This window comes from Jatropha curcas, chromosome 6, assembly GCF_041381405.1.
Source record: "Jatropha curcas cultivar XTBG-Jc1 chromosome 6, XTBG_Jcur_1.0, whole genome shotgun sequence".
Classification (NCBI taxonomy): domain Eukaryota; kingdom Viridiplantae; phylum Streptophyta; class Magnoliopsida; order Malpighiales; family Euphorbiaceae; genus Jatropha; species Jatropha curcas.
The window spans coordinates 4,501,196-4,572,406 of NC_143156.1; the positions used below are offsets into that span (position 1 = coordinate 4,501,196).

The following is a 71,211-nucleotide window of genomic DNA, read 5'->3' on the forward strand; positions in this document are numbered from 1 at the left end:
TTTTATAAAATAATAAAACTAAAAAAAAAAAATTCTCAACAGTGAGGATTAGTTTGACTTGGCTTTTATATTTTCAATATATATTATAGATAGATAGCTATTATAATAATTAATATATTAATCATTATTTAGTCTTTTAGAGCATCATATATAATTTTGATATTTTTCTTTTATTTTTATTTTTTGATAAAATAAATGAGAATATAATTAATCATGGTTGCTTTTTTTAGAAAAAAATTATTTCAACTTGTTATAGGATTTGTTAATATAACATGCTATATCATAATTATATATATTTTTTTAGTTGAGTTTTATGTTCTATTTTATATCGAACAATAAATCTGATAATATATTTCTTAATAAATTATATTTATCCTTTGTAAATTAAGTTATCGATAGAAAATAATTATAATTAATTAAATTAAATATTTATTAAAAGTAATAATTAAACAATATTACATTTTTTTTACTATATTTAATTTGTACCTCATGTAGTATAATATAATTGATCAAAATTATTGCGATTATTTTTTCAATCAATAAAATTAAAATCCTTAAAAATATTATATTCTTATCATATCTGATATATACCTTATTTAGTATATAATATAATTTCTTAATAAACTCTATTAACAAATCGTAACAAATCAATATATATATATATATAGTCAAGAAAGTGAGTGAAAAAGGAATTTAATTATAATAATTAATAAAAATTATATGCTTATATGCATTTTACATAATCCTCTTTGCCGACCAAGACCGAATATTGCATTGATTTGAGAGCTTTTACATTTCATTATTGCATTATGAGAAGTCTTTTTTTTTAGGCTTAAAAAGTCTAAAAAAATTATGTCTAAATTCATTAAATAATATATTTATATTAGTCTAAAAAAATAAGACTAATTGTAGAAGTAGTTTAATAATTAATTACGATTAAGATTTATTTCTTATATAGATAGCAATACTTCCTTAGTTATTTTCACCAAGTTTTTAATTTGTTTTTTTATCCTTTAATTTTTTCAAAAAATAAAATTAGGACCTTCAAAGATATTTTTGTCATCTTTAAATTTAATATATATATATATATATATATATATATATATTACAAGCCTACTTCTATATATATATTACAATTAAACTTTATAATATAAATACAAATACGAACTCTTTCAATTAATATAATAAGAATATCTTAGTAAATAATTATTAAAATTATAGTCTAAATCCTTATGAAATAAATTGTTAATCTCAATTAATTTGTGAGTTATAATTGAGAAGCTGTATAATAAGTTCCAAATTTATATATTATTATTTTCTAATTTACGTTCCCAATAAGTGCAAGAGTTATTAGTTTTTATTTTGACATTTTAATTTTACTAGTGAAGAATATGAACGAATTCCCCTGAAATGACCATGAATAGCCATCAAGTGGAATAAGAGATCGTTTATGCCCAATGACGGACCCACACTGAAGCCAATGGGGAATGATTGCCTTGAAATTTGAAAAAAAAAAATAGTATTTAAAAAAAAAAAGGTTAAAATCATTTTTGACTATGGACAAACTCTTTGTGACTTTGTCATTTTTATTTCTTAGTCCTATTTAATAGGATTCCAAATTTATTAATTTTCATCTTCACTCTAGTCACTTTTATTGGCATTTGGGGCTTGCAATACCACATATTCAATTACTTCTACTTCCTTTGTGGATTGAAGAAAATTGCTTGCTGTAAAAATGATGAATTTTTATATGAGACATTAAATTCTCTAAAATTTTGTATAAAATTAGTCCATAAATTTATCTTTTTTTATTATTTAACTTCAATTTAAATTAAAAAATTATTTTTAATACCTCGTAGTTTTTTTCTTTGAGATTAAATTCTTTAATATTCATATTATTGAAACATTGTTTCTCGTAAATAATAACAATACAATATTCTTTTTGTAATTAATATAAAAAGGAGTGTTAAAATTTGATTTTTTTTCCCATTGATTTTATTTAAAATTATAAATTTATACTTAATTATATATACGAAGCTTTTGGATGGCTCTTAGAGGCTAACGATTACATATTCAGTCTAATGTATTACAATTTATAGAGCTTAACAAATTAATTTTGGATTGCAGTATTTGACATAATTGCACATTATATTCAGCCGAATTATAGAATTTTAACAAATTAATTAATTTTGTAATAAAAACATGAACTTTAATTATTTAATGACAATTATTTAAAAGCAGACTTCGTATTAAAATGAGAAATGAGTTATTATTTTATTGTTTAGTGTTGAAGGAGACATAATTACAGGATTAATAATGAAATTATTATGAAGAGATTCCACCTAATGAAAAAGAGAGCGAGGTCCAATTTAATTTAATTAATTTTAAAAAATGTATCGTTATTTATATTTATTTTACATATACATTATTTTTGTAAACTATATATCTTAAGTGAACCCATTGACTAAATTTTTTGGATACATGATCATCTATAATATAAATATTATGCTCTGTCAACTCGATCAACGCTTCAAATCAAGATTGTACTTTTTTATTCTTTGTATATATTATTATTAAACTTCCTATACACAAATATAAAAATATATTGATATGTATCTTATATTTGTTTATAGTTTTTTGAAATTTTTAGTTTGATTTCTGTCAAAAAAATTTAAGATTCAATTGATATAATTTTTTTATCTTTTTATTTTGAAATTCTCATATAATCAATTGAAATTCTTATTAATTTTTTTTATAATTATATCACTTATAAAAAAAATTAAATGAATTAAAACTATATTTTAATTCTATTAGTTAACTACATTTTTATAATTCTGTTATTTAATTAATGCTTTGCCATGTCATCGTTCATGCTTTACAAATTTATAACAATACATAGATAGATAGTTGATATCAGCTTCTTATTCAACAAACTCATTTCTCAAAATTTGAAGCAAAAGAAAACTCAATGGCTCACAGATATTTTTTTATCGTTCTTCTTCTCTTCATGCTTATCACAGGTTCTTTTCCTTTTGTCTCTGTTTTTCAACTTAAATAGCTGAGTTCTTCATTTTTAGGTGTAATTATATATTTCTATTGTAGTATTTGAATTTTATCAATTAAGACAATTTTTTTTAATTATATGCATTTGAGCTAACAGAAAAATTAAAATTCGACAATTTTATTCAATAATTCAATTCATTCGAAAAAAAATCAAAAATTTTCAACCAAATGCTGAGAATTTAGAAAAAAATTATATTAATTCAGGCACTTAATTGATAAAAAATAAAAATTGTGCCGCTAAAATAGAAAAATGGAAAAATTTACGTACTAAATTTGTAAATATGCATAATTTTTACAGTGATGATTTTTGGGTTTATTTTTTATAGGTGGAATTTCTGAAATAACCTTCAATTTTGATAATAATTGCAAGGATACCTTATGGCTTGCCTCTAGTCCATCCGACGGTGACTTGGATCCTGAAAGTGGGCCGGACACACTAGAAATATTCTACATGGACGATCCATGGTCTGGAAGTATATGGGTACGAACCAAGTGTACCTCTAACGATACCTATTACTTCTCATGTGAAACTGGAGATTGCGGGTCGGGTGAACGAGATTGTCAAGGCCCACCACCAGTGTACCCGGTTACCCTACTCAATTTCAATATCAGCCAAAATGCTGTGTCGTATGAGCTGAGCTTGGTTCACGGGCATAATATAGCAGTTCAGATCCGACCAGATGGCGGGTCATTGGTTGATGGCGGATCTGGGCCATGCCCGATTGTTGAGTGTATTGGGGATATTAGTAATGTTTGTCCAGCTTCGCTTGTGGTTAAAAATAAGGACGGTGTCTATGTTGGGTGTAATAATCCATGTGATGTTTTAAATGACCCGAATTATTGTCGGGCTAATGATATTTCAACCCGGTTTAAGCAATTGTGTAGCTCAGCACATACGTATCCTGGGGATAATAGTCCTCCAATATATAAATGTAGTGGAGCTACTAGGTATTATATTACCTTCTGTCCTGTATTGTAGAATTCTAAATACTTTGCCATAAGTACTTTCTCTCTAACTGCGGTTATGGAAGAATAATGAGAAAAGTGGATTTTAATTGGTTTCCTTGTTCTTTTTTATTCATTGGTAGGCCGATGGACTGAAATAATAATATGGGCTGTACAACACGGGGTAGTCCTCTTATGGACTTACAATATTGATAAAAGCATTTATAGTCGAAAAAATTCAAATTTGAAACCTTTCACTTCTCACATAAGTAAGAAAACCAATTAAATCACACCTGATTGGTTGTGTTTCTCTTATTGTTTGTGTTGTGGTTTACCACACGTGATTGATTATTGTACATCAATAAACAGAAATTAAAAAACTTTGGTTGCAGGTTAGGACACTAGAATTAGAAAAAACTTATATTTAGGTTGATTTCATAGGACATAGTTGAGTTTAGATGTCTATACATAATATGCTATAACAGACTCAATTGAATAGAAAATGCATACTTGAGGAAAAGCAAAGAGAGACATAGAGAGATCAATGGTGATGATTATGAAGATGAAGTGAGTCATTTGCGCCGGGAGGGACTTGATGATGTAGATTTTGAATTGAATTCCAGCTTTTCTTCTTGATTCTTTAAATTCTTCTTATTCAAAATTTTCACTTTTAACATTTAATTTTTTGAAGTTTTTAATTCATGTTTTTTCACTTAATATTTAAATCTTTGAATTATAATGTTTTTAATCAAAATTTCTTCAAGTTAGGAGTATGAAGCAAACCTATTATTTTATGGAAGAATGAATATTAAGTTTTAAGTTTATTTAAGTCTCTTTATAACAAATCAACATTTTATTATTATTATTTTTTTAGTATCGGAGAAGGTTCGAACTCAAATTTATTATTCGGATTATATATGTAATTACTAGGCTATTCCTTGGTGTGCATATTTTATTATTAGTTAAATATATTTTTTTTTAATGAATATACACATATTAAAAATGCTGATTTTTTATATTTAAGGATATGATAGCGAGTTTAATTGAATATTAAGAATGTTATAATAATTTTTTAAAAATATAAAGTTAAAAAAAAAGTGTTAATGAAGGTATATTATCTTTATTTTCTAATGTTTGTTACATTTGAAATTTTATATTTCTTAAAAAAATATCAAATTTGTTTAAATTACAATAAATTATTAGGTAAATTGACTATATTATCCCTAATTTAACACTAATTTTCAAGAAAACCATTAAATTGAAATAAATAATTATTGATAGTATACAAATGATAAATATGATAAAAAAATTTATTACTCGTTGAAATCACAAATGTAATAAATATTATAGAATGAAAATAGTAATTTAAAAATTTAAATATGTTTCATTCACCTTGAAAAAAAAAATGAGAAACAAATAATAATTTCCAATTAAAAATACACTCTTCTATTTCCTTCCCTAAGCTGATTTTCGGCCATTTCAATTTTGATGGAAACACAGACAAAGACATTAAAAAAAAAGCAAAAATCTTTCTATTTATAATCCAGTTTAAATTAAATTAATACAAAATTCCAAATACTATATATACACAAATAGAAATATAACAGCAGGTTCTATTCTCATATTCTGTAATCAATTTTGAATATCCAGTCAATTTACAGTCAATTTAGAGAGAAATATCCAATCCTTAATTTTTGAAAAATTTCAGTTTTGCGGATATATAGAGGGAGAGTTTCAGATTGGGGCCTTTTTTTTGTTGGTTTGGTTGTGTGGGTCGGTGGTGATGCTTTGAGAGAGAAAATGGAGATGGTCAATGCTGCGTCGTATGGGGAGGATGATCGAGGAATGGTGCAGATCGCTGGTGAGTTTGGATTTGATGGAGAGGAGGAAGGTGTAATGAATGGAATGGAAGAAGTGGCGCAAATGAGTTCGATTAATGGTAGTATGGTTCAATCGACTAGGGCTAGTGAGCTTACTATCGCCTTTGAAGGGGAAGTGTATGTTTTTCCTTCTGTTACACCTGAAAAGGTTAGGGTTTTATCTTTCTTTTTCTCAGTGAATGAATGTCTGTGTATGTATTGATGTTTTTGACTCATTTCTTGCTTAGGGTTTTTGAATTGGATTTGGTTTTAATCATTATTTATTTATGTTTATTTTTCTTATCCTTTGATAAAGCATATCATAAATGCACGTGACAGGTGCAAGCTGTGTTGTTACTTCTGGGAGGGTCTGATACATCTGTTAGTGTACCAAGCTCTGAATTTTTGCTACAACAAAATACTGGAGTATATCATGTATTACTAATATTCTGCTTTGTGAAAAATAATATTTGGCGGTTTTATCTGTTAAAATTTTAATATCTGACTATTCCAGAGTGTGGATGATGCTTCCCGAGGATCAAAACTTTCAAGAAGAATTGCCTCCCTGGTTAGGTTCCGTCAAAAGCGGAAAGATAGATGCTTTGAAAAGAAAATTCGATACAATTGCCGGAAAGAAGTTGCCAAGAGGTAGGATGCCATATGCATATAACTTTTGTCAGTTGAAAACCTGAAATCTTTCATTTATGATGGGATTCTTGAATATACGCAGCTGAATTTATTTACTTCTTTTTGCTGAACAATGTATTATAGTTAAACATTTTAAGTAACCTTTATCTCAGTCTTCTGGACTTTGGCCTTCAAATTCTCTGCCTCTGCCAATGCATCCAGGAAAACCAGCTATACTTCTATTCTATGTTAAAGCCATGGAGAATAAGCACCAATACCAATAGAAAACTACCTCACTCCTGATTGAGGTGGCTTTATGATGTTGGAAATAATGAAGAAACAAGGTTTTTTGAGGTGAAGTCTTTTTTAAAGGTTTTGAATTGGCAGAAAGAAATGTTTTACTTTGACTGCCTGTTTTTACAAGAAAACAAGGGAGCAATGTGGATGCATTAGATGAACAAGCTTCCAATAAAAATTGAGTACCTATGAATTTTGCTGCTGAAGATGTCTATACCTTTTCTTTTGGCTGGGGGTTGGCCTTGGTGAGAAATAGAGGAGAGATTTACAAGTTATTGATGAAAACCAGTATGCTTAATATTATCAAGGTTGAAGTGATTGATACATGGTTATTGCTCAAAACATCATAAGTACATGCTTAGTCAGGTGTTCTGTTTATCTGTATTTAATGTTGCAGTTTATGATGGGATTCTTGAATATATCTACCAGCTGAATTTATTTACTTCTTTCTGCTGAAGAATCTGTTGTAGTTAAACATTTTAAATGACCTATTATCTGAGTTTTCTGGACGCTGGACCTTCAAATTGTCTGCCTGGTCTGCCACTGCATCCAGGAAAACCAGCTATACATACCTCTATTCTATGAATGTTAAAGCTATAGAGAGGCACCAATAGAAAACTACCTCTGTCCTGATTGAGGTGGCTTTATGATAATAATGAAGAAGCAAGCTTTCTGAGGCGGTCCTTTAAAGGTTTGAATTGGAGAAAAGAAACTTCGACTCTTATTGCAAGAAAACAAAGAAGCAATATGGTTGCATTAGGTTAATAAGCTACCAATTAAATTTGAGTACATATGGTTTTTGCTGCTGAAGGTGTTCTATACCTTTTTTTTTTGTTTTTTGGCTCGGGGTTGGTCCTGGTGAGAGATATAGGAGAGATGAAAAAGTTATTGATGAAAGCCAGCATGCTTAATATTATCAAAGTTGAAGGAATTGAATGCATAATTATTGCTCAAAACATCATAAACACAAGCTTTCGTCAGGTGTTTCTATTGACATTTAATCTGTGTTTAATATTGCTGCTTCATGTCCCTTCTTTTTCTTGTTGCTTCTCCCTGTAATGTCTGCTGTGCATGGAATTGTGGTCCATCTACTCTAGCTGTTTGAATTAATTATTTAATTAATACACATGGCATGTGCACAAACCCACAAACCCTTGACAACAAATAATATTATTTATGTGGTCTCTTTGATATCCTGTGGGAGTTTCTTCCTAGTTTTCCAAACTACTGTTGTCCTGATTGTCTTTCCTCATCTCATGAATACTTTTTAGGTTCCTTTCTTGAAACCATTCACCTGTGGTTTTTGTTGTTGAATTTGATGATTCTACCAAAAATGGAGGCTTGATTATCATTTTTTCTGCAAACTACTTTTTATTCTTCTGTACCTTACTAGTTATATTCATATTTTGTTGGAGCTCTTCAAATTCCTGTGTGGTTGCACTTTTCATTATAAATCTACATGGTGGAGCAGCCAAAAGGTTTTGCTCACTCCTATGTTTGCTGTGCTCTCTCTCTCTCTCTCTCTCTCTCTCTCTCTCTCTCTCTCTATACACAGACTCTCACCCTCCAACCCATCCACAAACACAAGCACGCAAACACAAATGGCATACAAATATGCATGCGTTACTGTTATTGGCTCCACCAAATTTGTTTTCCAGGCATGGATTCATTTCCAGATTCCCTGTCCTTATTCCTTCTTGTTTTTTGTCACCATTTTCAGCATCTGAAACAATTATTGATCATAGACACTAATTTTCTGCTAGAATGCATCGTAAGAATGGACAATTTGCATCGTTGAAGGATTGTTATAATACAGATGCCGGCAGTAACTGGGAACCAAGCAATGTCATTTCTCATTCTGAATCTATGTAAGTTAAACTTGCCAATCACTTTTATCACTACTAGAATATGCTTAAAGTCTTGGATTATAGCTTAAGTCATTTTACCTTGTTATTTGTTTGATGCTAATGTGCTTTTTGTTAGTTTACGTAGATGTCAACACTGTGGGATTAGCGAGAAGGCCACTCCAGCAATGCGTCGAGGGCCAGCTGGTCCAAGAAGTCTCTGCAATGCTTGTGGCCTTATGTGGGCAAATAAGGTAGGTTTAGTGGCATTTGTAAATTTGTTTTGTTGTATGTTCACATTGTCTGTGTCTCTTTGGTTCAATTATCATCACCTTTTTTTTTTTCTTTTTTTTTTTTTTGTGATAAACAAATGAAGAGGCTAAATGATCTTGTTGAAGGTATCATCAAGGTGTAAATCCATTTGTAAAAGGGGACTCATTTATGAGACAATGAATCTATGAAGAAAAGAAAAAAAAAATCCTTAACAACCAAGGGGAAAGAAAGGTTTCTTGTACTGATCCACAGTTTCAGTTATTATCTGGTGTTAAAGGGTGTTATCAATTATGTGGAATGGACATTCTTATGAAATGTTCTTTAATTCATCGGATAACTCTAACTTTTCTGGATATTCTGTATATGTTGCTTTGTTTTTATTTCTAGGTGTAGCTTCTGTATCATGACAAACGATTTAGCTATAACTCAGGAAGTATATGATAATGCAGAAAGCAATGCTCCTATCTTTAGATTTTTTTTTTGAAAGATCATGAGCAAATCCCATCACTTGCCACTTGGAAATGTTACTATATATTTTACTTTTTTATTCAACTAATGCAAGATTCCTTTCATTCCATGTGATGTTTGGCTTTTGATATGTATTAGTTCTACTTCATCCTAAAATTTTCTGATTTTGTTTGCTTTGAACTCGTATGTCTTTAGTTCTGCAGGTTGGAGGCACTGCAACCTTGCTATGTGATATTTTCTGTTTATATGTGGTGTAACATCTATCTAACTTGACATCTTTAGTGATTTAACGAACATATATTATATGTATACGTACATACATATGTTCATAGATTAGTTTTTTAATTGCTTTGGCAATAACAATGTATTCTACTTCTACAATATTAATATTTTCAGTGTTTGAAATTCTGAGTATTGGTAGCTCGAATGGCTCTTGTTGTTTTGGTGATTCATCTTAAGCTTTGGATCTTTTTGTTTATGATTTGCTAAGTTGATCAATATGTCGTGTATGAATATGATTATGCCGGTTGTTATGCATTCGAAGATGATATTCTTCTCTATCCAATATTGAGGAATTTATAAACAGAAATTGCATTTTGTTTTACTAAATACTGATGTTTGTTGTTTAGAAAACTAAAATATTGTCTCTGCTTGTCACGGAAACAAAATTAGGGACTTGCATATATAAATATACTCTTTTTAGTGTAACTTACTCTTTGTCATGATATTGATTTTTTTTTTTTTTTTTTTTTTTTTTTTTTTGAAGGGTACTTTGAGGGATCTTACCAAAGGAGGGAAGCAGATCTCTTTTGATCAAAATGAGATGGTATGTATGTTTACCCCACCAGTTAACTTCATGTTTTCTATGACAGCTTTCTTTAAGCAATTAGTAATATTTGTTCTTTATATCTTTTATATGCAAGTTTAGTAACTAGCTAAGATGCAATGCATGTTCATCTAGGTCATTTAATGAAGTCAACTTTTATCCCTTTTCCAATGCTAATAACAAAATCATATAAAAGGAGTGACAAGTCTGCTGTTGTTTCAGGGAAATATTAAGCCTTCAACTTTGGAACGAGAAAATCCTTATGCTAACCGTGATGAAGAGGTATGATATCTTATTTGAATGATTTGCATATGCATGAAACAAATTAAGTGCAAAATAATCTGGTATCATTGCAGAAGATTATTATATTGCTCTCACTGCTGCCTCTGCTTTTTGTGGGAATAAATTCACTTCAAAAGATTCTTGTTTATCTAAAGCAGCAACCTGAATTGTCATCACTATACTTAGTGGACTCTGCCTTGTGTAATCTTCAGGGAAGCCCAGAAGAGAGCAAGCCAGGACCATTAGATTCTGACAACTCTGTGAGACCAAATGAACAGGTGTGTCCTTTTTCTGGACTTTCAAAAATGATATATCACTTTCTTGTCACAAGTGTCACGTTGTGGTATCCAGTTTCCTAGTAAGTGCAATGGTGAGACCAGTGTTAGGAGAGAGAGAGAGAGAGAGAGAGAGAGAGAGAGAGAGGGGGGGGGGGGGGTTGTAGAATATGATATTTGATAAGTGGCCTTATTGACTTGGGCAGACTCTGCCGTTATTTGTTAAGATCATTGTTCCCAGAGTATGTGTATTTTTCTCCTCCATTTTTCCTTTCTCAATCGAGTTATCTCTGGGAAAAAACGATTTTACCCCAACGTTTTGGCATAAATAACTACTTTGTCCTTCCTTTCAAACAAAAAATGTCCTTACGTTTTAAAAATTACATTATTTTGTCCTTCTAGTTTGTCTCCATTAAACGAAATTATCCTTCTGCCTATCATTTGAGATTTAAGTCGTTAATAGTTTCAAACTACATGAATAAAATAGTGAGGGAATGTCAGAACATAGGGATAAAAATGTAATTTTTTTCCCTTTTAGTTCATATGTATATAGGATTAATCGTAAGATTTTACTAGCACTTAACAACTTAAATTTCAAATAATGAACAGAAGGATAATTTAATTTAACAGATTCAAATTATAGGGATAAAATAATGTAATTTTTAAAATACCAGGACCAAGTAGTTAACTATGTCAAAACATATGGACACAAATGTATTTTTACAGTTTTCTCTTGTCAAAAAAGAAAAGAAATGCATGCTGTTAGTTCCCCATTTAGTTGGTTTTGACAACATGACTTTATTGTGAAATGCAGTTAAAGAATGATGGTTTAATTATCTTTTCATGGTTTTCAATATCCAATCACCGTTATGTGCAAGGTTGCTTTTAGTTTTGATTATCAATTTCACGTAACTTATACTCAGGAGTTACTTGAAACTGATGAAACGCCTACTAATCCTTTCCCGATGCATTTGGAGAATTCATCAGTCAACATAAATGATGAGGTAATCTGAATGCTGAATAAGTAACTTAGATCCATTAGTTCAATGATGACCGTTTTGACTGGCCTGTTGTTTTTTGAACAAGCATACTAAACATTTAAACTGTAAATCCACACACATATATGACTAGAAAAAAAAAAAAAAATTTAGATGCTTCAAGTTTATGTGAATATCGAAGCAATAACTTACAACTTGGTGTAGAGGGAACCAATCTTTATCTTTAAAGATATTTTGAGTAGATAATACTAAGAAAAGATCTTAGTGGTGTGAACAAAATCTTTGAACGATGGTTTTTCTTTCCTTTTTTTTTTTAACAATTACCAGGACTTACAGGATACTTTGGATGATCTCGGCAATGTTTCAAGTTCAGAATTTGAGATCCCTGGGAATTTTGATGATCAGGTAGTGGTCTTTTAGTGACTTGACATGAAGCATATTGGAGACTAACCATATCATTGAGCTAGGTTAATGCTGTAAATGTTATTTCTCCAAGTTTATGATACCAACTTACAGGTTGACATTGATGAATTCTAATATGGGAGGTGAGTGGCCAGGGAATTGAGATCATGCCATTGATGATGAAGATGCAGTTTATACTAACTAGTATTAGAAATCCAGAGATAGTTTTTGTTTATAAGACAGAATTTTGTGCACGCAAGTTCTGGGCATTTACTAGGACATTTGTTTTATAATGTGAATAATGTTGTCCCCTTTTTCTTTTTGTTGCTTCCTTCGCTGTTTCACATTAGATTCCATTGTATAACCAAATATTTAATTGCATTAGAAATGAAAAGTTAATGCTTTGCATCTCTTTGTGCACCGAATGGATTTTTTTTTTTTTTTGAATAAATAGTGCTCTGTAGTCATACTTGGTTTGTATGTAACAATGTTACTGATTGATCCATTTGCGGTAAATAATTTCACTTCATGCTTCATTTGGTTTCTTCCAAATTCTATAAAGATAGCATGGACACGGGATACAATATAACAAGAACATAAGTTTCAAATATATATATAGCATGTCAATATTCAGTTATTAACTTGAAAGTCATCTAAATATAATAAAATCAATTACCTAATAAATAGTTTATATCATAACATTTTATTCTAAAAATTCAATAAATAAACAATCATTCATGATAAGTAAAAAAATAGAAAATAAATAGTTTTTTATTTTTTATTTTAATATCATTAGCTAAGTTTTCAACTTTAAAATCATCATTAAAAATTATGACATTCATATTTGGTTTATCTAGAGATAAATTAGCGATTTTAAGAATTTCAAACATTTTTAAGAATCAAATTCTTCCCTTGCAATATACTAATTAACGCAATCTATTCCCATGACATGAATGTAAGACAAACGATAAGCTGGTTGACGATTTGCTTCTACGAGGCCTGTCGTTCTTTACGAGCCCTCAGGGTACTGTATACGTTTAAAGATAAACGTAAATGTAAAACGCATATCAAAATTGTGAATAGCATTGTAACATAATGTTCTTAGGATCCAAATTGAAAATAGTAAGGAATATAATACTTTAAAGTTACAATTTTTTTACTAAATAGCTTTTTTCCACATTTAAATTGAAATAATATTTACTCAAGGGCGAATCAATTAAGGGAAGGCGCAGCCACAGGTCATATATTGCCAAGTGAAATGCATCAAAATTTTCTGGTGGAAATTTCCAGGATAAGTACTTCTGGACCTGATTTCACAAAGACAAAGGAATAAAAGAGATGAGAGCTTCGTAGTCACAATTTCTATATAATTTACCTTTTTCCAATATTAATTTTCAACAAACATAATCATAATAGAAAGTGAATATAAGGATTCTGTTAAATGCATAAATAAATATTTAATCTATCTAATTTTATAAGTTAGAATATATAAAAGAAATATTCAATAAGTTAAAGTGTTTAATAGATCTAATTTTAATATGTTAAGTAAGTGATTTAATATTAATTTGATACATATATGATATTTTACGCAGTCATTTCAGGTTTATTTACCTCAACAGTGTTCTTCTGCAAGGCTTCATATTCATCATCTGGTATTCGCTGAAGGATCTCTTTTAAATTATGTACATTTCTCTTTTCTAGCATCACAGAAAACTTCTGCCAGTTAAGAATGTCACTGAATGGTGGAGCAAAGTTTTCGTCCAAGATAACTGCAGCAATAAAAATAAATTGCTTAGAAAATTATGAAGCAAGCTTGAACACACAACACTTGAGTAAGTCTAAAGCTCCAAATGACAGAGTGTCTTTTTAAAACATTGATCACAACAATCAATAGATATTTCAATCATGATTCTATATAGAAAAGCAAATTTACCCAAACATTATTATTATTATTACCTGGAACACATCCATAATGAATTGATAATGCTATACGAGTAGCTACTAATTGAGATGCGTACGGACCAAATGCCCTCGGACAGATACAGAACTTAGACCAGTAGAATTTTTCATGGCCGAATCCGTATATGATTTGTTTGCTGCCATTCTTACCCATGTGGTTGTTCTGGATGTGCAGTACATTATCTGCGTTCCAAAGACTTACCAATCCACGTCTTAATATTGAATCGACTGTACCTACCCAGAAACCTAAGAAAGTCCTGCGAGTTATGATAGTCAATTTTATAGTAAGTAAAAGGCTAAAAGAGCCTCTCTTTCCAAGCTGAAAGAATACTTCAATGCAAATCAAAGAAAAAAAAATCATTAGAGCTTTCCCAGTTGGCAGGAATGGTGAACATTTTTCACCTATCACGCACGGACAGGGAAACCACATTTTCAAAAAATATAGGAAACAGAAATATGGGGAAACGTGTAAATATAAAAAATATAAGGGGTTTATTTATAAATTTGAAAAATATAGGAATAAATATAAAAATAATTTAGAAAGAGCACATTTAAAATTTTTAAAGGACAATTAATTCATAAGTTCTAATGAATAAAGAAAAAAGAAAACAAAATATTCAAATGTCAAAATGGAAAAAGATAATGAAATTCTGTTAAAAATTTAAAGTTTGAATATTAAAATTAAAATTAGGATTATTTATTATTTTCCAAATAAGATTTACAAATCATCCAAATTTGATTGGATTTGAAATCTTATTTTTTTTTAATGTAAGAAACGTTTCCGGGGAGAATATTTACAGAAACGTTTCCAAGAGACTTAAGAGCTATCCGTTTAGCCTAGAACTTTTAGTTGCCTTCTGATGCTGTCCAGAACTATGGTAATAAATCATAATAACAATTGAGTAATTAATATTTTATTGAGTAAGATTCGCCTACACTGGTTGTACACACCTAACCACTGTGGTAAATAACATATCCAACTATGGTAATTGGTATTTTTTCACTAGAAAAGGAAAACCATAAGAGTTTCTTTAAACAAAACTTCTATTCACCAGTTGGCTAACTATACAAGGCAATTACATAAACTTAAACGCAAGCAAACCATTGAGTGAGTTTAGGCACATGCAAGATTTTTAGTATAATGACAACGTATTCATCAGTTTCTTTGATGTTTAAATTTAACTCAGACCAATTTACACTGATGTGTTGCTATATCTGACAATAAATAGAAGCAAAGCATTTAGACAAAGACTAGAGAAGTTAATTACCTGTTCTCAACACCTTTTCCTCCAGATGGACTGAGAAATGGCTGTATATGTTGAAGGGAAACATCCTTACCTGGAATATATTCAGCATCAGAACTCGGCGAGCAAACAACTCGAATTGAGTTCTTCAGCAGTGGAATTGCTTCAGTTGCTTTGACATGAGTGTCATGGCAAGCCACAAAAAAATGATCAGCACCTGAAGTTCTATTCCAGTAAGGATATTTCAAAATCAAACTCTGGACAAAATCCTGGATAGTATCTCTCATATTCGCTCCCTGCATTAACATGTGGATCAGAATCTTCTTACAAAGAAAGAAATCTGAAGTTTCACAACATTTACACAAGCTTTCACAAACCTCAGCAAATGCATTTTTTTATTACTATCAAGGATTCAATTCCTTAACCTCTTCATATTGTGACAGCAGTATATAACAAAATAATAATAATAATTAAAGAAAAAATGGGTTGCCATTTATGGATGGATTATTTAGAAGCCTTCAAAAATGTTTCTCAACACTCTGTGATGTTAAATGTTTTCTTTATAAAAAAAAAAAAAAAATGAGCCATTTTAAAGAAACGACTTCCTCTCCTAGAAAGAAAACATTAACATTAACAAACTTATTATAACACATATGGTACACATTTTGATGCATTTTTTTTTTATATACTTAAAGAATAAACTTTCGAAGTATGAAATTTCTATAATTCTAAATACTTTTATAGTGTTATAAATTATAAATTTTAATACTTTTGCAAAATTTGTTAACATTTTCTGAGAAAATAAACACTTCCCAAGTTCTAATGGGACTTCCAATCTCTGAAAAATATTAAAACAAGTAGCATAAAAATTATACCTGAAGACAATTAATAGGAATAAAGAAGAGATGAGCCTGATCTGGATTTGCAGTGAAGAACTGACTATCAACTAAATTATTAAAGAATGTCCTTTCAGTATAATGCATTGGTTCAAATTTAGCATGCTCAAACCCGAAATGCCTTATAGGGTCATGACAATAGCCATCAATTGGGTATACAAAGATCTTCAAGTTCCTTTTCATATAATTATAATCCTTCTCGAAAGCTCGAGGTGAGTGAAATACTTCACCATAAATTTCAGATGGGACCTGTATATGTGCAACGCAAACCCATTGTTATTATTAAATAAGTGAACCAGTTGATGGCTTAATGATTAATATAAACACTTGAAGAGTAGAGAACCAATTACCCGAGGCCATCTACATATATCGCCGAGACATAAAGAGTGAGAAGCGCGTATCGAAGACAGAGTGATTATGCAAAGGATGAAGAAAGCGTAGAGTTGAAGTGAAGGCTGGTGGAAGGGATTTCTCATGGCTGCTGGTCAGTATTATTTGTTAATTATTTTCTCGGGAAAATTGACAGAGAAAGTGAGGCAGAATAGAAGGCCTTGCGTAATTATTTATATAGAATTGAAATTCAAATCCATATGTATGTGTTAAGAGTCAGAATTGCAGTGAAATTGGGAGAGTATCTCACAATGGAACTAAAATCCATGGAGGACTCTGCTTCCCACGACAGATGGGCAGAGCCTGTTCGGCAATGGTGTTATAGTAACTGTCGAACTTTTAGTTACATATTTAAATTTAAATTAAAAAGAGTTGGGTATTTAAAATGATAAAAAATATTATTAGATATTTAATTAGATGAATATGAAAAATAAATAAATATGATTATTAAAAATTTTAATTAATTTTAATATTTCATAAAAAAAAAAAAAAAAAAAAAAAAAACTGTCGATGAGCTATTAAATACTATGTTAGCTAACTTGATCAAAACGCTAAGAGCGAACTTAAAAATTATTGTAAAATTATTGCCGAGCAACTACTTACAGTTTGGTTTACATATCAAATCATTTCATAGAGGATAAAGCATTGTTTGCGGAACTATCGATTGCATGAAATCTTCTTATGCACACGAAAACTATATAAATCAACTAAAATTAAACTCTCGTTTACTACTATATACAAAAACTAATTCACGAGAGTAGTTTACTTTTAAATAAAACAACACTAGGTATAAATATATGATACCACTTTACTTCAAATTGAGAAAAGAAAAAATAAAGAAAATACATAGTATGTGTGTATCCATAACATTGTAGAACCATAGATCACAATGATTATTACGCGGCACAATATATAAATAGAACAATTCAGTAGGGCATGAATTTTAAGAATTTTTACAATTTCACCTCATTTTTTACTTTTATGTCAATTCTATCCTAATTTCGACCTTTTATAGCAATGGCACCTTCAATTGCAATTAAAAATGACATTGCAAATAAAAAAATGTTTTCACTAATTTCTAGATCATCACATGATAAAAATTTTAAAAATAAAAATTTGAAAAAAAATTTATTAATATACCCCACTGATGTTGCACAGATTAAATTTTTAATATTATAAATTATTATAAGCAGCAGCACTAGTGGCAGTAATGTTTGAGCATCAACTAAGACACGCAAGCACTGTAAGACAAGCTGGTAAAAATGAAAAAAAAAAAAAACAAAAGATGGTGAAAATGGATACAAGGATTAAGAGCTGTAAAACAACATGACATCAAAACCGCCTTTAACTATACAAATTCCAAAATCTGCACAAAAAGTTTTGAGAATAAACTCAATTGTGAACAACTCAAAAAGAAAGAAGACAGGAACCAAATATTTGGAAACCTAGGAATATAAACACTAATGAGTGTAGATATTGTTAACACAATCACATTATCAATCGGACAGTAAAGATTAATATTAGATGATAATGAAGACATTAACCAATGATCCCTGCTGGAACTGGGAAACACTTTTCAACGAGGCAAACAAATCTAAAGAGATAATAACTTGGTCAAAATATAGTGAATGTGTATATATTGAGAGCTCTTTCAGCTTCTGATGGGGGAAAATGCTATTGGCTCCCTGTTATTTTCTGAAGCCTTGTAAAAAAAAAATAATAATTATGCAATTATAAACCTATTCTCCATCAGAGAAACTAAATGGGCAAAAGACAACTGGTATGCACTTGTAAAGCTCAATGAGCCAACTCTGAGAGTTGAAATTTCAGTAACCGAGAGGCTTGGCAATCAAATGGATATATTAATAACTGGAAACTTCAAAAGCAGTATATGCTTATTCAGGTGGCTTACTAATCAACAGTTGGATAGAGAACATAAGGTTGTCCACTTCCATTGGATTCTGCATTAGCGTAAAAATGAGATTGTAGCTCCCCTGAGTGAGATGACTTGCGAGACTTTGTGTTCCTAGGAGAAGCCGAGTACTCACTGGACCCACTACTAATAGAATACATTGATGATGTTGGCAGTCCACGGATCTTTGGCAAACCTGTTGTATCAGCACCCAAACTATATCCCCTTTCAACCGTTTCAGCTTCCAATGGCAATTCATCCAATGTCTATTAAGAAAGAACTATAAGAATCAGCAAAACATTTCAAGAATTCTCATACAAACTAAAAGAATACTGAGCAATGGAAAGCATATCAACATCCACCTGGAAAACAACTCAAAAATACTGTTTGCTACTGTGTTTTGGTTAATAAATTAATGCTCCAAAGAAGATTTAAAAAGGAGCAAAGTGGAAAAATTTAACCTACATCATGCACATGATATGAACTATAAAGGATGTTGAATCCAATAAAGGAAAGGACTTGTTCAACCAAATTGCTCTTCTTTGCCAGCTGGTAATGAGCAGTAAACTGGATGTGGGAGCACATCGCATGCAGAAGCATGTGAAAGCAAATTTAACCTTTCCACATTCAAAGTCCCAAAATAATAATAATAATAATAATAAAATAAATAATCCTATTGCCAAAGTACATAGAAATCAAAATGGAAATGAAAATTAAATTTAAATCATAAATGCTAACTAATAAGCAGTAGAAACCCACCCTAAAAGCCTGTTGAAGAACTCGAAGTTTATCTCGAGTGTGTTTTCTTTTTGTGGCTATCTCATCAGGTTCCTGCAACATCTCCTCAAACAGGTTCTCTCTGGTTTGAGGAAACAGATAGCACAATATCGAATTAACACAGGGAAAGCAGCACAAAATATATAAACCCATAAAGTTAGTAGACAGAATCAGGGTGATTAACACCAATAAATGAAACCCCGATGTCACCTGTAGAGCTTTTTAATAAAGACATTGTGCAGTTCACGCTTTGTATGATTCACCTACATAATTATAGATAGGGCAAAATCAGACACTATGAAAGACAAGATTAATGACAGGACCATCATATTTTATGACAGCATAAAGCTACCAAGTACTGCAAGAAAACTGAAATATAATTGATTGCCAAACCAATCCATACACCATTGCGATTGTCATTTGCCTCTGATTAAAGAAATTTTTAAACAAGAGACGAGTAACCGCAAAACTCTCCCAAGGCCTCAAAAAAGCAAGTTGGAAATTGTTCTTCCAACATGATATCAAACTCGTACTGGACCCCAACAACCAATTGAACAGATCTCATTATTATGAAACCCACAATTACACAGTTATAACATAATATTTCAGCACATGCTATTTCAAAAAAAAAAAAAAATGTTCAGCACATGCTATTATGCAAGTTTTCCGACAGCATTTACAAGCAAATAAAACGAAGGCCAAGTTGTCCTAACCTTAGACATACTAAAAAAAATTGTTTGTTTCCCTAAAAGGATGCAACTTCAAGGTGGAGAGACAATTCCTCAACATCATAGAAAATTTGTGCATGTCAGAAACTCAGAAGGGAAAAAATGAATAACAAAAAGATATCAGAAAAGTAATGGGCACGTCTACATGGCTTAATTATTACCAAAAAATGCATGATTGCTTTTGGTATAGAATCCTCGATATTCTTCCGAACAATGTCATAATACGATCTCAATAGCAATTTAGTGACGGCAATCTCGATAGCCTCCTGCTCCGAATGACTTTCTGAAGGTCTCAAAACAGTTGGAGGCTTAGAAAACATAAAACAGACAGTTAGAATATAACTACAAAAATAAAAATAAAATAAAAATTCAAAAGGATACAGAATTTCAGATGAGAAAACATGTGTTTATACCTCTCTTAAATGGATCATAGAAAAGCTTTGCTCAAAAGTTTCCATGCAGTGAACAGGTTCAATATGTGACTTGGTTGTAGAGCTTTCTTTAGCAGACAAACGAGAGTTCTCACCCCCACGAAAAATTGATGAAATACCCCAACTTGAAACATTTGAGTTCCCTGAATGACCATGAATTCCTCAACAATTTAGAATATCTTCTAATCTAATGGTTTACAAAGTACTTGCAAGAATGGTCAATAATAGCCATGGACACTTGACCAACAAGAGAAAACAAGGTAGGAGTGGACATATTTGCATGTATAAACTTTAATTCATTAGCAAGTTACCAGGGGCTGTGACTTTCTCAGCATCTGCTACAGGACCTACTGCCTGCAGATTGTACACATGAAAACATAAAAAACAAGAATGCGGACCCGACCAGCTGCAATAATGGATGAACTAAAATTACGCAAACAAGATGGCAAGGTAAAATCTTTCATGCCTGGTCAGCAACAACTCCATTTACTTGTCTGGCAAGAATAGCCCGAGACTTGAGGGTCCTCTCTGATGCTGGTGCCTTATCAGGTTCTGCACCATCCTACGTAACAAAAGAGTGAAAAAGAGCAAACTGACTAAGAGAAAAGATACAGCAGTTGAAATGAGAAAATATAGGAATGTGTACAATAGCAATAGCCATTCATAGAGTCAGTCAAACACCTTTTGTCTCAAAGAGAGAGGAACAGCCCTAGAAGACTTGACTTGTTGCAGTGCAATCTCCACAGCCTTACTACCGCCAATAAAATTTGGATGTGAGGTGTTTATATAATCCATCTGCAAGAGAATTCAAACATTTTTTGCCACATTACATTTGAGTTCAGTGAAAAACCACTCCAGAACATTTACACAGAAAACCATCCAAAAGAGAGGGAGGGAGGGAGAGGAAGGGGCCTCTTGAAGCATGTGTGACTATCAATGACTTTGCTCAAGAAATCATGTAAACATTTTCTATGAAACTATATTCATCATCTAGAGACTGCAACAGATTCATCGATTATATGTTCAAGGCCTGAAAGAAGCCAATTCATCATCATAATTTCATAAGTAAAATAAAGTGGTCAAGAATGCCTGAAGGTGAGTCCACAACTTCCCTCCGAAGGTCCTGTTTGTCGTAAAGAAAGGGAAAGCTACTAATTTATCAGCAAATTGGCATACATTATGGTGATTAAAGAATTTTAGACTAGACAATAGACATACTTAGCCACTAGAGGCCCAGACCAATATGCAAATCATTAAGAAAACCAATGCCAGATCATAACAAATTTACAACCTCAGCCTGAATTTGCGAAACACAAGTTGTAAAAACCACATGGCTGAAACAATGTTCAAAAAAAAAAAAAAAAAGAATTCAATTTATCATTGTGTAAACGACCATTCATATTCAAGAAATCTGATAGTGCAGTAGACAGCAGTAGAAAAAAAAAAAAAGAAAAAGTCAATATAACACCTGAATCAGAAGCGAAGAAGAGGAAATAAAGAGTTCTAAAATATTTGCTGATAACATTACCTCCATTTCAATAATGTGGCCAATCATTGTCTCTGATGGTTCAAGACCATCTCGCAAAAAGTTTCCAATAACTTCATCCATACGCTTTCTTAGAACAGGAAACCTTTGCAGTTCATTTACCAGACAGCAATGGCTAATCTGGAGAGAGAGGGAGATTTATTTTATTTCAAGATGCAAGTATTCAAATGATAGGTGCTAAGGGACCACAAATACAAACATACCTTCATTAATTCATCATATATAAACCTAGCGCACTGGAGGCTAGGATCTAACAAGCGAGCTATTTGCCTTCGAACAAGAACTTCAAAAGGCACCTACATAAATATAAAAAATAAAAAAAAAGATTACTAAGGAACAAAGTGTAAATAAAATGCGACAAACTAACTTGGATTAAGGAAAAAACAAAACATAAGACCTACTTCTGGTACAAATAGTGCAGATTTAGGACCAGTTGCATTCTGAATGGCAGTTCTAATGTCATCATCAGTCAAGTCCTCACATGGATCAACCTCCTGCATAACAAATGAAGACAAGTCAGATTGAAAATATCAGATTTACCCACAAAATCCATGTCATATTATTATGTACTGCCATCGAGAGGAATAAAAGCAGAAAAAAAAAGGTTCAAGAAAAGTAATAACCAGTTCCAAGGTTTTTAAAGAGAGATAATAAACACTTGCGTAAGAATTTAAGTTTCTCATTCACTTTGAATTCTGCACTCTCTCCCCCTTGTCCCAGCATGCAATTCAAACAAATATTAACTTAGATAAGATGTCGGTTTTCTGCATACAATAGATATTTACTGTAATCAAGATAAGGAAATGTACAACCATTCTAGAGAAGACTAGTTCATATTCTATCTTTTACAAAGTAAACTATACTTATGCTTAGGCCTACTTCACTTCACTGCCATCCCTTTCACTTGGCTTTATTACTTGAATTATACCATTTTCAATTAGAAGATTTAGCTTGTATGAATCTGTTTGAAGCGAACAGAAAAATATGACTGCAGAGGAGCACAAATGAACCTTCAAAACATGCACTTAATCTGAAACCATTCAGATAAAAAAGTAGGTGATTTCAGAATAATCAAATTGTTTTTAAGAAAATCACAAAAGTAAAAGAGAAAGTGATTTCTACCTTTTATGTTATCATTATTTTAATTTCTAAGGTACTATACATTCGAATATTGAATATTAATATTTACATTCTCAAAGTAAATTTTGTTAACAGCAACGTCACTGTTTCTAAACTTTTGTAACATGTAGATACCCATACCTGAGACTCATGTTCATGTGCAGAACTAAGAAATAACAAAGAAAGAAAATCCCAACCTAAAACCTTCAAGATTTAAACTTGAGTTTTATCTGCCTATACAACTATACTCAAACAACCAAATGGATCATTAACTGGCAAGCAAAGAATATCAGGCATATATACATACGGACCTCATGCAACATATCTTATAAATAAATAGCATTCACTGAGTATTTGTAAGATATCAATATTCACACCTCTAAACTCTTCACAAAGATGGATTGAAATATATAATGAATACGTGCCCCACCAGACAGCTCAGATGTTGACATTTCTTCATTTTTACCCTCTACCATTGAAGAAAATGCTGTATTTAGGAAGAAATACACACAATTAATATCAAGATGGTAAAATATATTTGATTAAGGTATAATTCAAAACTTCAGCCAAACAGAACATGGTAGGAATTAGTGATATTACCCTCAGAATATTTTGAAAGTATGTTTAGGAGAAGAGCTCCCTGACCAGCCTATTGTTTACAAAAGGTTTTTGTAAGAAGCAATTAGCAAAAGCATAAAGACAAAAACAGCATGAGGAACAAAAATAAGAACAAAATAAGTATTGGAAGGCAATCAAATTATGGACATCTAGAATCGAAAATTGTCCACTAAGGAAATCAAGTTGAATTAAGAACAGATGAAATCCAGTTATATTTGGCATAATCATATAGTTATATGCCAAGAGAACAAAATCACAACCAGAGGACTGGCAAAGAAAAGGATCTGTGGTTCAATTGTCATGCCAATTACAAATAATCCTTGTGTCTTCAAATCACATGCCATGATACATTGTCAATATGACTTCATCCCAGGTACCAAGTGCACAAAATGGCCCAGTTTCTATTTGCGTATGCAGAAAACTTTTAGTAAATTTAGCACTTACTTAAAGTGCAAAGTGTAATTCCAGGCGAAGTAACCTTATTTGGCACAGGTATTTAAGCAAAAGCATTCAAAGTCACATTGACTGAAATTGGTCCCAACCATATTTACAGTCAAATATACATGCCTTTGATTCTGTGATTTCCCCGTAGCTTGCGTGTTCCTTTGCAACAGAAACCAGTTCAGAACTTATTCTTGATTTCAGCTCGGGCAGTATGCTTTTGATATGCTGCACAAGAATCTGAGAAAACAAGACATAACAAAACAAGGCTCAAAACGGTGACAAGTACATACTACCAATTGCATGTCATAGAAGCATATTGAGAGAAAGACAGAGAGACTTAATTGTGGAAGCACAAAAAAGGGGTGCTCATAGCAGTAGGATAGAGGTAGTAAAGGAGGCAATGGGAGCATGTAATTGTAGTAGAAGATGCAAAGGAGAAGCAGACACTTTAAGTAATTAATCTTTTTCCTTGAAGCATTCAGACAATCAATTCTGCAAATGTTCTACCTGATTCAATTTCTTTGCCAACTGAGGAATACCACAACGGTCAGCTAGGCTGTTATATACCTGTGCAATATGTATAACTATTGAGATTTAAAAAAATATACTTTCCAACCGGGTTTATTTCTAATTAGGAATAAAAACTATAAGATAGGACAGGCATACTGGACGGCTGCGGAAGAACTTCTCCTCTGCTGCAAGTGCATCCTTGATACTCCGATTTAGCATAATATCCTGGATTGAGGACACAGGTGAGACATAAGCAAAAGAGAGTTTTGCACTTATATTACAAGAAATGATTTCACCCCTAGGCATATGTTCCTTATATTGTGTATGCTAGTAATTTGGAATGTCAAGTTAGCATTCCAATATGCAAACAAACCATAGGCAGAAATTCAACCAGTCTCAACCCAAAAAAGAAAAAAGAAAAAGAAGAGAATTCCATTTCTGTCAAGTCACAAATCATAGGATTTGTAAAATTTTTTCAATAACGGAGCAATTAGATAACATTTCCAATTGAAAATTACATGGCAACTTAGGGTGATACAAGAAAATCTTTTCTGGTTTATTTTTTCATTCTAGCATCTGTTTTGCACAAATTTCAAAACATACGCATCCCAAAAGTGTTCTATGTTTCAGAAAATCAAAATTGTTCTTACTAAGTAATCCAAAGAAGGATACCATCACAATATTATATTTCTCAAAAAATCAGAAATCCAAAAAGAAAATTAACCACCATGAAAATTTGCAATGGAAAATCTTGAGTAGCATTTTTATTCTCAATGCTTAACTGGATTAGATACTCTTCAACATTACATCAGCAAAATGGAAAAATAAGTGAATACCAAGGCTTCTTTGTTTCATGGAAAATGTTTTCTTGGAAAACAATATTCAGATATTTTTATGTTTGGGCGCTTAGAAAAATTAGTCAAATGAAAATATTTTCCTAGTCAAAGGAAAACCTAGTCCATTTTTAAAGAAAATAACTTCTTTTTTTTTCCTGATTGATGTGTGTTTCTTTCCATGTTTTTCTAATTTTTTTTCACCATTTTAATATCTTAAAACATAATTTTCAGATTTATGTGTTTAAATTTTTTTTTTTTTTTGTTTAACTTTTTGCACCTCATTTCATTCAGGCTTGCGCCTTCTCCTGGAGGCTGATGACTAGGCTCTAGCACCCTTTGCACCTTAGTGCGCCTTGCACCTTTAATTACTATGATATAATCAAATCAAAGGACATAAACACACATTCCTTAATCCATGTATCCTTGTCAATCACCACTGCCAGCCACAGCAAACAATACCAGTCCCTGTTGACCATCATCGATCACTCAGTATTACTGGTAATCATTGACAACCACCAAAATTCACAATTTTTATGTTTTTCTTTTTCAAACAATAAATGTTTTATAAAAAGAGGTTCTTATAATTCTGAACATTTTTTATAGTTATAAATTAAGATTTTAATATTTTCTAATGAATTTGCAATATTACAGCCAAACAACAAAAAATAAGTTCTTTGGAGAATATTTTCCTTGGAAAATATTTTTTAAAGTTATTTCCGAAAGCCAATGGAGCACAAAATAAAGTTAAACACTAGAAACACTTAGATAGTAAGGGAAACATGTTGAAAAATAAAACTAACAACAGTGACAACTATATTGACAAAGAATCGCCTAACCAACAATCTAAGAGAAGGACAAACTAAAGAAGTTGAATGTGAGCATAAATCATAAACTACCAAACTAAAGGATGCAGCAGTATTTCTTATAAAACTATAGCATTACCTCTTGACTACGATTAACGACACCAACATAACCAAGCCGAAGGGGGATCACTTTTCCTAGCAAAAGATTACGAGCATCGGTACCTCTGTCCATAATGTCCAACTGAAGTCAAAGAGGAAAAATGTAAAGCTTTGAGAAAAAAATTGCCAACAGCTTGGAAATGTTAAACCACTCAAACTGAAGTGTCACCTTTGTAATTACTCCAATAGTTCTAACACCTATCAACAGAAGAGTAGCATATTGAGAGAGCTGAACAAAAATAAATAAAGAAAGAAAAACAACCATTTGACAGACATCAAAAGTATAACTTACCATCAGGATCATACATTCCAGCCATTTGAAGAGCATCTGAGTTTGCCAAATCTGAATTTGCTGCTGTGACAGCCAGAATCAAACAGCTTTTTTGCTTGATATAGGAGCCAATCATGGTTCTAATTCGTGTTTCAATATCAGAAGGTTGATCACCCACAGGAACCTTTGTTATTCCAGGTAGATCAACAAGTGTGATATCAAGAACATTAGGTGAAAAAATTTTCAAGCGAATCTGCTTGTCTGAGACACCTTTGTTATCCCCAGCTTCCTTGGATGTCTCAGCCTATAGCCAATTCAAAATTATTGATCACTTGAAAATACTGATGATTATACCTAAGAATAAGTCTACTTTCCTTATACAGCCAGAACCAACATGAGAACAGATATATAATAAAATGCTTCCCAAGTTCAGATAAATTTTGCCGACATTAAACAATGATCCAAGAGAGATTACATGGCAACCAGCAGAGTAAAAACATCAGAACTTTGATTAACAAGAAAAATATGCTTTCAATTCTAAGTCAACTTTATGAATTCTATTTATTAACACTAAATAACTCAGGCACATTGTCCCCATTAATTTAATTCTAATAAACAAAAAGGAAGATTTGAGATTTTGGTATTCTTCTTCTTTTATTTTTAACTGAACATGTCCACAGCCATTTAATCAACCAAATAATCTCCACCCACTTCTGCAGCAAGATGGTAGTTAACATAGGAGTTGGCAATCAGCATTCAAGTGCGCGTTAATGCTTCATGTGACAGCTTAACCCAAAAGAACTGGTCATTCACCACTGAATCAATCCCCAAGCAGTGTAGAACCTATTGTCTGATTTAGCCCAATTGTTATGTGGTGGTCAAAATATTTTAACATAGTCTGTCTTAAGTACTCCCAATAGCATTGTTCAGGAAAAACTTCAACTCACGATAACCAGGTGAGCTAAAGATTCTGGGCAAAACATCCTCAAAAGCTAAAATTGCACTCCAAATGCCTCTTCTATTAAGATTCATTTGAATCAAATCTTACATTCAACTGCATCAATAAAACCTTGAATCCCAGATATCAAAGACCAATTCAATACTCTCGATTTTGTGATCAGTTACTAAAGGCATTCACTTGAGACCTCCCCCCAATCCCTCATTTCTTTCTCTTCTTTCCATTTTTTTTTTTTTTCACTTCTGCATCAGCTTCCCCTCAGCATAAGTTCCCTGTGCAATTTACCAACTACTATCAAAAGCACAAATCAAGTGAAATAGCACCTTCAAACACTCCCTTCATCGGCCTTGGACATTCCTGAATTTTCTAAAACTTCCACTTATTTTCCGATACTTTCTAGTAAACTGATAAAGAAACATGCATGATTACATTTGTAATAAGCTAGCTCTAGCTTTCGAAAAAAAAAAGAAAAGAAAAAAGAAAAAACATAAACATATTGATACATTAATAAGCAACTTGTTCTGTGATAACTTACTTGAATTTCTCTCCGGATCTCAGAGAAATCATAGAATCGTTTGCCAGGAAGATGCAAGAACTCCCCCCACTCCTCCTCGCTGCCATCGCCCTTCCTCTTAATCTGCAACAACTGCAGAACCAGCGGCCGCCGAGTGCAAATATCATTTCCACGGGGCAAGAAATCCCTCCCTACAAGCGCTTCCAACACACTGGATTTTCCGCTGCTCTGACTCCCCACAACCGCCACCTGCGGCAGGCTTATGAACGATTGGTTTCCGAGGTGCGCGATTATATCCTGCAGCTTGTTCACTATCGGTATCACCGGAGACCCGAGTGGCGCAGCCTGAGATTGCGACGCCTGAGACGGCGATGCAGGTTCGTCAGCCATTGACGGATCCAGTGAAAACCCTAGGGTTTTGGAACTTGTTAGAGAGATAAATGAAAAATATATAAATTTCTGTTTGTTTGAATTGTGTAGAGAGAGAGTGCGTTTAGCAGGATCTCGGATGGGTGATTTGAGATGGACTGAGGTTTGAGTAGTTGTTATGTTGGCCTGTTGCTGCTGCTGTGCGTGGGTCAGAGACTATAATGAACGGTGAGCGTTAAAAGGTTTAAACTGCGCACCTTTTGGTTTTTCATTATTGGTGCGTTCAAATATAAATATTCATCTCTGGTTTGTTTGATTGATGATCAAGTTTTCAATTATTGTCTTTTTATTTATCTATATAAATGTTATTTAAAAATAAAATAAAACAAATTGTTTGGCCTACAAGACAGATTTTTTTTCTATTTATCTAAATATTATTGTTTAAAAAAAATAAAATAATTGTTTGGCCTACAAGAAAGGAGGTTTTCACGATAGTATTATTGAAATGAAAATTTATCTGAATATCATTTTAAATTAAATATAAAGACAAATGTATAAATCAAGAAAACAAATTTCTTTGTTTATTTTAAAAAAATAAAATTCTAGAATTATTGAATTTTGTGATTCAATACTAAAGTTTATTAAAATTAAATCACAAACTTATTTTTAAAGGATATGAATGGAATATTTTCAAAAGAAAAAAGGTTAATTAAAATTATTCACTTTTCTCTTTTCATTATGCTCTCAAAGGAAAAGTTCTGTTATATTGCAAGCCTTAAGCCCTTAAGCATGAAAGCATCTAATTATGCCTTTTGTTTTGACTGTTTCCCACTAAATTAAAAATGACTAAAAAGGTACTATCATTGTCATTTTTCAAAAATTATAATTATCATTATTATTTATAGTGACTTTGAGTTATAAAAAAAAAAAAAACCTATATTTATAATGAGTTTTAATTGAATGATGTTAATATCATTTTTAAAATGAAAAATCTAAAACAACAAAATTAAAAATTAAGATTTTAGAGTTTAGAGATTTAGAATTTAAGATTTAGTGTTTAGATTTTAGGATTTTAGAGTTTAAGATTTAGGTGTTTCTATGGTTTTAGAGTTACCCGAGTAGGGTTTATGATTCTACGATTTTAGAATTTTATCTGGGTTTAGGGTTTAGATTTTAGGATTTACTGTTTTAAGATTTAGTTTCTATGATTTAGGATTAAGGATTTAAACTTTTGTATAACTTTATTATTTTTAATTATTTATTGTGCATCTAGAGTGCTATTATATAGACATATTTTTAAAAAATTATACGAGTTTATCCAAACTTATCTCTTTTACAATCATAATTATAAATATGGTTCTCTTAATAAGGTGAGCAAACAATCGATTAAGTTCAAACCAAACCAAACCAAATAAAGGAGAAAAAAGGCAACCACCAAATTGAATTAAAATTTGTCTACAAAATGAATCGACAAAATTGAACTAATTTGATTCAATTGATTTTTACTTCATCTTTATGATTTTAAATATAATCAGTTGATTTTTCATAAAACGGAATTAAACCAAAAGAAAATTTCGATTTACACCTCCTAAACTGACAATCAATTTTTCTCATGACTAGATTAACCAACCTGAACCAAATCGGATCTTTTTCGAATCGATTTGGTGGATAATTTTGCAGATCCCTACTTTCATGGGCATTTTGCTTATACATGCATACATATACAAATGATAGCTCGCCCCTCATAAAAATCATCCATTGCCATATATGTTTTGATCTTAGAAATTATTAAGGAAATCTGATATACTAAATAATTGTGTCCTATGAACTAATAATTAAATAAAAGTTATTATTTCTTTTATATGAAAAGAATTGTAGATTCGACAATTACATAATTTTGAGCATTGTGGGAAGAAAAAAAAAAAGAAAAAAGAAAAAAGAAAAACAGAACAATTACTCAAGAAAAGTTCATGCTAGAGTGTGAAATTGGAAGCTTCCTCTTGAGCGGGTAACTTTTCCTTTACTGATCTTTCCTTTTGTCCCTGAATGCACTCTGCCTAATTCGTTTAAATTTGTCTGGTATGTCTTACAACTCATTTGAGTTATCAACAAATAATTAGTTTCTCTAAGTGGCTAATTAATATTTTCCAATTAATTTATCTAAATGACTAATTCTTTTAATTAGTCAAATTTCAAATGAGATTTATATTCGCAACATGTCACGCTTTTGAAGCACTGCTATTTACCTTTCAAATAAATAATTGAATAATGTAATTTTCTTTTAACTTCGTTAGAAGATTGAACGGCCGGAAAAACGATATGGATTATATAATAAAAGTAATAATTTTCTTTGTTTATTAAAATAGTGAAAACTATTGTGGTAAAGAGGGATAAGTATGATATTTGAGATTCTTTCGTTTATTTACTCCGTCACATTTTATTTTTGGTTGTTAGCCAACCTAAGATGGTCTGTCTTACTCGTTTCTCACTTCCTCAAATCTTTATGCTGTGTTTTACGAATTATTTCAGAAAAGAACTTGTTGCTGACGTAACATCAAACCCGTTTAGGGCCATACTCATTTTCTTTTATTTAAAAAAAAAAATTGAAAATTCAAGGAGCAGAGCATCAAATATAACTCGGCCTCATTTCATAAGTTACAAAAAATAAATGAACTCAAATTGCTAATTATTCGTTCAATAATATCATTATTATATATATAGAGAGAGAGAATAATCAACAAATTATCTTTTTTGTTGACGTGACGTTCTTTTTAGAGAATGAAATTCTCTAATATTTAAGAATTTGGTATTAATATGGCTAGGAAAAATTAGAGTTTAAAGAGCAAATATGTCATCCATGTGTCTTCTTTATTGAAAACTAGCTTTTTTAAAGATATGTTTTTTTTTTTTTATAAAGTTTTTCGAAATTAAATTTCAACTTCAATTAGTTTTTTTAAAAATTAATTTGTATAATGAAAGCTTTTAATATTAAATTCAAGATTAATTTTTATATTTACCCTCAATATGCAGATTTAAAATTTAAAAATATTTAAATGTTAAAAGTAAAAAATATAAAATTCTCGCAAATCTACCCATCTGTTTATCTTTAATTTTTCATCTAAAAAGTTTTAAGTTACAATATTTATTTTTTCTATTGTATAAACTTTAGTTTCGAGCTTTTTTTAAAAAATAAAAAAGAATTATTAATACAAATATTCGAAAAAGAGATTAATCTGCAGTTGAATTAAAATCGACGATTTATGTAAAAAGTTTTTAAATATAAATATTTTCCTATAATAACAAATAAAAAAAACGATTACATATAAATATATAAAATGATAACATTATTTTTAATTGGTTATGCAAATAATAAAAATGTAAAATATTATATTTAACCTTTTCATCCATCAATTTCATCTCTATACTCGTAAAATCTCCACTATTGTTGAAATATACATCCCATAATCGTGAAACCCTCACTTTTATTTGCCAATTATCTCTATTTGTATTCAAATTTTCAATTATATCATACTTTTCACTTGTATTTGATCGTTTACGGCTGCAAAAATATGTTAAATAATATTTTAAAAAGGAGAAAAAAAGTTTGAGTAAAAACTACTTACCCCATTGGAGAAAATTATTGAAATGCATACAATTCTGAACTTTTAAGAAAAAACGAACGATATATTTAAAAGGAGAGACCAATACACTTTTTTCAAAAATATATAAGAATATAGTAATACAACTTATATATATAGTATCTTTAAAAAAAGTTGTGTTTCTTGAGAGTAAACAATTTAAAATTAAAAAAAAAGTACATTACTACACCATTTAAAAAAAAAAAGTAAACGAAAACACTAATAAAACTACACAAATAACTAAATCAAACATTAAAAACATTAATACACTAATAAAGCAACTTCACAAATTTAAAGCCATCAATACACGGAAATGTTTGTTATTAAATTTTATCATTTTTTAAAAACTAATAATTAATAATAATTACTTAAAGTCATTAATATATTAAATAATCAAATCAAACCAAATCAAAAACACTAATTCAAAATAAACCCAAATCAAAACAATACATTTAAATAATCAAATCAAAAATACTAACTCAAAATAAATCTAAACCAAATCAATACATTAATACATTGCATAATCAAATCAAATCAAACCAGAAACACTAATTCTAAATAATTCAAACCAATACATTAATATATTAAATAATCAAATCAAACCATGCCAAGTGGAAGCCTAATTGAAGGATTATGCCACATGTCAAATTAAAATACTAAGTGAATATGCCACATGTCAACTTTATAGGGAAAGAATACTTGCATTATATATATATATATATATACTCTCTCCTAATTTATGTCTTTCATGAACCTTTCTTTAATGTGATAGTTCTTTAAACGTTGTCTCTTCCAAATTTATGATATTTAAACACAGTGGTTTATTCTACTTGCCCTATTATTTGGTTGTTCTTGTGCGGTCCAAGTAATGCAACAATATTAGAAGTTGAAAGGGTAGAGGTGGACTGAGTGAGAGGTTAGAACCCATGAGATGAAAACATATGATATAGGCTTACTTGGGCTTGGGCCAACCATTGTTAAAAAGTCAGTACTAACCAATTAACTAGCTAACTTAGCACATTTATATGCTCTTTGTGGATTTGGTATTTAGTTAATGTGGGATTCTTAACACTCCCCCTCAAGTGTAACCGGGACTGGACTTTCGGTTGACACTTGAAATTTGAAATCCTCCCCCTGAAGTTGAACTGGGCTTTTTGCCCATGAAATTGGATGGGCCTCACTAGGGAACACCGGTGAACTGAGGAATAATTAGACCGGGCCGGATCTGCTCTGATACCATATTTGAAGTTGAAAGGGTAGAGGTGGACTGGGTGAGAGGTTAGAACCCATGAGATGAAAATATATAATATGAGCTTACTTGGGCTTGGGCCAACCATTGTTAAAAGGTTAGTATTAACCAATTAGCTAGCTAACTTAGCACCCTATATGCCCTTTGTGGATTTGGTATTTAGTTGACGTGAGATTCTTAACACGCAATCCCATCGTAACATTTTTTGAAAGATCAGCCAGCTGTGAATTCATTTGGCAGCACTCCCATTAATGTTGTGTTTGGAAAGAGATGGAAGTAAAATAAAGGGAGAAGGTAAAATAACACTATTCATTTTCCTCTCAAATTGGAGTGAAAATGAGGTAAAAAGGGTATAAATTTATTTTACACTCTCCTTTACATTTTCACTTCAACCAAGTAAGAAATTTTGATATCCCAATAAATTTTTACCCCCTCTCTTATATCCACTCATATTTTATTCCCATCCAAACAAAACCTAACTTTCGAAAATTGTTTAGCTTAGCCATGGGTTTCGAGCATTTTGTCGTCTCTAGAAATAACCGGTTCAAAACTGCTCGTACCAAATACAGCAGAGTTTAAATATTCTAAAATATTAACTTTATCAATGACCAAGTCTGTAGTTGACTCACAAGTCATTCTATACATTTTTTCTTGTGGAAAATGGCAGAAAGGAGAACAATACATGCATCTCCTTTTCATCAATTGCTTGCAAATAGGAAACAGAGAAAAATGAAGACATGGACTCTGTCTGCAACTGTTTAAGATTTGGAAGAGAGAAACTAAAAATCTGTAAGCTTTCTCATCTCTTTAACTTTTCTTTTAGTAGTTTATTTCAGTTTTCTGCTCTATATATATTCATTTGTGTGCTGTGTTGCTAAATACCTAGCTATAAGGTTAGAGAAGAAGTTCTTAAGATCTGCAGGGAAAATGCAATTTTGGTTAAGAAATTGTTATTTTCTGTATTTGACGCTTAAGTTACCATGAACTTGGTTTCTGTGTATTTTAAAACTTTTCATAGCTTGAAACTTTAATTTTTTTCTGTTATATGAGAAAATTAAATTACTTCAGTAGTTCATAATCCATTCTTAATTGAAAGATTAATTACTAAATTCTCTACCCAAAAAGAAAAATTAATTAAAAAGAAATAGAAGAATTATCATCAGAATTCACTATTAGAAGAAGAAACAGAGTATGATAATATATAGTGGATTTACAATAATTACCCTATAGGCTATCCCATATTTTCAAAGTTTATCAAATAAAACACACATAAATAAGTGAGAATTACCATTTACCCTATGAGGTTTCACCAAAATTAGTAACTTGCCCTATTATTCGGTAAAATCACTCATTCGTCTCTGAGGTTTAGCCTTATTAAATTAAATCTTAAAGACGAATCAATGATTTTACCAAATACCAAGGATAATTTAGTAAATTCGATTAAACCTCAAGAATTAAATAATAATTTTCCTTGCAAATATTAATCATCTTTAAAAATTCCTAGTTGAAGCCAAATTATTTTGTGGAGGATTAAAATAAATCTATAAATTTTCAAGTCCATTCAGGACTTGAGAAATGGTTGGGCGTTCTGATGGTTTGGGATTGACACAGTCCAATCCAAGTTCTGCTATTGGCTTGGCAGCCTGTCTAGAGCATCCTGTGCTTGTTAATTTTGCATGCACTAATTCTATTGAATTAGCAGAGTAAGCTCTTGCCGAATCGCTTATGTTCCAATTACATCCAATGCCATAGCTTTTCTTCTCCTTCATAATTAGTTGCAATACCATCACCCCAAAACTGAAAATATCATGAGCTTTGGTTCCTGAATATGTGAGAAAAGAAATGTTAGCTTCATCAAATTTTCATTTAGTATGATATATTTATTTATATATGCAATCCTTAATATAAAATTATAAATTACACACCAAAAATACATTGAAACAAATTAATGCTTATTTGCTTCGACTTACTACCTCTATTTCATAATACTTGTCACATCTGAAATTTTACGTCCCTTAATAAAACCATTAAATTTGTTTAAATTACAATAAATTATTGAGCAAATTGATTATATTACCCTTAATTTAATAATAATTTTTTAATAAAACTATTAAATTGAAGTAATAATTATTGAACATATACAAATGGTAAACGTGAAAATAAAAAAATTATTACTCATTGAAACCATAAAATGTGACAAGTATTTTAGAATAACCTATTTTCTCAAATGCGACGAGTATTACGATACCGAAGTAGTAACATAATTTGCAATTATTAAATGATCCAAAAAGGTTGGAACTAATAATATTTTGAAAGTTGAAAAGATGAGGATTTTGTAGACTGAATTTGTCAAGCTTTTGATGAGAATTAGGTGTAGCTTTTACTTGGCCTATATGAGAAGTTTTGCCTTTTTCTAAAATTGCTTTTGTTGCATTAAAATAAAAACAAAACCTCCACTAAAATAAAATAAAATAAAATAAATTAAAATAAAACCGCAATACCCAAGTATGAAGGTACCAACAAACAAATGGGCTAAAAATTTTGTAAAAGCGCGAAAAACAAATAGACAAAGTAAAACACATTGCTTATTTACTAATTGAATCAGAAAAGCCCAATACAAACCTACACATAACCTGAAATTTTTTTTTTTATATATAAATCTCTGAATTTGGAAAATAAGTTTAAGATTATAATTTGATAAAAAAAAAAAAAGAGGGGAAAAAAGCATGACAACATTCAATTACTATTGAATATATTAGGGTACGTACCTGACTCTATATGATCTCCTTCTGATGTAACATTCCCAAAATCAGATAGTTTGGGGTTAAAATCCTGTTCATTTTGACCAAATAGAATCCACAATTCATTAGTTATTTTCCTTTTTCAAAGAAATTAAATGCTTTTAATTGTATATGATATGCTATGATAGAATTGACCTTATCCAACAAAATATTGTCCAGCTTTAAATCCCTATGGATAAGTGGAGGCACATGATCCTGTAGCTTCTGTATAGCACCTGCAACTCCTTTGATGATTTTGAGGGTCTGTCTCCAATCTAGTCCTACATATAATATAATCAAAACTAATTAAAATAAAAAAACATTATATATAATGCTAGATAATTCATTATACATCAATAACTTGTTCTTCTCACAATTTTAAGGGGATCATATATACAAGCTTGGCATGCTACTATAGGTTTTTTTTTGTTTTCTCTTCAAGAATGTGTTAGGTAAAATTAGCTGATTTGATAATTGTTAGTTGTTTTAGTAGTGTTTAATTGTTAGCTGTTTGAGTGGTTTTTTATGAAAATCTAAAAGCTAAACATTATATAAGTTAACTTTTTATAAAACACTGTCTTAATCTCCAAAAGATAATTCAAATATCATGTCATTATAACGTGGTCAAAACGCTGAAAACTACTTAAAAAGTTGTTCCCGAACACGCCTAAGTTTGGTCCAAAAAATTTCTAACAATTCATATGTCAAGCAAGTTGTGGTTGGACTAATTAGCAGTGTAATAATCAAGTGTTTGCATGTCCCATAGCTTGATATATAATTTTTAAGAGCTTTTTTTCGAAGTCTGGTAAAAAATATTTGTAATTCACATATCAAGCAAGCTGTTATTGGATTAAGTAAAAGCATTAGGAGATAATTAACCTGATAATTTAGTGGTGAGAGTCCCATTTTGCATGAATGGATAGACAAGATAGAACCTTTCTTGAGTTTCGCAGTAGCCAATAAGCTTGATTATATTTTGATGTTGTACTCTTGGCAAGTACTGAACTTCTGCCTGAAACGTATATATGCAGATCGAAACTTTAGAAAATTCATTTGCTTTTATTTATGAAATGCTATTGGTATAATAATTTTAGAAGGCAAGAATAATAGTGAGTTTTGTCATAAAGTTTTGGGTTATTTAAGTTTGTGAAGTTTATTTTAAAATTTCATCATTTTTGGTAGAGTTTGATTTAGTTATATTTAAATCGAGTTTGATTTAATTATATTTAAATCAATAGAATTGAATTCGTATAATTGAAATTTTTTGTTTCTTTTCATACCAAATACAAAAATTTAAATTTATAAATTAATTGCATAAAATTTTATAGAATTTATTTATTTCAAACAAGAGGTAAAGATAGTTTGTTTTCGAAAAATAATTTACTTTTGAAAATTATTTTAAAAATAATTTATTTTTGAGAAACAAATAGAGCCTAATAAGTTATAATTTTAACTAGGGACTAGAAAATAAGAGTGCTAAATAATTAAATATTAAAAAAACAAAAAGCAAAAAAAAAAAAAAAAAAAATCAAGTGTCTTATTTTTCCTTACTTGCCACTGAGTTCTTGCTCTTTCAGCTTTATCGCGGGAGAACTTAACGGCTACATATTGGCCGTTAACATTCTTCTCATTCCTTCCGTAGATGATTCCATGATAGACTGGACCAAATGCTCCCCGCCCTATAAATTTTCTTTCACTAAACACATCTGTGTATGCATTTAATTCCTCCACAGTAAACTCTATTATGTCTCCTGAATCTTTTAATTATATGAAATGCAATTAGAACTTGTTTAGTACAAATAAATAATAAAACATAAAAATATATTATTTACTAATAAATTATATATAAATACACGGTAAAATACATAATTTTTATACTTTTCATGAAAAATTATGATACCTCAAACTTTGTAAGTGTCTGTGTTTTCTAAAAGCTATAAATTTTAATAGGAGTGCATACTTTTAAGGTTTTTGGCTAATTTTATAGGTAAAATATTGATTTGTTAATGTATAGTGAGTATAACAGTTGAAACAATAACTTTTTGTGAAAAATACAAGAATGAATTTGTAAATTCCACAACATATATGTATATAGAACTTAAAAAAGGAAAAAAAGAAATCTTTGAAATGAGACACCCACAATTTCATTTGTAGGATTTGATTAATACACCGAGAAACCAAATACTTTCTAACAAGATATGTTAGCACTTAAAATGAAGATGTGAAGAAGAGAGAGCGAGAGAATAGCAAGAGAGCTCTTACCATCCTCAGTATTGTGTCCACAGTAGTAACAGTTAAACATCCTTATGTCAATGCAGTTGTTGTTTGGCTATTCCCTTAACTACACGAACTATACATAGTAAGAAATGTTGTGTATATATAGCAGTGGTTTTGGGAAATTAGTAGCTTGTTGAGGAAATTCCATGCATTTACATATTACAATATTATTAAAATATTATATGATAAAGGAAAAAAGCAATGTTTCTCTGCACTTTATTTCCTTAATAGTTAGTTTGGGGTCGCAGGTTTAAGCCAATACACGAACACGTATACACATTCATGGAAATTTCTGGGCATCACAACACTCTCCTCACCAAATTCTTCTTTCTCCTTATATTTTTTTCTTTTATGAAAAATATGGATTCGATTTCTATGTAAGGTGGTTTTTCATGTTGTAAAGATTTAGATTTAATAAAAAATAATTGCAATACCATTTAGCTTTGACTAAATGGTAATCGTGTAGTCTAAATTAATAAAAGATTATTTTTTAATTGAAATAAAACTATTTTGTGCTTGCACAAGAAAATTGATTTACTGTTCAATGGAATTAGTTCAGTTGATTAATTTCGATGCTATAAGCTGGCGTGAGATTTTTTTTTTTTTTTTTTTTTTTAAATTTCACCCTCTGTTATTTTTATATTCATTCACTTGGACTGCTCGTGATGCTGTTGGAGTTGCTTATTTTCGTTCTTGTTCTGATTAGGTGTTCATCTCTCTTTTGTACCGAAAAAGCATGATGTTTTACTGATTTTATTATCCGCTCTTTTTTAACATATTTTTGTTTGTTAAAAAAAAAAAAAAAAAAACTTTGCTAAGGCCTCGCAGGACCCAATTCTAATACGTTTTCTTTCATGCTAAGGGGCGGTGTAGAGTATACGGTCCACAATCAAGGTTTTTATTTCACTGCTTCTGCTATGAACTTGCACTGCACCACTCAAATGTCGGGAAAGCAGAAATTAATATTTAACACCAAAGAATGGTTATGAAGCTGGAAAGAATTTTCAAAAAAGTGAAAGGTAATGATCAAGAATGAGTAGAGGAAATTGGTAAGAAGAAAGCTGAAGAAGACGATGGGCCCTTCATTATTATTATTGTTCTGTAGGCATAATTAGTGTTTAGTTTTGAAACACAACTTTTTACTTGTATGGCTTATGCGTGTCCTCTTATTAGCATATAATTGTGTGGTTAAAACAGTTAAATCAATGTTTACTGCGTCTTTTTCCTCCCCTAGACGGTGTAGAAATGTTGCTTTTCTACAAATCACAGGTTTCTAAAGCCAAAATTTTATTAGCAGAATCTTTGACGCCATTACATACTATCTTTTAAAAGCAAAAATTTCTTGGTTACCAAGCATAAGAAAGATTGGTTTGAACCTCTTATTTTATTTGGTATTTGTTAACAGAACTAATTACTTTTCTCAGGCCCCTAGAAGCCTAGCATAACTCAGTAATTTCCAATGTTAGGGGCGGTGTGTAGGGTCAACAATCAAGGGTTTAGTTTATGTTTGCACTTCTGCTATGAACTTGCACCTTTCAAAGGTTAGAAGAAAGCAGACAAATTGTAGAGCCAAAGAATGTTCATTAAGCTCTGGTGCAAGAACTTTCAAAGAAAGTGAAGGGTAATGCCGCAGTAATCAAGAAGAATAATTAAGGAAACATATAGCTAGTGCATTTACTGATCCTTTTCCTCCACATTTCAGATCGATGGCGTAGAAGCATTGCTTTTCTACGGATCACGCATTTTTCTCTAGCCAAAATTTATTAGAAAAAACTTTGACATTGCTATATATATATATAATTAAAAATAAAAATTACTTGTAATCCAAGCATTTGAAAGATTGGTTTGAACCTGATTCTTTTAAGTCTGGAATAGAATTATTGAATATTTGAATCGAAGTTAGAGTAAGGAGATGAATCTTCGAATGTTTAAATCATGAGGCAAACGGTTAAAAGAGTAAAATGAAAAATTACAAATGCAAAGTAATTTTTTTAGAAGAGAAGAGGGACGATTGTGTCTCATCTCTTCAACATGGATTTGCCGTTCTTGAATCCACAGTAATATAACTTAATTCTTTGGTCAGCTCTGCGACTTTTTGGGGTCGAAGTAAACCTTGGAGAAAATTAAGGAAGTTTGATTCGAGCCGTTTAAGTGTTTGTAAAACCCTAGTAAAACCTTTTTCTCTTATTGGAATTGAATCCTCCGTTGTCTGTTTTCCATCTTTGTTTCGAATCAAAATCTCTCAACTTCCATGCCGGTTTTATCTACCAGGTTACTACTCTTTAATCTTAATACAAAACTCCTCACTACCAAACGCATCTCCACTACAATTCTTCACTTCAAACCCAAACCCAAACCCAAGTTCTTCTTCAATTGCTCACTTGACCACCATCTACACCACCACTAGCGACGACGACGACACTGACCCACAACAACAACAACAACTAGACGCTTTGGTTAAGTCATATGGTTGTGCTGGTATGTTTGATGAAGCTACTAATGCACTGTTTCAGGGTAGGCGTACGTGGATTGGTACCTGGAATATGTACTGTACCTGTACTTTTCTTATGGATAGGCTGATTAAGAATAGGAAATTTGATATGGCTACTGCCATTATACACAGTTGAAGAGATTGGGTTTCAGCCCTAATGGAAAAGGTTTACCTTTACTGTGCCGGGTGCATAGCCTTACTTACTTTTGGACTAAACCAACGAGAATAAAATTTTTTATTAAAATGAAGATATTTCTGACCATACACAGAAAAAAAAAAAAAAACAAAAGTCAAAACATTTATTCAAGAATCTTTACTGCCGTTGGTTTGATTTATAAACATAGCTTTAGCACGCTACTTATGCAAAAAGAATTAAGAATTCCATATTTTAAATTTTACAAACCGAACCACATCACCAAAATTTCAAAACTGTAATTTTAAGTCAATTTGAATTGGTTTTGGTACTTTTTGAATACCTCCCAATCGCAGTATACCTAATAAGCCCAACATCTTTTTAGGGGCAAGTTGGACTCAACCTAAGCTAATAGATAAGCCCAGCCCAAGCTAGATCATGTATTGTGCACCTCTAACTAATTGCATCTTGGCGAATATCCATTTTATTTTATTTTATTTCACAAAAGACAAAAAAAAAGAGAGAGAGTAGGAATAGACAATTGACAGAGTCCAATATTAGCGACTTATAATTCCACATGGACATAAAATGAAACAGCCTACACGAGCTTATGAAACAAAACCAAATGGTAAACCAATCATGTACTGCCACGTCTTCAATTACTATAGTCTCGGCCCTCCTGAATGACCTGCCTAATCTCTTTATGAAGCAGCGTTTCGGGGTTTTTGGGAAGTCTTCGAAACAGCTAAGAAAACATCTCTAGAATTCGCTATATCTCTCTTCATTCGCCGCCCGGCTTAGATAACCAAGCAAAGCAACCATGCCTCGCCGAAGCTCCGGAGGTCAGATTTTTGCTTTAAATCTTTCTGTTATACATTTTCATAGATATAATCGTTTAAAGTTTGTGGCTTTTCTTTTCTTTCTTTTTTTTTTTTTTTTTTGTTCTCTTAGGAAAGCTAAGAAAATAAACCCAAGATGGGATCTTGAGTATGTTTTTGTTTGTTTGTTTGTTTTTTTTTTTAAATTGTGGAAAATATGTGTATCAAAGTAAGGAATTAGATCTGCTGTGCTATTTTGTGAGGGAGAGATGTGTTGGTTTACAAATTACTAGTTTTTGGTTTTGAACTTTTGGGAAATTTATTTGAGTTAGCGTTGGACCTCAAAGTTTGTAGCTTTATGGGCCTAGATATGTTGATTTTGTCTTGAACGAAATGGGTGTCAATTTTTTTCCTTGTGCTATTCCTTTTGATATTTGTGTTTGCTTGTTTTGACGGGGTGTTAGGGTTTCTTCATACCATGAAATTCCTTGGTTTTTGCTCCAGGAGAATTTGAAATTAAATGCAGATGCTGTAAAGTAGATATATGGCTTTGCAGTTGTCTGGTCAAGATGCTATTCAGAATAGGAGCTTGAAAATTTTCTTAATTAGGTCGCTAGTTAACTAAATTATGATGTTGAGGTTGATGGATGAATTAGATTGTTTAGTTGGTGCATAGCATTACTGTATCCTGTTGGTATAAATGAATCAAAACTTGCTGCTTAGATGATTCTGATGGTTTTTTTGGAGATTATGATTATTGGATATGGACGTAATACCTTGATCATGTTTGCATTATGTAGGTTAAATTCAGCAGTTCAACTCTTTAAGATCATCATGAGCTGCTATTTCTTTGTTTCAGTTGCATCTTTTTATAGAGCTTCTTACTTGCTATTTTTCAGCTGTAATGTTTCTTGATGTGGAATATTCATGATGCCTGGTGTGTCAGAAAATTGCTTATACATGTTGTTTGATGTTGTAGTATTATGACTGTAAATTTGCTATGATGTCATATTGTTAATAACTCAATCTTAACTCCTATCGCATGTATTTGTGGTGTATTATATATTCCTTTGTGAGATTTTCCTTTGGAGGTTAATGTTAACAATAGTTGTGATCTACCTTCTGCCACAGGAAGATCTGCTTCTCGCCCTGCTGCTCGTCCTGCACCAGCACGTGGCCCACCACCTCAACCAGGTACTATTTCATGGTATTATTTTTCAAGTTGCAGCCTTTAAGATTGTAAATAGAAAATTATAAGTCTATATATCATATTTGATATGATTTCCTTGAATTCAGGATAATTAACTTGTTTTGAAGCACTTGATTTAATTCAGTTTTCATGTTTCCATGCAGTTAACCATGCTCCTCCTCCAGCTCCTGTCCAGAATAGCGGTGGTGGATCATTGCTTGGAGGTCTCGGTTCTACCATAGCTCAAGGTATGAAGAACATCTAATGCGTATTTGGGGTGGAAATTTGTTCTCTATTTCATTTGGATTGAGGAAGAACTAGGAACCTTTTATATCTGTTTTCTGTCTTCAAACAGGCATGGCTTTTGGCACTGGTAGTGCTGTGGCACATAGAGCTGTAGACGCTGTGATGGGACCTCGTACAATTCAGCATGAAACTGTTGTCTCTGAGGCCGCTGCCTCAGCTTCTGCAGCCAACACTGTAGGGGGTGCTGATTCATGCAGTATTCACTCAAAGGCATTCCAAGATGTATGCAAACTTTTCTCATCTGGTTCTGTGATTGCTGCTATATACATGAATGCTTTTTAGTACAGTGTTCGGTGGTGTTGAGGTGATATTTGCAATTAGAAAAATAAAATAAACCCGAACTTTTAGAAACAGCAATTCTCGAGTAACTCTCTTCCACATCTTTCCTTCTCATAGCTTTGGCTTTTTGCATGATCTTTATTTCAATTGTTCTATCTATGACTTCTTTTTTTGGACATTTCATTTCTACCACCCAAGAGACTTGAAACTCATCTGCATGAATGCTGTCATGAATTGAACTTACATTTGTGCCTCAGTTTGCAATGTTTCTTGGAATTTGATTGTCCCGAAATATTCATAGTAATTTGAAACTAATCACTTGTTTTTCTTATTTAAATTAGTTGGTCATTCATACTTATTATTTTGTTTTATAATTGAGATTTTTTTATCTGAATAATGCAATTATTGAGTTTGCAGTGACATTTCTTTTTTCATTTGTCTTGCAGTGCATTAACAACTTCGGTAATGACATCAGCAAATGCCAGTTCTATATGGACATGTTGGCTGAGTGCAGGAAGAACTCAGGCATGTTGAGTGCCTAGGTGCTATATTCATACACAGACAATGGAAATGGAATACCAGCTTTGAACTTTTATCCTCTTTATCTTATTTTGATGCATATAATGGTGATGGTGATGGTGATGATGATATGTTAAAGCGTTCTCCTTATATGCACTAGGATTTAATGTCAATAATTATTGTGGGAAACTATTTAACCTGCACTTTTAAATTTAATTGTTTTCCAGTAATTACTAAACATTTATTCTCTTCGATCTTGATGCTTACATTTTCAGAATTGAATGGTTCATCTTGAAAAATGGTTGCGGGTAATGTGATTTTCCTCGAATTGGCTTTATTGGTTTATCGTTCAATTTGATAAAATTTATCTGCTCTATGTATGGTAATGGAAGTACATTCTAGTTTGTTATAATCCTCCATTTGCATTGTACAGATGTTTATAATTTCTCTACACGACAATAGAAGACAATGAGGAAAAAAAATAATTTTAGTAAATAATTGAAATTAGACATCATATCATATTATTTTAAATAAAAAAATTTAGGAAACAATAGATATTTTTATGCTTCAGTCTATATATGATTAACTCCAGTAAATATATTTCTAATCAAATACACTTAAAATTTATCAAGAATGATATTTAAGTTGCATGCCAAGATATAGTTTTGTAAATGATTTCAATCGGATTTGAATTCTTTTTATTAATACTTAAAAAAAAAGAAAAAAAAAGTGATATTTAAGTTAAATAAAATATTATATAAAATAAGAAAAATGTAACTTTTAGCAAGTAAGAAAATTTATAGATGTCCATCAACATATTGGCCTCTTGGGTTTAAAGGCACAACAAGTAATTACTTGGGACCTTAAGTTATACTCCTCCCCTGTCATTTGATAACCAATTATTTCCTATCTCACGTTGCTTGCCCTTGATTGGTTTTAGAACGTATAGATGGACGAGTTTGATTTTTGAAGCCTTGCAGCATTGTAAAATATAACCTTCTACCATTGTATTTTTTTTTTTTTTAAAGGCAGAATAAATAATTGGTAAATCAAATGCAGATATCTTTAAATTCTCTAAATCTGATCGGTTTATTTCTTCAATTGCAATCACCATTGAATAAATTTCAAATTCAAATTAAAATATCGATCATCGATCAGGATTTTAGGCATAGCATCCTTCAGACTCAACTAAAATATATAGGTGTATATTTACTTATTTTTAAAATATTGATATCAAATGCACATATCTTTAAATTTTCTAAATCTGATCGGTTTATTTCTTCAATTGCAATCACCGTTGAATAAATTTTAATTTCAAATTAAAATATCATCATCGATAAGGATTTTTGGCATAGCATTTGTCAGACTCAACTAAAATATATAGGTGTATATTTACTTAGTTGCCCATGTGTCTATATCTCTCTCTCTCTCCCTCCTCGTACTATTAAAAAGAATACTCAGTTTATTCCTCTTTAACAGCAATTAATAGATATTTTACTTTATTTTATTTTAAATGTTCGTTAAAATTTTGAGCATATATTAATAATTTTTTTTTCAATTTTATTTATATTTATTAGGTGTAATTTATTTTTATGTTTACATTTATTTTTCTCTTTTTTTTTATCATTATTTTACTTGTAGTTAAAATTTTGACTATAAGCATAACTGAATTTTTTTTGTTATATCAAGACATGAAAAATGAAAGGAAGTACTACTTTAATGATGGTGCTTTAACATGAGATAAAATTAGCATTTGTTGTAAAATTAAATTAAGTGGTTTAATTTTAAGAAAGATAATTTAAATATTCTACTGTATATTTTTAGAAAATCAATGTATTTCAATCGTTTAATTTAATTACTATTTTTATGTAAGCTTATAAGCTAACCAAGCCAAGCTAATAAATACTCTATAGCCTTCTTTCTCTCATTCTTTTGATCTAATTTGAATCATTCGACACATTTAAACTTTAAAACAAAGCTGGTCACGTGGCATTCACTCATTCAACAATCTATTACATGCATTTATTTCAAAAAGTAATAAATGTTTTTTTCCATATGTACCCTTTACATACGACCAATAATTATTATTTCAATTTAATATTTTTTTTTTGAAAAATTAAATGAAAATTATAGTCAACTCAGACACAGGTTATCCCATATAACATTGCTCTTTCAACATAATCCGATTGAATTTACCGGTTCAGTTCAATTTGAGAACCATGGTTAAATATTTATTTTGATTATTAATTTTACCAGCCATAGCCTATGTATTTGGTAGGTGTAATATAATAACTTCGATTTGAAGTGCAACAATAAATAATTGAGGGGGAAGAAAAACACATTTCAAGAGTTAAAGAATTTCAATTAAATAAAACTTGATAAGATGTTTTATTTTCATATTAAACGGTGCCAAGTCACCATTTTTAGCAAAAAAAAAAAGGTCCCAGACGTGAAAATGCCCCAACCTAATAAAACCTAATTTCCATAATCCAAGCTCTTTTGTTTAGCCTAAACCATCTCTTAATTAATGCCTACCCACCTTACTAAAAACATAAGTTTAGCTAATCCTCGTGTTAGAGGTGTGGGTGCTTCATTAACCCATTAAAAAACCCTCTTCCAAGTTGTTTATTCTTATTTACAATTCAGTCCCTCACTTTTTTTCTAGGGATGAAATTGTATTTTTCTTTTTAAAACTATAATCTGCCCTTGAGAAAGTTGGTGCATAACTTCTTCCATGCCTCCCTATCTGGCTCTTGCTCCTCCAAATTTGCCTTGACCTCATCAGCAAATGAACTCTACATTTATAAATTACAACTTTTCAGTCAAAATAATGAAAATTCTCGAATCGTATCGAGTTTTACACCAACTATCTAATTACGAGTAGATTCATATATTGCGAGACTCGTTTATATACTCCGATCTCATGTAATTCGTCAGGTGTTAAAATCAATAGAAAGCAAAAATGAAAGCTTTTCATACCATGATAAAATTGCGTTGGAGAAGTCTGTCAATCAAGTGGACGAGAATGTCTTTAGTATATTCAGGATGACCTTGGATGCCCATCATGTGATCACCATATCTAAACATTTCAATTCCAGTCTTATCAGACCATGCCACTACCTCTGCTTCTGGAGGGAGTTCTATCACCTACAATAGGTTGCAAAACATTGGAAATATATCCCCACTCACACAAGAAAAGTTTTAAATGAATAATTGATATGGTGCTCAAGATTCAGGTTCAGTTTTTTTATTAAACAAACCTCGTCCCTGTGGCATTCTATCACAGATAAAAAAGCAGGCATTTTCTGTGCTGATAGAAGTTTTGATGATGCCAATGAGAAATGGATGGCTGTGACACCTATATCCCAGCCTGAAACGGCACGACCAGTCTTTCCTCCTAGTGAGCGAGCTAGTATCTGATCAAAACCGTTAGAACTTTATCAGCAAAGAATTATTACCTCAATGATTTTTTTTTTTTCAAGTACAAAGTTGATTATGCCTTATCTTTGGTTCATGAAAGATACAAATATTTTTTTTTTTTTTAAATTATGCCTATATGATATGGCTTTTATGGTTTGTATTATGATTAGAATTTTTTTTGGTCATTTGACTCCACAAGATATTGTGAACCCCATATGAACGCCTATCACATTACCACCCAGAAAAGAGGACAAGAAAGGGTAATAAATTCTTTTAGGCTTATATCGGAAATTTTTCGAAAAGGACAGAAAAGGGTAAAATCAATGTTGAAGATTTGGACCCTAAATAACCTAATATGAAATAGGCAAATATATCAAACGCTAGACCATGATTAATTTCTCTTAATAAGCAAATGTTTAGGTGACATGTATAATATACACAGAGAGAGAGAGAGGGAGAGAGGTAGCCCATGTGTTTTAATGTGATATGGTCCAATGTGTCTACCGACAACTCTTATCTGCCACTCATATAAAACATGAGTCTATTTGGCTAAACATCGGCTTTTGTCAACATTCCTCATGATAAGTTATTTTATATGCATGTTTTATTTCATTTCTCTTGATGGACACTGTTACACTAGTAAAGTAAACTTAATTGTATAAAAAAAATATACAAAACAAGTCTCCAATTAATGTGATGCCTTATCTACCTGCTTGCACTAACACACCCACTTAAAAAATTTGGAAAAGGGAAAAAAACCAAATAAAGTTGAAAAGGACAATTAAGCATCTGAGTTGTAGACACTGTGACAGGCCTTTTTCATGCAACCTACACAACCATCAATAGCTTCACAATTTGTTTAAGTGCAATTCCACATTCTCAAGCATTAAAAAGTTCAAAATTAGAACTAAAAACACCCAAAATTATTGACTTTTGGCAGTAGTGATCGAAGTGTATATTGAAACAAATTAAAAGAAAAATTCACCTGTATATCCTATTTACTACATATCTAAAAAGGATAACAAATGCAAACCTATACAGCTGTAGGCACTAAATGACTCAACTAAAGAATCAGAAGCCTACTTTAGGAGCTATGTTTCTAATATCTTCTAATAGGTAAGTTTCACACCTTTTACAAGAGGATGAAGGAGGATGATTCCGTCTTACTCAATTATAGTTATAATTACACAAATATGGAATTGCCCCAAAATGAAAAAAACTAACAAAACCAAACAATTTACTTCAATTTTGCAATAAATGGGATGATTACAGAATGCACTTCATTTTGAAAATGAGCAGACATCACTTCTACATTAAACGAACAGCAACCAAACATCTCAAGACCATATTTTGAATAGAAGCTAACTATTGTCGATGTAAATGTAATTAAATTCAATGCATTTATAATTGTTGCAGTAGAAAAAGGAAAGATCCTATCAATAGCCAAGGTCGCTAGATAACGTTCCAAGTCTCCAATTTAGATGGAAAGTGTGACCCCACAGGAATTAAACCATAAGTAGAAAGCAAGAAGAAAGTGGGACCGCTATGAACTTTATTTCACACTAGAAAGGGGATCACAGCAAATGAAAACTGCACCAATGAAGGCTTTCATGCCGGGATTGTAAGGTATATGGACCACTCACATATTAAGTTGTATCTAAGTGGACCATACACAAAGAAAGAAATATAGATAATTCATATCAGTATTGTTTTTGTTTGTTACTTAAATTTCTGATAGAACTTTACTTGTTTGGACATTGATCAAGCTTAACACTTTCTTTGACTAGCATCCAAACAGAGAAGAGAAACAATTTTAAACCTTTGAAGATACCATCTTGCCCTTTTTGACAACTGGAATTGCTTGAGTGTCAGTCCCAACCCAAGACGACATTTCTTTAGCTTGCAAGAAAATATAATAAGAACCCAGAAGAAATCAGTCTAATGCCAATTCTTTCCTCCTTAATCTTAGGGGAAAATGTAAAATTTTGTAATTTAGCAGAGTAACTGATTACTTAATTACAGGAATGATGTGAAGGAGCTTTTTCCATTAAAATCAAAAGGTACTTAAGAGCAAACAAAATATGGCCGTTTCTTCTCAAAATACGGCACCTACAGAGACATTTCAAAAGGCACATACACGTTTAAAAAATAAATAAAACAAAAAACAATCAAACAGTATGACACCAAACAAATGATTTAAAAATTAAATAGTCAATAATAAAAAAATAAATACCTGGTGTCCAAAACAGATACCCAGAACTTTCTTCTTCATAGAATCCAATTTCTTCAACAGATTCATAAGTTTACAGATCCAAACATCATTCGCATGAGCATCATTGCAGCTTCCAGTGATCACAAACCCATCAAAGCCGTCAATCTCATCATCATCGGGAAACTCTCCACATGCCACCTTATAAACAGCCCATGTCTCTCCTTCCTCCCCCAGCATTCTTGCAAACAACCCAAAATACCCTCCGTACTTCTTCTTCGTATAATCTGAATCTTCTGCGCAAAGGAGAACAGCAAATTTCTTTCCATCCATCTCCATTTTTTCTCTTTTTAACCAAAAGACGATATATTCTTTTCAAAATTTAACGACGAAATGTGGTTCTTTCTGTCTCTAAAAGGGGAATGTGCCGATTTGTGGAAAGAGAAGGAAATGAAGGAGATGGGTTTTCTTTCCTCTGTACTAAAAATCGAAGGATTTTATTTGGAGAGGAAAGAAAACCAAACAGGGAGGAGAATTTTGGAGGTTATGTTCTTTCTTTCTCTCTGTTTGGTATAGTTACTGGGCTTGCACAAACAGAACAATGGAGAGTATATATTGAGGTTGGGTTTCAAACTTAGCCATGGTTGTCATAATTATTTACAATTATGTCATAATTTTCATGTTACCAAAAATACCCCTTGGAGTTACTGTTCCTTTTTTGGTGGTTCAATATGGGTTTGGTTGATGAATCTAACTGGAATTGAGGGAGCATTAAGTAATAGTGTTGTGTTGTCCCAATTCATAGTATTAATTAGCTTAACTACAAATCTTTGTTTAACCGGTCATTTATGTTATGTTCTGTTATTAACCGATCAAATTCATAGTACACATTTGACATTTCCACTTTGAGATTTTCAAATGGGCCTAATATATAAATTTGATTATGAATTTTGTCCGATTATTTTTTGTAGTCCCTTAAACTTTTCAAGAGTTCAATTATGATGTATATTTTCACATTTTAATAACAGTAATGTCTCTCGCTAAAATGAAATATTTTAATAAGAGTTCAATCATAACTATGCACTTTTTACATTTTATTTTGACGATCGACATAGTTATTATTGAAATGTGTAAGTGTAAAATCATGATGGGTTCCCAGTAAAATTTAAAAGGCCACAAGCATAATCGTCGAAGTATAGAATCAGATTTATGCATCTGACATTTTTAAAGATCGACTTATTTATTAAAAGTTTGTTTGGCTTAACTATTCATATTCATTTGATTTAGCTATTCATATGAGCTGATAGTTAATAGATAGCAGTTGCTGATAGCTCGTAGTGGTTGGTAGCGATTAAAATATAATTTCACATATACATTTTAATTTTAAGGTGGATATATTATTTTTATTTAAATACATTATATAAATAGAAACTATTTAACTTAGAAAGAAAAATTAATTTTGCTATTAATTATTTTATGATGTTAATGAAGTCTAAAAATTTTTAAAACGTACATAAAGCAATCAATGAGTTGAACTAAATGTAATCTTGAAAACTGGAGTCAATAACTAATTAATTCTCCAATTCAAATATGTATTAAGATATGTAAATTGAGAATTGATTCATTTTTCATTTCAGATTTAATTATTTAGTAAAGTATTAAAGTGGAATATCGATTCATTATTTGTTTCCATTAATTTTTAAAAGGAAAAAAAAAATTGATTGATCAAATTAATGTGTAATTGCTTTATAATGGTTTGATGGATCTTCCAATGCAATATCAAAAGAAAATTTTAGGAGAAAATTAGGTAATTTCAATCTTTTTCAATTTGGTTGGATCTTCCAATTACCATATTAAATCAGAATTTTAGGAGGAAATTAGGACAATAACTTAAACATTCTTCAATCTGTTTATTTTATTTTATTTTATTTTTTTAATGATTTGTTCACATTTATCATATGCATTCTGTACGAAAAACATTGTATAAGTTACTTGTAAGCAAGTCATTATGCATGATGACAAAAGAAAAAAAAAGTTTAATTTTTTTTTAATACAAAAATAAATAAATAAATAAAACCGTGTTTATAATTTAAGGGACAAATTTACTAGACCCTATTCCTCTAGATCAGATATATACGGGCTGAGTATTTCTGTCCACTTGATTTAAGCAAGATTATCTGTAACGTGTAAATTATCAATTTTTTGTAATATTATTGATTTAAATAAATATATATATATATATATATATATATATATATATATATATATTGTTGCTTTTTATGGTGGCAATATCTCTTACAGACGATTTTTTCATATACATTGGCGTATTTATAATATACTTTACTTCCTACTTCATATAAATTACTCCATAGTTACTTTTTTTTTTTTTTTCTCAATTTGATTCAATATTCACCGGTAATAATAGCAGATTTCCGGCGAGAAAATGAGGTTTTGAAGGGTAAAACCGGTTTTCCGGTTATACTCATATATATAAAAAAAATTTCATCTTTATCAATTATAACAATAAAATCATTGCAAATCTATTTAACCATCGAATTACCTTTTCAGATTAGCAAATAAAATTAAATATATGATTCACTTTCATTGCTTGGCCTAAGAATATGACGAATTTGTTTTTTTTTTTTTTAAATACTTTTTTACACTCAACCTGTTTAAATTTAGATGGAAACGAACTGTTAAATTTGGTATATCTTTAATTTAAATTTATAAGAGAATAAAATACAAATACTCGAGAATAAAACAAACAATAATAATAATAATTTTATTTTCTTATCATTTTTGATACATAAATATTACGTGCATTATTATTTGCAATATAAATTAAAGATTCCTAATAAATATTTGATTCCTAAATTATAATCAAGATCGTTAACTTACAATTCCATTAATATTGTGGTGCCTCTGATTTGGATAAAAAACACTAAAGTATTAACAAAATTTATCTTATTCCAAATAATTATTTATACAATATGTATTAAATAAGAGCCGTTTCATCATGAATTTCACCTTATAATTTTCTTTTATTATTTGAAAATTTGGCTATGTAATTTGAACTTATTAAGCAGAAAATCTTAAGAAGTATCTTATGTAATAATTGATAAAATCATATAAAACCTCCGTTCCATAATATTTGTCACATTTAAGAAAATAGTTTGTTTCAAAATACTTGTCACATTTATGATTTTAATGAATAATAATTTTTTTCCATATTTACCCTTTGTACATGACTAATAATTATTATTTCAATTTAATAGTTTTTCAGAGAATTAGTATTAAATTAAGGGTAATATAGTCGATTTACTCAATAATTTACTATAACTTAAATAAATTTAATGATTTTCTTAAGTAACGTGAAATTTCGAATGTAACAAGTATTATATAATAGAGACAGTAGATTATTAGTACAAACTTACTAAATCCAAAAAAAAACTTGCACAAAAGGTTTTAAAGAGTGTTTAATATTTGTCTTTTTCGGGTTGAAGGTTGTAAGATACTATTACTTGAATGAATACTATCTTTCTTTCATTCATTGATTAGTTAGGTAGGTGTGTAACTCCACATTCAATTCGGTTTAATTTTGACCTAATTTTTATGGTCTACGGTTTAGAGTTTAGGGCATTCGATATCATTTTTCTTTTGATATGAGTCATTCTTTTGTTTGTTTATATTTTTTTTGTCATCTTTTAAGGTGGAGTGCCAATCAATCTTTCAAATGGAGATTATTAGTATTACAATTTATATTACTAGTATATTATGATATTTCTTTTTTATAAATTATATTATGGCAAGATCTTATATTTCTATATTTTATCCTACCAAACCAATCAATGAATACTATTTTCTTAAAGAAAAAAAATTAAATTCTGAAATTGCCGCACTCCTTTTTTTTTTTTTTTTTTTTGATTGGTTACCATCAATACCTAACAATTATGGTAAATCATAAAATAAAACTTGCTCTTAATAAATTCTCTACTTTTGGAAAAGAGAGATTCATATTTCATCATTCAATTATTATCTGAATACCCATTAATTATTTTTCTTTTTTAGAAAAAAGTGGTTTTTAATGTCTAAACAAACTTAAATTTGAATATTGATTGATTCAACAAGAAGGAAAAAGCATTGCTTTTAAGTTTCCCACTTTTGGAAAATTAGCAAAAGCAAATGGAGATTGGGTTTGTTTCTTTCTTTTACTTGCACAAAACCTCTCATTTTATTTATTTGTTAATGCCAATACACTTCCTTTAAGGATATAAAGGTCATCTTTTGTTCCTTTCAAAGATAAACATATATATGAACTCATGTTAATTGATGGAATTCCTCTTATATCCAATTAATAATTGATTATCATCTTACGACTCTATTTATATCAATTATCGTTATTAAATTTATTCCATTTGATTTGGTTAGATTGAACCGAGTGCTTACTCCTATATATTCTGGTATATTTAAATCCTCAATTTCTTGTATTGTCATATGAAAATTTAATCATACTTTGATTTGTTTTGATAAGATGAAATTGTTAATGATTGATTGATTATTAATGCTTGATTTATTCTATGATGATTATTCCAAAGATGCAATAACCTTGTTAGACATGATGAACACTTGAATTTGTTTTCCCTTCATAGAAATTAGGACAAGTTAATCACCAAATTAGGTATCAAGAAAGAATACAAAATTGCCAAATATATAATTTAGTTCCTCAAGTCAAAAAAAAAAAAAAATTTTTTTTTTTTGTTGCACCCTAAATTTTAAAATCGATCTTGTGGCACTCTAAACTTCATTTTTTATAATAATTTCACACCTCGTCGCACCAACGACCATAATTTTTTTAGGTTTTGGCTTTTATATGTAAATATAATTTTAATATGTGGTTCATATATCTTTTGTTACTATATTTATACATTTTTTAACTATTCAATAAATGTTTAATCGATCTATTTTTATAAGTTGAGACGTCGGATAAACAAATTATGGGTATTACCCAAGAATTATGGCACGCATGGCCAACAACAAGGCAGCAAGTAGTACTCCATGATTTACTCTACATTTGAGAGAGAATAAAATAAAGAAAAAAAACTTAAAAAGGTAATAATATGATATATAATTTATAATTAATAATAATATTGACGTTTGCAACGGAACTATTCATAGTTATTTTCTTCTTGTTTAATTAATCTCAATACACAAAAATTATTTGTATCTACAATAATAATTTTGCAAATAATGAGTTAGCTATGATTTATTTAGATAATAATAAATGGCGATTCAAAATTAGTAATTAAATGTTATATTGATTTTTTTTATTTTCCCACTTAAATAAAAATTCAAAGATTTCATGTTATTCTTATAACACATTAAAACACAAATTCATCTTATACTTTTTGTAAAAAAAAATTTTAGCACAGAATTATTGTGTCTCTAAAATTATGAATTTTAGTATATTGTACATATCTTCATATTAGCACCAACAATTTTTAAGTTTGATTTTTATATACAAAATATTCATTTGATTTGCGGTTAATACAATTTTTGAATAACTTTCACATTTTTTCAATTACTTTCACATTTTTAATTATTAAATAAACGTTTAATCGATTTAATTTTAAAATTTAAAAAGTTCAATAGAAAATTTTAGAAATTAAAATTTTTAACAAGTATAATTTTATAAATTGGAGTAGTTAACGAGTCAAAATAAAAAATAAGAGTGCTAAAATAATTTGGTATGAAATCAGAAATGTGAATTTAATATTTGGTCCACCTTCTCATCATAACTAAAAAAAGAAAACGGTCTTGAAAAGGAAAATAATCATCAAAGAGAATTTTTTCATATTTGGAGCTATTGGTCTTATTCCTTGGATTCTACTATGAAATTAAAAATTTTGAAGCCTTATAATTATAAATAAAATTCACTGCATGCACGTTCACATTTATTTTGTATCATCACGTGATAAGAGACCAAACAAAATCGTGATTTATGTATTTGTAAGTTTCTCTATTTTGTGTTCGCCAAATGTATAAATATGCAATGTATTTTATAAAAAAAAATCTTACGGCGCAATAAATTTTATAAGTCACCTTCTGTTTTTTAAATTATGAATTTTAGTAATATTATATTTCTCTTCATATTAGTAATAACATTTTTTTTGTATTTTTGAAATTTATGTGCAAGTTATTCACTTAATGTGATTAATATAATCTTTGGAATAATAATTTTCACATTTTTCTACTATATAATAAGTATTTAATGATCTAATTTTCAATATGATCCTTTTCTTATCTGTAAAAAATAATTTTTTCTTCCAATTGTTAAATAGTAGTAAAAAGATATCGTTGTAGTAAAAAAAAAAAAAAAAACTCCTTCAAAAGAATTCCTGTTGCTTTTTTATTCTCTCCTTATTCTTATTTTCTCTCCTTACTTTTGCAGTCAATAATGAAATAAAGAATTTAGATAGTTTTATTTAAGCATTAAGATTTACATTGATAAAAATAAAAATATATAATAAAAATAATCTACAGCCCATAATTTTATTTTCGCTTATTAAGCATTCTCATGAATAAAAAATTATAATATCGTTATACTATAAAATTAATAAATAGGAAAATAAGATTTTTTTTAATTTGCAAAATTGAATAAAATATTTTTTTTGGTTCTGTATAAACTATATTATAAATTTTAAAAAATATTTGATATATACAATTGATTATTACATGAAATATCTATTACTGGGTTCCTTTTATTTCATTCACGCTATTCAATTTATCATAGGAAAAATGTAGTATGAGGGGAAAAGGGTACTATAGTAATTGAGAATGAAAATGTGTAACTTAATTTAAGCCAGATAATCTTTTACTAATTTCTTTTAATTTTCTTTTGAAATTTTATAAATTTTATTTTTCATTATTCTACAAAAATTTAGTCCCGTAATTGCGGGTAGTACGTGGAAGTGACACATGATATTTCATATGCAGCACAGCATTTCATACATCACGTGCGCATCAAGGCTAGTGCATATTGTGCACGTATATATTTTACACACTTTTTTAATTTAAATAATTAATTAATTAATTAACTCCTAATTAAGCTGTGTAACAAGTAATCAAAGTTGGTAATACATAAGCACAACATCTTTAAAAATAAATAAATAAGCACGCCACAATAATTTTATTACATCACATGAAACTATAAGGAGTTTCATTGCTCATTAAGGTTGTGAGTTGGAGATAAATTTACTCCTAAAAAATTAAAGATAAATTGTATATATGAATTAGTTTTATATATTTGCAAATATAAAAAAGAAAAAAAATTATTGACAAACATAAAATCGGTTTTTTTATATATTCGCATTCATATTCAGAATAGTGTATCAAAATATAATTTCAATTTTACGATTTAGGCCATAATTTGAATCAATCTGTTTCGAACGAAATGTGAATTTTCTCCTGTATAAGTTAATTAATGCTAAAAAATTAATATAAAGCAATTAATTAATTATTTAATTTTCCACTTTTATATGATTTTTATTAATTTAAAAAATATTCGGTAAAATTAACTGTTTTGATAATTGATAATTGGTAAGTGTTTTAGTAGCTTAAAAACTACTCTAAAAACTGTTGACACATTGCCTTGGAATTTCGACAACATGGGATTCTTAACATGACAAGGATCAATCACTTTTACATGTCCAATTTCTATATGTTATTGCTGGAGTCATTTTCATTGTTCAATGTCGTTTTGTTTAAGGAAATAGTTAAAAATTAAAGAGAAACAAACAAAAACATGTGTTTAACTGTGGATTCAATATATATGCTTTGATTGTAACTTTCCCTTTATGATTAGATAGCATCTTTCGCATGCATTGTGACGTGGTCCAACGCCAATCATAGAGATATCACTTCATTCATTTAACATAAAATATTGGTACGAAAGAGATTATGTCGTTGTCGTTGTCGTTTTCTCTTCCTCAAAGCTAAATAGTAAGGGGACAGTTCTGATCCACGGCTTTTGCTTCCCTTTGTAATATTGAATAGGAAAAATCTTTATTTTACAGAATAATTATTTCTTTTTTCTGCTCTCATAAGTTCTTGAGTCCAATTTATCAGTAATTAATTCAAATTATATTTAAATTTGATTTGTTTTATTTAATGAATGAGCTGAATTAATCAAACTCAAGCCTAACATAACATTAAATCGTGTAACTATTCTTTATTACTATTATTATATTATTATTATTATTATTATTCATTGAAAAGCCGAAATAATACCGTGGATTCAAAATAAGGATAACCCTTTTTTTGATTCACTAAATTGATGAAAAATCTCATGGTCGAGAGAACTTAAACTCAAAATCTCTCACTCCTTGTATAAGTAAGAATACTAATCAAAACCGCATATGATTAACAATTCATCTATTCTTATTAAATAATCCGATTGATTTAATTAGATTACTAGGAGATTTTCTACCAATCAATTTGATTCATGACGTGAGTATTTTTTTTTACCATTTTTTTTTGTGGTTCTCTAAATAAATATTTTACTTATTTGTGAATTAGAACACACACAAAAAAAAAATGTGGAGATAAAGTAATTAAAGGTCATTGATCGCTAATCTAAGCAAGTAAACTAATTAATGCGATTATCATATTAACTTCTCATTTCGTAGCAACCTAAACGTGTGGCATTTGTTATTTGGTATCACCATAGAGAGCATAAATAGCTATATCAAGTATAAATCTCTGAATATAAAATAACCATAAATCAAATTAGTGTACATATATAATTCTCCTTATTTTTATTAAAAAAAAAAATATTTTACATGATGCCATATAATAAGTAGTCTGTACACATATATAAATAGTGGCATGCAAGACGCGTGTGAATACTACTCTCATTACAAAGTTAAGCTCACAGTACCCATTGTTTTAATAACCTTATAGATAAGGATAAACTTTCAGTTGATCAAATCAAATCAAATTGAATTAGTTTGATTTCGATTTATCCGAATATGTTTTTAAAATATTCAAATTTGAACCAAATAATATAATAATCTATTCAAATTGAATTAAATCAATTTGGATAAGTTTGAATTCGGTTATTGCAAATCAAATTAATAAACTATTTTGGCTTAAAAATAAATTATATAGTGACCTTTTAAAAATCGAAAACTAAATAGTTTTATATATTCAAATCTATCGATAATTAACCGAATTTCTAAAACAACTATCTTAATTCGACTAAAACGAGCCGGTTTAATTGTCAATTAGAAACCGATAATTGCTCATCCCTACGAATGAGGGAATCCTATAAAGCAAATTGGAAAACATGCTGGTTATGTTCAATGTTGACATAGTTGAAAGCCAGTGGTGGATGACTAGTGAATTAGGAAAGCTAAGTAGCTATTTAGGGCAAAGTCCTCCCATAATATGATCTTTTTCCTAGTAATAGCAATCTTTTCCATAAGTGCACCACACGTAAAATACCATTAGGTATGAAGGCAGACATGGAAAGAGCCCTAAAGCAAGCCCATCTCCTCCTTGTCATATACCACTACATTTATATGTTGCTTGAATTATTAGCAACTCATGTTCTTAGTGGGATTCAAATAGTCTTTTTATGAAAATTGTCGCGGATTTGTGGCCATGCAATTAGTTGTTGGCTTTTACTTCTTGGTCTAAAATATAAAACTATGTCCATATATTTGGGAATTAACACGACATTGTGCTTTTTTTTTTTTTTTTTTTTAAATGGTATTGCAATTTGCAAAATATAATAATAACATGACACCCATTCATCTTAAAAATAATTTTCATTTATATGTTTAACATTAGTGTTCCTTAATGACTAGATAAAAAATTATAACTTCCAACGAGTCTTTAATGCGTCTTAATTTAGTTGGTTTTTTAATTCTATTAAGAGTGAAAAATGTGAAGTTTATTCATTCACTGTCATGGTTGTATTTGGAGCAACAGCTTTTTAAGTAGCTTTGTGCGTTTTGAAACGCAACTTAAAAAACTGTTTGGTAATATAACGTTTAGACTAACTTTCATTTTTTTAAAAGTTAACGTTTAACTTTTTAGCATTTCAAGAAAATCTACCTAAATAATTAATAGTTAAATGCTACTAAAATAGCTAAAAGTTATCAAAACAATTAATTTTATTGAATATATGATAAGAGTTTTCATGAATTTTTTTTATCAGCGAAATTAATTAATTTTATTATAATAAAACATACCAAGAAAAATTAACTTATCCAAGTAATTTAATCCGAGCCAACAGGCTCCCTAAAACAGCCAAACCTGACCCGAAAAAATTAAGTGAAAAAATCTGGTAAAAATTCTTCAACAGAATAAAACTAGAAGGAACGTCCATCAAATCTCTTCTTGAGATAAGAAGAAAGGAAAAAAAAAAAAAAATACAACTATGCTATTACATAAATAAAACCAAAAATTTTAAAGCCATGCTAAAAAAGATTTGCAACATACATTCACTTCTCAGCTAAATGATTATGATCTCTATTGACAAACTGAAATCAACCTGAACTAAAAAACATAGCAACAAATCAAATTTGTTAAAACGATCCCACTACCATTGCCAGAGATCGTAATAATTTTCATGAATTAAATGAAAATTATTAAAAATGAAACAACAACTTATATAATTTATAATATTTTTGTGTTAATTTAACCTTACATGATATATATATATATATATAAAATTTTTTAGAGGGTATGTAGGAAAAAATCAATCAATGTGCATAAAAGCCAGTGGAATTAATGAACTTTAGGTGCATAAAAAAAGGAGTCAAAAGTTTTATAAGGGCTCTAAAAGCATTGTTCTTTGCTTTCTCATACATTATAACTCCACTAAAATCTTTGAGTACACGTCAGAAGGAGTTTCAATGCACCAAATTGTTGGTTCTAACAACACTACTATGGCATTTGCATACATTGAATAACATCTCCACAACTATTATAATTGATTGGTTATCTATCCATCTCCCTGTTATAACGTGTAAAATTTGAACATGATATTTTTTTTCATAAACCCTTATAAACTTCTTTCTTATGAATTAAATATAGAACATTTTGGTTTTGATTTTGATTTTACATTTGATTTTGTGTTCAATTTTAAAATTTTAATTAAAATTATGTGTTAAAATAATATTAATTATTAATTATTTTATACATTAATGTGAAATTTGACCCCTGATATTGGCTTTGTTGCTAAATAAAATGAAAATAATATCAAATAAATAATTCATAAATTAAATAACAAAAACGATTGGCGATTGATTAGATACCTGAAAGTAAAACAAACTTTTTTTTTTTTTTTTTTGGAAAAAAACTTTAAAGTTTAAAAACAAAAGATAAAGTGATAATATTTTTAAAAGGTGGAATGTGCAATTGATGTGTTGTCTTGTCTATTTGATACACGTAATATTCTCACCATTCCAATCCAGGTACTTGATTGAAACAATTGGCATTGACCATAATATTATTTATATATGAAGAAGTCATGCAACGAAAATAATATCTTAATGTGAAATTCTAGGGCACCATTAGCTAGGAGGCAACAAGATTTCAATAAACAAAGGCGTGACGACATATTGCACAAGAATAGTTATATTAATTGGATTTGGATGGATCCATAAGAAATTTCAAATTTTCAAAATTTCATGTTATCAAGGCTAAATTAATAAAATAAATTATTACATTCTATCTAGAAATATTTATTTCTATGTAATATTCATTTGTCTAATTAGATACACATAATTCACTTGTCCAAACGTAATAATTCTATTCGTTTTCGTTTAGTTTGAATCATTAAACTATGTTTCAGGCAATCAATGCATTGATTGCTCCCTTAAAGCTTTTGCCCTGGCAAAAAAAGAGGTGTCTTACCTAAGTCAGTCAACTATGAATTGAGCGCCTAAAATCGTTCAGATACATTCTACAGGAAATTAAATTGGAATTATTAGTCATAATCTCATTATCATCGGTATCCTGATCCATTACTAGATATCACTTAATTCGGTTCGGTGTTTAATTACAGTTAAGACTCATCGTCCTTTTTTGCAGGTGCGTTTCATGGAAACTAAATCCAAAAGCTCTTCTCACATGTCCAACCTACATTGCCAACTGAGCTACAACCCACAGATAAAAAATGTTATCTTTGTTACAAAAAGAAAATAACAAACTTACATACTTTTTTAGATATATATATATATATATTTTATGTCTGTTGATTTGTGGTCAATCACAAGAAATATAAAAAATTATTGTAATTCACCCATTCAATATTTATTTTAACAATATGAATAATGTTGTTTGACACCTCAATATATTTTACTATTGTTATTTTACCAGCTGTTATAATCACGTAAATAAAAATAAAGTTCATTCCATATTACCACCATATAATTTTTTTTATTTTTCTTTTATGTTTTATTATGGAGTTGATATACAATTTACAACAAGACATAAAAGAAAATGAAAAATACGATGTATTGAAAGCAACCATGGAAGCTAGGAAAAGAACAAACCTAGTGAGCTAGAACATAAGCAGGCTTGTGTGCTTGCCTCCCAAGCTAAGGAGGCATTAACAACTTGTTTTAATGATTCACACATGGATTGAACTAGAAGAGCCCTGTAACATCCTCTTGATTTGAGTCGGGTTGAACCAAACCTGGTTGGGGTAGAATGGATGATAAGTGGACTTAATTTTATGGAAAGTTTAGGACTTGTTTGCATCAAAACCTATAGGTTGGGTATTCAGTTGTAGCCTTTGCACATTTGAGGTACCAAGTAGAGAGTTACACAGCCAAAAGTACTTCTTCTAGAGACTACCCGTTCTTATCACCTCACTTTACCATTTTCACGTTTCTCCTTCTTTTCTTGCTTGTCCCGCCTATTTTCTTTCCATTTTCAACATAGTTAAGCATTAAGTCCACTCCAAGTAAGTAGAATTCCTTGAAGTTATATGTTATTCAGTCTTTAATTGAGTTATATTGGAGATGAGTTATGAGAATTCTTGTGTATAGGAGAAGAAAGTTCAAAAGCTGCAGAAAAGAGAAGCTGAAACAGAGTTCAAGCTTTTGACATCAAGGTTTGATATCTCATGTTGTTTACTAGTTTCTTTGCATGTAAATTGTGTGGTGTGTTGCTAGTGAGATGATATGTTGCTTGTTGTTGAGTGAGAAGATTGGATATGTTATGAAAACAGGGGATGGAATGAATTTATGAAACAGAGTTTGCTGGAAATTTTACCAGCAACTTCATCTTGATTTTGACCCCAGAAAATGATGGAATTAGGAAGTGTTATAGAAGAGTTATTTGTTCCTCTATGTGTTATCTTTACGTGGGATTTTGAATCATTCCATTTAGAGTTGTATATTGAGAGTTATGGCCAAAAGAACACAGACTGCACAATCTGGAAAAACGTCGCGCGCTCGCGCATGCTGGAAAACACGTCGCGCTCGCGACTTCCTATTTCGCGCTCGCGACTTGAGTCAGATAGCTCTCTGACTCTCAAATGGCGCATTTCGCGCTCGCGAACTCCACAAGCGCGCTCGTGACTTCGTCTCGCGCTCGCGTCTTGTGCTGCGCGGTCGCGACTTGAGCCAGAAAACTCTCTGACTCTCAAATGGTGCATCTCGCGCTCGCGAGGTTTGAAGACGCGCTCGCGACTTCTCCCTGGGAAGCATCTCGCGCTCGCGACTTCTCCTTGCGCGCTCGCGACATTGTGTTTTCATGCATTTTGGACTTCTTTTCTATACAATTACATTTCTTTGCTCAACATGCATGCATCCAATCATTGTAAAACAAAAATACTACATAAGAACATGGATTAAAACAACATACAAGCATTCATATGATGTGAAATCAAATCAACATGATGAACTATGAAGTTATGCAACCATTTATGTGTTATGGTGTTATATAAGTGACATGTACATAATAAGCTCCATTGAGGTTAGGTAGAAACCATGTAGATAAGGCTATGTCGCGACATAGAATAGCAGATCTGCGCCCCATACAGTTTGGAACTCCGGCTACAGGCCGTTGAGTGGATATGATTATACAGGCCATAGCAGCCAAGCATACAGTTTTCATACAGTTTCATACAGTTTATCTTATCACCTCGGTTTCGCTATAACCTTATGGAGCCATACAGATATTTTGACTTAATCATACAGTATAATAAAGAGGAAAGAAAGACCATCAAAGTAAACTGAACATGACATGATTTGTGTGCTTATTCGTGCTATATGTGTTTACATGGTTCTTTGACATATGTATGTGTTTATTTGTTTATGTTATATTGAGATATCCACTGAGCTTTATGAGCTCAGCGAGTTACCTGTTTAACTCGCAGGTTTTGAGACTGGTTCTTAGAGAGTCGGATTACAACTGCTAAAGTTCATCTACAGAAGACTCAATCTTCAGGGTAGCTAGTCATTTTGCTATATATGAATTCATATTCCTTTCATGGCATGTACAGGGCACACAGTGGGCCCAAATCACTTTGTAAACAGTATCATGTATTGTAAATATTATCTACATTATTAATGTTATCAGTATCAAGTATTTTCTATATACAGTATGAAGCCAGCATGATAAGACATACAGTCATCCAGTTTGTAACATCTCGACTCGGTTCATTCGGGTTTTCGGGTGGACCGGGAAGGGGTGTTACAAATTTTGGTATCAGAGCCCTAGGTTTAATTTCCTCGGGCTTGCATGCATAAGTCAGTATAGGTACATGCCATGACTACCCTGATGAACTAAGCAGTTGTTATTATTTTAGGAGGATGTCTCAAGAAGGGGAGAGTGAGTCACACGCCTCCAGAGCAGTGGAGGGTGAGGCTCCAGCAGCACCAGGTCAAGAGGTGTTGTTAAAGCAACTCGCAGATACTTTTAGACAGATGGCAGGGGTGATCCCGCAAGCACCAATAGTAGTAGAGAGAGAAAGGAAGCCCCCACTAGAGAAGCTTCGGAAATATGGGGCGAAAGAATTCAGTGCTAACAAAGATGATAGTCCAGAAAGAGCTGAGTATTGGTTAGATGGGACATCGAGAGTTCTGGACCAATTACAATGTACACCAGAGGACAAGCTGATTTGTGCTACATCATTGTTGATGGATGAAGCATATACATGGTGGACTACTGTTCAGCAGAGAGTCCCAACAGAGCAGCGGACTTGGCAATTCTTCTTGGATGAATTCAAGAAGAAGTTCATCACCGAGGCTTACCTAGATGCGAGAAGGAAGGAGTTCTTATACCTGCGACAGAATAGGATGTCTGTAGCTGAATACGAAAGAGAATTTACGAGACTAAGCAGGTATGGTAAGCAGATAGTGGCTACAGAAGCCGAAAGGTGTAAGAAGTTTCAAGAAGGTTTGAATGATGAGATTCAGATGGGAGTGGTAGCTTCCAGATTCAGAGAATTCTCAGCCTTGGTAGATGCAGCTCAAGAGATAGAGCGAATACAGGCCAATCAGCGTTCTAGACGCCAGCGGTCTCAGCAAAGAAGAGATCAGACTCAGAGTGCACCCAGTACACATCAGCCGGAGAGCAAGAAATTCAGAGGTGCAAGTAGTTCATCTGGTTCTAGGCCTCCTTTTAGTCAAGGCTTAGTCAGGGGCACTAATATGCCAGCGGCATCAGTTGTGGCTAGTTCTGCCGGTGGTAGTCGAGGTTCAGGCAGAGGTTCTGGTAGAGGCACTGGTAGAGGTGCAGAGACAGCCGGTTATACTAATCCACCTTGTGAGCATTGTGGCAGGCGACATGGTGGAGAGTGTTGGTTGGTGACCGGTAAATGTTTGACATGCGGAGCCTCAGACCATCAGAAGAAGGATTGTCCTAAAAGGGCAAGAATTCCTACGCCGTTCATAACAGGCAGAGGTAGAGGCGAGACCTCCGGAGTGCAGAGACAACAATCAGAGACAGTGGACAGGCCTGATACCAGGGGTCCAGCCAGGGTTTATGCCATGCGAGCCAGAGAAGATGAGGAAGCTCCAGATGTCATAATTGGTGAGTTTTCTTTATGTGATCATGGAGTTTATGCTTTAATTGATCCTGGCTCATCTCATTCATACATTAGTGTGCCTACACCCTGGGTTAAAGGGTTAGCGGTTGCACATGTGGGTCAGGGTATGTTGGTTACCAATCCATTAGGAGATGTAGTAACAACTCATACGGTGATCAAAGACTGTCCAATTGTTATTCATGGAAAGGAATTTCCAGGAGATCTTATGGAGTTGCCATTTAGGGAATTTGATGTTATTTTGGGCATGGATTGGCTATCTCGACATAATGCTCTAGTTGATTGTGCAAAGAAAAGGGTGACATTATCTACACCAGCAGGGGAAGAGATTACAGTAGTCGGGAAGCGGCGAGATTTTCTGGGTAATGTGATATCAGCCATAGCAGCAAAGAGATTCATACAGAAGGGTTGTGAAGCATACTTGGTATGTGCATTAACCGCAGAGAAAGAAAAGTCGAAAGTGCAAGACATACCAACAGTATGTGATTATCCAGACGTATTTCCAGATGAGTTACCAGGGTTACCACCAAGGAGGGAAGTGGAGTTTACCATAGATGTCTTTCCTGGAGCAGCACCAGTATCAATTGCACCTTACAGAATGGCACCAGCAGAATTAAAAGAGTTAAAGATTCATCTGCAGGAGTTATTGGATAAAGGCTTTATCAGACCCAGTGTATCACCTTGGGGAGCACCGGTATTATTTGTTAAGAAGAAAGATGGATCATTCAGATTGTGCATTGATTACAGACAGCTGAATAAACTGACAATCAAGAATAAGTATCCATTGCCTCGCATAGATGATTTGTTTGATCAGTTAAAAGATGCAGGTATGTTTTCTAAGATCGACCTTAGGTCGGGATACCATCAGTTGCGGATAAAGGAAGAAGATATCGCCAAGACTGCATTTAGGACCCGATATGGTCATTATGAATTTTTAGTCATGCCATTCGGTCTCACAAATGCACCAGCGGTTTTCATGGATCTCATGAACCGCGTATTTCATTCATACCTGGATCAGTTTGTGGTGGTGTTTATAGATGACATTTTGGTTTACTCCAGAGATAGGGTAGAACATGATAAGCATTTACGGATTGTCCTTCAGACATTGAGAGATAAACAATTGTATGCTAAACTCAGTAAGTGTGAGTTTTGGCTAGAAGAAGTCTCTTTCTTAGGCCATGTGGTATCATCAGAGGGTATCCGAGTGGATCCTAAGAAGATTGAAGCTATTGTTGATTGGAGACCACCCAGGAATGTCACAGAAGTTCGAAGTTTTCTGGGTTTAGCCGGTTATTACAGACGGTTTGTAAAGGGATTCTCAATCATTGCATCACCTTTAACCAGACTGTTGAAGAAAGAGGTTGTATTCCACTGGGATACTAGATGTCAGCAGAGTTTTGACACTTTGAAGAGAAAGTTGACAGAAGCACCAGTGTTAACGCAGCCAGTGTCAGGTAAAGACTTTGAGATTTACAGTGATGCCTCTCATACTGGGTTGGGATGTGTACTCATGCAAGATAAGAAAGTGGTAGCTTATGTGTAACATCCTCTTGATTTGAGTCGGGTTGAACCAAACCCGGTTGGGGTAGCATGAGAGGATAAGTGGACTTATTTGCATGAAAAGTTTAGGACTTAATTGCATCAAAACCTATAGGTTGGGTATTCAGTTGTAGCCTTTGCATACTTGAGGTACCAAGTAGAAAGTTACACAGCCAAAAGTACTTCTTCTAGAGACTACCCGTTCTTATCACCTCACTTTACCATTTTCACGTTTCTCCTTCTCTTCTTCCTTGTCCCGCCTATTTTCTTTCCATTTTCAACATAGTTAAGCATTAAGTCCACTTCAAGTAAGTAGAATTTCTTGAAGTTATATGTTATTCAGTCTTTAATTGAGTTATATTGGAGATGAGTTATGAGAATTCTTGTGTATAGGAGAAGAAAGTTCAAAAGCTGCAGAAAAGAGAAGCTGACACAGAGTTCAAGCGTTTGACATCAAGGTTTGGTATCTCATGTCGTTTACTAGTTTCTTTGTGTGTAAATTGTGTGGTGTGTTGCTAGTGAGATGATATGTTGCTTGTTGTTGAGTGAGAAGATTGGATGTGTTATGAAAACAGGGGATGGAATGAATTCATGAAACAGAGTTTGCTGGAAATTTTACCAGCAACTTCATCTTGATTTTGACCCCAGAAAATGATGGAATTAGGAAGTGTTATAGAAGAGTTATTTGTTCCTCTATGTGTTATCTTTACGTGGGTTTTTGAATCATTCCATTTGGAGTTGTATATTGAGAGTTATGGCCAAAAGAACACAGACTGCACAATCTGGAAAAACGTCGCGCGCTCGCGCATACTGGAAAACACGTCGCGCTCGCGACTTCCCAGTGCGCGCTCGCGACTTGAGTCAGGTAGCTCTCTGACTCTCAAATGGCGCATTTCGCGCTCGCGAACTCCACAAGCGCGGTCGCGACTTCGTCTCGCGCTCGCGACTTGTGCTGCGCGGTCGCGACTTTGGCCAGAAGCTCTCTGACTCTCAGTGTGCGCATCTCGCGCTCGCGAATCACACAAGCGCGCTCGCGACTTCATCTCGCGCTCGCGTTTTGTGCTGCGCGGTCGCGACTTGAGCCAGAAAACTCTCTGACTCTCAAATGCATTTCTCGCGCTCGCGAGGTTTGAAGACGCGCTCGCGACTTCTCTCTGGGAAGCATCTCGCGCTCGCGACTTGGAATGTCGCGCTCGCGACTGATGCTTTGACACACTTTTGCCTTTCATTTGCTATGTAATTACATTCCTTTGCTCAACATGCATGCATCCAATCATTTTACAACAAAAATACAACATAAGAACATGGATTAAAACAACATACAAGCATTCATATGATGTGAAATCAAATCAACATGATGAACTATGAAGTTATGCAACCATTTATGTGTTATGGTGTTATAATTGACATGTACATAAGAAGCTCCATTGAGGTTAGGTAGAAACCAGGCAGATAAGGCTATGTCGCGACATAGGATAGCAGATCTGCGCCCCATACAGTTTGGAACTCCGGCTACAGGCCGTTGAGTGGATATGATTAAGCCGTGCGGTGCGAATCCGGTTAGGGGCACCAAAACGGACAATATTGGCATAGGCGAATCCGGTTCGGGGCCTATAGCATACAGTTTTACCCAGTTTCATACAGTTTATCTTATCACTTCGGTTTCGCTATAACCTTATGGAGCCATTCAGATATCTTGACATAACATTTCATGAATTATACAGGATTATAAACAGTACAAAAGGTAATCAAGACATCATGAAAGTATCATAATGTGTGAGCTTATATGTGCCATATATGTTTCCATGGTTCTTTCTATATATGTATGTGTTTAATTGTTTCTTTATCTGTTGAGATATCCACTGAGCATTATTTGCTCAGCGAGTTACCTGTTTAACTCGCAGGTTTTGAGACTGGTCCATAGAGAGTCCGCGTACAACTGCTGCAGTTCATCTGTAGAAGACTCGGTCTTCAGGGTAGAAACTCATTTTGTTTTTCTTTTTATGGCATGTACAGAGCACACAGTTGGGCCCATTTCATTTTGTAAACTTGCATCATGTTTTGTAAATATAAATTATATTATTTTTGGAAACAGTATCAGCATGTTATTATATTCAATATACAGTATGTTTTCAGCATGTCAGACCATAAAGTCATCTAGTTTTGTAACATCTCGACTCGGTTCATTCGGGTTAACGGGTGGACCGGGAAGGGGTGTTACAAATTTTGGTATCAGAGCCCTAGGTTAAATTTCCTCGGGTTTGCATGCATAAGTCAGTATATGTACATGCCATGACTACCCTGATGAACTAAGCAGTTGTTATTATTTTAGGAGGATGTCTCAAGAAGGGGAGAGTGAGTCACACGCCTCCAGAGCAGTGGAGGGTGAGGCTCCAGCAGCACCAGGTCAAGAGGTGTTGTTAAAGCAACTCGCAGATACTTTTAGACAGATGGCAGGGGTGATCCCGCAAGCACCAATAGTAGTAGAGAGAGAAAGGAAGCCCCCACTAGAGAAGCTTCGGAAATATGGGGCGAAAGAATTCAGTGCTAACAAAGATGATAGTCCAGAAAGAGCTGAGTATTGGTTAGATGGGACATCGAGAGTTCTGGACCAATTACAATGTACACCAGAGGACAAGCTGATTTGTGCTACATCATTGTTGATGGATGAAGCATATACATGGTGGACTACTGTTCAGCAGAGAGTCCCAACAGAGCAGCGGACTTGGCAATTCTTCTTGGATGAATTCAAGAAGAAGTTCATCACCGAGGCTTACCTAGATGCGAGAAGGAAGGAGTTCTTATACCTGCGACAGAATAGGATGTCTGTAGCTGAATACGAAAGAGAATTTACGAGACTAAGCAGGTATGGTAAGCAGATAGTGGCTACAGAAGCCGAAAGGTGTAAGAAGTTTCAAGAAGGTTTGAATGATGAGATTCAGATGGGAGTGGTAGCTTCCAGATTCAGAGAATTCTCAGCCTTGGTAGATGCAGCTCAAGAGATAGAGCGAATACAGGCCAATCAGCGTTCTAGACGCCAGCGGTCTCAGCAAAGAAGAGATCAGACTCAGAGTGCACCCAGTACACATCAGCCGGAGAGCAAGAAATTCAGAGGTGCAAGTAGTTCATCTGGTTCTAGGCCTCCTTTTAGTCAAGGCTTAGTCAGGGGCACTAATATGCCAGCGGCATCAGTTGTGGCTAGTTCTGCCGGTGGTATTCGAGGTTCAGGCAGAGGAACTGGTAGAGGCACCGGTAGAGGTGCAGAGTCAGCCGGTTATCCGTATCCACCTTGTGAACATTGTGGTAGACGACATGGTGGAGATTGTTGGTTGGTGACCGGTAAATGTTGGACATGCGGAGCATCAGACCATCAAAAGAAAGACTGTCCGAAGAAGGCAAGAGTTCCTACCCTGTTCATAGCAGGTAGAGGTAGAGGTGAGCCCTCTGGAGTGCAGAGACAGCAGTCAGAGACTGTGGACAGGCCTGAGACTAGGGGTCCAGCCAGGGTTTATGCTATGCGAGCCAGAGAAGAGGAGGAAGCTCCAGATGTTATAGTTGGTGAGTTTTCTTTATTTGAGCATGTAGTTTATGCTTTGATTGATCCTGGCTCATCTCATTCATACATTAGTGTACCTAAACCCTGGGTTAAAGGGTT

General features: G+C 31.6%; 7 protein-coding genes and 1 long non-coding RNA gene across 14 annotated transcripts; 4 read left to right on the forward strand and 4 right to left on the reverse strand.

Annotated features, from left to right (window-relative positions):
- Positions 1-2,912: 2,912 nt before the first annotated feature.
- Positions 2,913-4,126, forward strand: LOC105641466 (thaumatin-like protein 1). Its single transcript, XM_012226012.2, has 2 exons — positions 2,913-3,020; positions 3,390-4,126. Exons 1-2 carry the CDS (start codon positions 2,969-2,971, stop codon positions 4,040-4,042), a joined length of 705 nt encoding a protein of 234 aa, XP_012081402.1. The 5' UTR covers positions 2,913-2,968; the 3' UTR covers positions 4,043-4,126.
- A 1,409-nt stretch (positions 4,127-5,535) lies between these two features.
- Positions 5,536-12,567, forward strand: LOC105641446 (GATA transcription factor 19). 7 transcript variants are annotated; one of them, XM_012225993.4, is made up of 11 exons: positions 5,536-6,036; positions 6,207-6,302; positions 6,382-6,515; positions 8,555-8,659; positions 8,775-8,889; positions 10,143-10,202; positions 10,425-10,484; positions 10,697-10,762; positions 11,683-11,763; positions 12,094-12,162; positions 12,274-12,567. In XM_012225993.4, exons 1-11 carry the CDS (start codon positions 5,809-5,811, stop codon positions 12,292-12,294), a joined length of 1,035 nt encoding a protein of 344 aa, XP_012081383.1. In that variant the 5' UTR covers positions 5,536-5,808; the 3' UTR covers positions 12,295-12,567. The 7 variants fall into 7 exon arrangements, with proteins under 7 accessions (XP_012081383.1, XP_012081385.1, XP_012081384.1 ...); XM_012225990.4 differs by having other exon boundaries at positions 5,538-6,036; positions 12,085-12,162; XM_012225991.4 differs by having other exon boundaries at positions 5,541-6,036; positions 8,784-8,889; positions 12,085-12,162.
- A 642-nt stretch (positions 12,568-13,209) lies between these two features.
- On the reverse strand, positions 13,210-16,961 carry LOC105641467 (putative glycosyltransferase At5g03795). Its single transcript, XM_020682239.3, has 6 exons — positions 16,609-16,961; positions 16,238-16,507; positions 15,387-15,658; positions 14,116-14,375; positions 13,771-13,928; positions 13,210-13,466 (listed from the first exon to the last, which is right to left on the reverse strand). Exons 1-6 carry the CDS (start codon positions 16,732-16,734, stop codon positions 13,305-13,307), a joined length of 1,248 nt encoding a protein of 415 aa, XP_020537898.1. The 5' UTR covers positions 16,735-16,961; the 3' UTR covers positions 13,210-13,304.
- Positions 16,962-18,141: 1,180 nt separating this feature from the next.
- DRP3A (dynamin-related protein 3A) lies at positions 18,142-28,897 on the reverse strand. The gene is made up of 20 exons (XM_012225997.4): positions 28,296-28,897; positions 26,824-27,106; positions 26,701-26,729; positions 26,512-26,613; positions 24,890-24,958; positions 24,731-24,790; positions 24,347-24,460; positions 23,762-23,810; positions 23,539-23,648; positions 22,444-22,536; positions 22,246-22,338; positions 22,025-22,162; positions 21,178-21,291; positions 20,963-21,058; positions 20,808-20,850; positions 20,479-20,639; positions 20,227-20,373; positions 19,548-19,600; positions 19,320-19,419; positions 18,142-18,826 (listed from the first exon to the last, which is right to left on the reverse strand). The coding sequence occupies exons 1-20, from the start codon at positions 28,662-28,664 to the stop codon at positions 18,560-18,562; spliced, it is 2,490 nt and encodes an 829-aa protein (XP_012081387.1). The 5' UTR covers positions 28,665-28,897; the 3' UTR covers positions 18,142-18,559.
- Positions 28,898-34,055: 5,158 nt separating this feature from the next.
- Positions 34,056-39,816, forward strand: LOC149495335 (uncharacterized). The gene is made up of 2 exons (XR_016321482.1): positions 34,056-34,319; positions 39,450-39,816. It is a non-coding gene; the product is annotated as an uncharacterized LOC149495335 (long non-coding RNA).
- Positions 35,072-38,662, reverse strand: LOC119369194 (putative serine/threonine-protein kinase PBL15). The gene is made up of 6 exons (XM_037635230.2): positions 38,573-38,662; positions 37,862-38,067; positions 37,190-37,322; positions 36,467-36,591; positions 36,299-36,362; positions 35,072-35,352 (listed from the first exon to the last, which is right to left on the reverse strand). Exons 1-6 carry the CDS (start codon positions 38,610-38,612, stop codon positions 35,072-35,074), a joined length of 849 nt encoding a protein of 282 aa, XP_037491158.1. The 5' UTR covers positions 38,613-38,662.
- A 2,079-nt stretch (positions 39,817-41,895) lies between the features above and the next one.
- On the forward strand, positions 41,896-44,576 carry LOC105641449 (CHCH domain protein). Its single transcript, XM_012225998.4, has 5 exons — positions 41,896-42,053; positions 43,161-43,223; positions 43,383-43,466; positions 43,574-43,746; positions 44,250-44,576. The coding sequence occupies exons 1-5, from the start codon at positions 42,032-42,034 to the stop codon at positions 44,343-44,345; spliced, it is 438 nt and encodes a 145-aa protein (XP_012081388.1). The 5' UTR covers positions 41,896-42,031; the 3' UTR covers positions 44,346-44,576.
- A 2,110-nt stretch (positions 44,577-46,686) lies between these two features.
- On the reverse strand, positions 46,687-50,540 carry LOC105641450 (gamma-glutamyl peptidase 5). Its single transcript, XM_012225999.4, has 4 exons — positions 49,976-50,540; positions 47,583-47,738; positions 47,302-47,469; positions 46,687-47,117 (listed from the first exon to the last, which is right to left on the reverse strand). The coding sequence occupies exons 1-4, from the start codon at positions 50,288-50,290 to the stop codon at positions 47,016-47,018; spliced, it is 741 nt and encodes a 246-aa protein (XP_012081389.1). The 5' UTR covers positions 50,291-50,540; the 3' UTR covers positions 46,687-47,015.
- Positions 50,541-71,211: the final 20,671 nt, after the last annotated feature.

Excerpts from the sequence above, each read along its gene's own strand:
- LOC105641450 (XM_012225999.4), bottom strand. The coding sequence starts at position 50,290 with ATGGAGATGGATGGAAAGAAATTTGCTGTTCTCCTTTGCGCAGAAGAT. Across the intron at positions 47,739-49,975 it reads GTATCTGTTTTGGACACCAG|ATACTAGCTCGCTCACTAGG; the intron begins GTATTTATTTTT and ends GGTTTTGATCAG. Across the intron at positions 47,470-47,582 it reads TAGAATGCCACAGGGACGAG|GTGATAGAACTCCCTCCAGA; the intron begins GTTTGTTTAATA and ends AACCTATTGTAG.
- LOC119369194 (XM_037635230.2), bottom strand. The coding sequence starts at position 38,612 with ATGTTTAACTGTTACTACTGTGGACACAATACTGAGGATG. Across the intron at positions 38,068-38,572 it reads TGGACACAATACTGAGGATG|ATTCAGGAGACATAATAGAG; the intron begins GTAAGAGCTCTC and ends TATAATTAAAAG. Across the intron at positions 37,323-37,861 it reads GAGCAAGAACTCAGTGGCAA|GCAGAAGTTCAGTACTTGCC; the intron begins GTAAGGAAAAAT and ends TATACGTTTCAG.
- DRP3A (XM_012225997.4), bottom strand. The coding sequence starts at position 28,664 with ATGGCTGACGAACCTGCATCGCCGTCTCAGGCGTCGCAATCTCAGGCT. Across the intron at positions 22,537-23,538 it reads TCTTTGTGAAGAGTTTAGAG|GAGGTTGATCCATGTGAGGA; the intron begins GTGTGAATATTG and ends TTTGTTATGCAG. Across the intron at positions 22,163-22,245 it reads TATATGATGAATTAATGAAG|ATTAGCCATTGCTGTCTGGT; the intron begins GTATGTTTGTAT and ends CTCTCTCTCCAG.
- LOC105641467 (XM_020682239.3), bottom strand. The coding sequence starts at position 16,734 with ATGAGAAATCCCTTCCACCAGCCTTCACTTCAACTCTACGCTTTCTTC. Across the intron at positions 16,508-16,608 it reads ATATATGTAGATGGCCTCGG|GTCCCATCTGAAATTTATGG; the intron begins GTAATTGGTTCT and ends GCACATATACAG. Across the intron at positions 15,659-16,237 it reads TTCCTATTAATTGTCTTCAG|GGAGCGAATATGAGAGATAC; the intron begins GTATAATTTTTA and ends ATGTTAATGCAG.
- LOC105641446 (XM_012225990.4), top strand. The coding sequence starts at position 5,809 with ATGGAGATGGTCAATGCTGCGTCGTATGGGGAGGATGATCGAGGAATG. Across the intron at positions 6,516-8,554 it reads CGGAAAGAAGTTGCCAAGAG|AATGCATCGTAAGAATGGAC; the intron begins GTAGGATGCCAT and ends ATTTTCTGCTAG. Across the intron at positions 8,890-10,142 it reads GCCTTATGTGGGCAAATAAG|GGTACTTTGAGGGATCTTAC; the intron begins GTAGGTTTAGTG and ends TTTTTTTTGAAG.
- LOC105641449 (XM_012225998.4), top strand. The coding sequence starts at position 42,032 with ATGCCTCGCCGAAGCTCCGGAG. Across the intron at positions 43,224-43,382 it reads TGGCCCACCACCTCAACCAG|TTAACCATGCTCCTCCTCCA; the intron begins GTACTATTTCAT and ends GTTTCCATGCAG. Across the intron at positions 43,747-44,249 it reads ACTCAAAGGCATTCCAAGAT|TGCATTAACAACTTCGGTAA; the intron begins GTATGCAAACTT and ends TTTGTCTTGCAG.
- LOC105641466 (XM_012226012.2), top strand. The coding sequence starts at position 2,969 with ATGGCTCACAGATATTTTTTTATCGTTCTTCTTCTCTTCATGCTTATC. Across the intron at positions 3,021-3,389 it reads TCTCTTCATGCTTATCACAG|GTGGAATTTCTGAAATAACC; the intron begins GTTCTTTTCCTT and ends TATTTTTTATAG.